This window comes from Mobula birostris, chromosome 4 (genome assembly GCF_030028105.1).
Source record: "Mobula birostris isolate sMobBir1 chromosome 4, sMobBir1.hap1, whole genome shotgun sequence".
Classification (NCBI taxonomy): domain Eukaryota; kingdom Metazoa; phylum Chordata; class Chondrichthyes; order Myliobatiformes; family Myliobatidae; genus Mobula; species Mobula birostris.
In genome coordinates, this window is record NC_092373.1 from 91,743,006 (window position 1) to 91,815,094 (window position 72,089).

General features: G+C 45.4%; 1 protein-coding gene across 1 annotated transcript; it reads right to left on the reverse strand.

Moving 5' to 3' along the window:
• Positions 1–14,629: 14,629 nt before the first annotated feature.
• On the reverse strand, positions 14,630–19,552 carry LOC140197062 (maestro heat-like repeat-containing protein family member 1). Its single transcript, XM_072256980.1, has one exon. The coding sequence runs from the start codon at positions 19,550–19,552 to the stop codon at positions 14,630–14,632; it is 4,923 nt and encodes a 1,640-aa protein (XP_072113081.1).
• Between the last annotated feature and the right edge of the window lie 52,537 nt (positions 19,553–72,089).

A 72,089-nucleotide genomic window follows, 5' to 3' on the forward strand; every position in this document is an offset into this window, starting at 1 on the left:
CTAGCAGCTGCCCTCCAGCCTCAGAGAAACCCTTATCCCTACCTATGTTAACCAAGCTCTACTGGCCAATAACACTATACTCCATGTAACTTCCCTTAAAATCATGGTACTTGTATCCCAACTCAGAGCATCCTGTTCCATCAACACTCAATCACTCACTGCCCTACAATGGATGGAATGCCCCCATTTGAACATTTTCATTATCTATAAATTGCCTCTTGGCATCATTACACCCTTGCTCTGGGAACATCTGTCCCCCTGCAAGCCCAATAAGATCGATCTATCCGTCCATTTCTGAACATTCTCAATTTCCACTGCGCCAACCATTCTTCCAATGATAGTAACAGTTCGCATTGATTTACTACATTTAATACAGCAAAGTCTCCCAAGTTGCTGAACAAATCAATAACAATATGACACCAAGGAATAGTGCTGATGTTTCAGGTTAATGAAGTTTTCCCCTGGAAAATCATGACCCAAAATTATAGCAATGCTTCCCTCATCACAGATGATGATTGTCTCCTTAAGGAGGAGTGCAGCAGTCAAAAGCTTGTTGTGCTGCAACAGAGGTCTCAAACAGACCAGCCTATTGGCAACAAAGACATGAATGATGGTTTCAGCTGCAAATGAGCTGGGCCAGAAGCTAGAGATGAAATGGAGGTGGAGCATCCCAGCCAGATGATTTGAAATTGACCACATGCTGAGGTGCAATGGCAACACACACAAAATCCTGGAGGAACTCAGCAGACCAGGCAGCATCTCTGAAAAAGAGTAAACAGCCAACATTTCAGGTTGAGACCCTTTGTCAGTCCTGATGAATGTCTCAGGTATGAGTTAAAAACAAGCTGCTGGAGTAACTCCATGAGTCAAGTAGCATCTGCTTTGGCCGAGACCCTGTAAGATGAAGCTTCCTGTTTCTGTAATGTGCAACTCTAATGCCATGAGGAAATTCTTCAGCATTTGTGAGACGCAGGGTACATTGCTCAGCTGCGATACTTTACCATCATAGTTCATGTCTATTAATGAGCATTCCGGAGACAGTAACCACAATTCCTTTACCTCCACTACAGCCTTGAGAAATTATTTAATTGGAGGAGGGGAATTACAATGCTATTAGGCAGGAACTGGGGAACATAAATTGGGAGCTGATGTACTCAGATAAATGCACAGTGGAAATGTGGATGTTGTTTATGGAGCCCTTGCTGGGGGTTGTTGGTAGATTTTTTTTCTATTAAGGCAAGGTAGGGAGATGGAATCATGGATGACAAGGGACATGGAACATCTAGTCAAGAGGAAGAAAAAGGTTTACTTAAGGTTCAGGAAGCAAGGATCAGGCAGGGCTCTGGAGAATTACCTGGTAGCCAGAAGGAGCTGAAGAGTAGACTTAAGAGAAATAACACAAAAAATATGTAACTTGGTTGTTGATGGTTGGGTTGAGTTGTTCTCCGATCCTGGCGGCCTATTTGCAAGCGTTTCATCACCAAACAAGCAGACATCATCGGTGAGATGTTCACTTGTGGTGTGTCCTCTGAATGCTTGGTTTTCGATTGGAATGTTCAGTGGACTTAAGAGCGGTAAAAGGGGGCATGAGAAGGCCTTGGCAAGTAGGATTAAGGAAAACCCCAAGTCATTCTTCACATATGTGAAGAAAAGGAGGATGGCCAGAGTGAGGATAGGACTGATCAGAGATAGTAATGGAGATGTGGGATGGCCAGGGTGAGGGTAGAACTGATCAGAGATAGTAGAGGAGATGTGGGATGGCCAGGGTGAGGGTAGGACTGATCAGAGATAGTAGAGGAAATGTGGGATGGCCAGGGTGAGGGTAGGACTGATCAGAGATAGTAGAGGAGATGTGGGATGGCCAGGGTGAGGGTAGGATTGATCAGGGATAGTAGAGGAGATGTGGGATGGCCAGGGTGAGGGTAGGACTGATCAGAGATAGTAGAGGAGATGTGGGATGGCCAGGGTGAGGGTAGGACTGATCAGAGATAGTAGAGGAAATGTGGGATGGCCAGGGTGAGGGTAGGACTGATCAGAGATACTAGAGGAGATGTGCGATGGCCAGGGTGAGGGTAGGACTAATCAAAGATAGTAGAGGAAATGTGGGATGGCCAGGGTGCGGGTAGGACTGATCAGAGATAGTAGAGGAGATGTGTGATGGCCAGGGTGAGGGTAGGACTGATCAGAGATAGTAGAGAAAATGTGTGATGGCCAGGGTGAGGGTAGGACTGATCAGAGATGGTAGAGGAAATGAGGGATGGCCAGGGTGAGGGTAGGACTGATCAGAGATAGTAGAGGAAATGTGGGATGGCCAGGGTGAGGGTAGGACTGATCAGAGATAGTAGAGGAAATGTGGGATGGCCAGGGTGAGGGTAGGACTAATCAGAGATAGTAGAGGAGATGTGGGATGGCCAGGGTGAGGGTAGGACTAATCAGAGATAGTAGAGGAAATGTGGGATGGCCAGGGTGCGGGTAGGACTGATCAGAGATAGTAGAGGAGATGTGGGATGGCCAGGGTGAGGGTAGGACTGATCAGAGATAGCAGAGGAGATGTGCGATGGCCAGGGTGAGGGTAGGACTGATCAGAGATGGTAGAGGAAATAAGGGATGGCCAGGGTGAGGGTAGGACTGATCAGAGATAGTAGAGGAGATGTGGGATGCCCAGGGTGAGGGTAGGACTGATCAGGGATAGTAGAGGAGATGTGGCATGGCCAGGGTGAGGGTAGGACTGATCAGGGATAGTAGAGGAGATGTGGGATGGCCAGGGTGAGAGTAGGACTGATCAGAGATAGTAGAGGAGATGTGGGATGGCCAGGGTGAGGGTAGGACTGATCAGAGATAGTAGAGGAAATGTGGGATGGCCAGGGTGAGGGTAGGACTGATCAGAGATAGTAGAGGAGATGTGGGATGGCCAGGGTGAGGGTAGGATTGATCAGGGATAGTAGAGGAGATGTGGGATGGCCAGGGTGAGGGTAGGACTGATCAGAGATAGTAGAGGAGATGTGGGATGGCCAGGGTGAGGGTAGGACTGATCAGAGATAGTAGAGGAAATGTGGGATGGCCAGGGTGAGGGTAGGACTGATCAGAGATACTAGAGGAGATGTGCGATGGCCAGGGTGAGGGTAGGACTAATCAAAGATAGTAGAGGAAATGTGGGATGGCCAGGGTGCGGGTAGGACTGATCAGAGATAGTAGAGGAGATGTGTGATGGCCAGGGTGAGGGTAGGACTGATCAGAGATAGTAGAGAAAATGTGTGATGGCCAGGGTGAGGGTAGGACTGATCAGAGATGGTAGAGGAAATGAGGGATGGCCAGGGTGAGGGTAGGACTGATCAGAGATAGTAGAGGAAATGTGGGATGGCCAGGGTGAGGGTAGGACTGATCAGAGATAGTAGAGGAAATGTGGGATGGCCAGGGTGAGGGTAGGACTAATCAGAGATAGTAGAGGAGATGTGGGATGGCCAGGGTGAGGGTAGGACTGATCAGAGATAGCAGAGGAGATGTGCGATGGCCAGGGTGAGGGTAGGACTGATCAGAGATGGTAGAGGAAATGAGGGATGGCCAGGGTGAGGGTAGGACTGATCAGAGATAGTAGAGAAGATGTGGCATGGCCAGGGTGAGGGTAGGACTGATCAGGGATAGTAGAGGAGATGTGGGATGGCCAGGGTGAGGGTAGGACTGATCAGAGATAGTAGAAGAGATGTGGGATGGCCAGGGTGAGGGTAGGACTGATCAGAGAGAGTAGAGGAGATGTGGGATGGCCAGGGTGAGGGTAGGACTGATCAGAGATAGTAGAGGAGATGTGGGATGGCCAGGGTGAGAGTAGGACTGATCAGAGATAGTAGAGGAAATGTGGGATGGCCAGGGTGAGGGTAGGACTGATCAGAGATAGTAGAGAAGATGTGGGATGGCCAGGGTGAGAGTAGGACTGATCAGAGATAGTAGAAGAGATGTGGGATGGCCAGGGTGAGGGTAGGACTGATCAGAGATGGTAGAGGAGATGTGGGATGGCCAGGGTGAGGGTAGAACTGATCAGAGATAGTAGAGAAAATGTGTGATGGCCAGGGTGAGGGTAGGACTGATCAGAGATGGTAGAGGAAATGAGGGATGGCCAGGGTGAGGGTAGGACTGATCAGAGATAGTAGAGGAGATGTGGGATGCCCAGGGTGAGGGTAGGACTGATCAGGGATAGTAGAGGAGATGTGGGATGGCCAGGGTGAGGGTAGGACTGATCAGAGATAGTAGAGGAGATGTGGGATGGCCAGGGTGAGGGTAGGACTGATCAGAGATAGTAGAGGAAATGTGGGATGGCCAGGGTGTGGGTAGGACTGATCAGAGATAGTAGAGGAGATGTGGGATGCCCAGGGTGAGGGTAGGACTGATCAGGGATAGTAGAGGAGATGTGGGATGGCCAGGGTGAGAGTAGGACTGATCAGAGATAGTAGAGGAGATGTGGGATGGCCAGGGTGAGGGTAGGACTGATCAGAGATAGTAGAGGAGATGTGGGATGGCCAGGGTGAGGGTAGGACTGATCAGAGATAGTAGAAGAGATGTGGGATGGCCAGGGTGAGGGTAGGACTGATCAGAGATAGTAGAGGAAATGTGGGATGGCCAGGGTGAGGGTAGGACTGATCAGAGATAGTAGAGGAGATGTGCGATGGCCAGGGTGAGGGTAGGACTGATCAGAGATAGTAGAGAAGATGTGGGATGGCCAGGGTGAGAGTAGGACTGATCAGAGATAGTAGAGGAGATGTGGGATGACCAGGGTGAGGGTAGGACTGATCAGAGATAGTAGAGGAAATGTGGGATGGCCAGGGTGAGGGTAGGACTAATCAGAGATAGTAGAGGAGATGTGGGATGGCCAGGGTGAGGGTAGGACTAATCAGAGATAGTAGAGGAAATGTGGGATGGCCAGGGTGAGGGTAGGACTGATCAGAGATAGCAGAGGAGATGTGGGATGGCCAGGGTGAGGGTAGGACTGATCAGAGATAGCAGAGGAGATGTGGGATGGCCAGGGTGAGGGTAGGACTGATCAGAGATAGTAGAGGAAATGAGGGATGGCCAGGGTGAGGGTAGGACTGATCAGGGATAGCAGAGGAGATGTGGGATGGCCAGGGTGAGGGTAGGACTGATCAGAGATAGTAGAGGAGATGTGGGATGGCCAGGGTGAGGGTAGGACTGATCAGAGATAGTAGAGGAGATGTGGGATGCCCAGGGTGAGGGTAGGACTGATCAGGGATAGTAGAGGAAATGTGGGATGGCCAGGGTGAGGGTAGGACTGATCAGAGATAGTAGAAGAGATGTGGGATGGCCAGGGTGAGGGTAGGACTGATCAGAGATAGTAGAGGAAATGTGGGATGGCCAGGGTGAGGGTAGGACTGATCAGAGATAGTAGAGGAGATGTGGGATGGCCAGGGTGAGGGTAGGACTGATCAGAGATAGTAGAGAAGATGTGGGATGGCCAGGGTGAGAGTAGGACTGATCAGAGATAGTAGAAGAGATGTGGGATGGCCAGGGTGAGGGTAGGACTGATCAGAGATGGTAGAGGAGATGTGGGATGGCCAGGGTGAGGGTAGAACTGATCAGAGATAGTAGAGAAAATGTGTGATGGCCAGGGTGAGGGTAGGACTGATCAGAGATGGTAGAGGAAATGAGGGATGGCCAGGGTGAGGGTAGGACTGATCAGAGATAGTAGAGGAGATGTGGGATGCCCAGGGTGAGGGTAGGACTGATCAGGGATAGTAGAGGAGATGTGGGATGGCCAGGGTGAGGGTAGGACTGATCAGAGATAGTAGAGGAGATGTGGGATGGCCAGGGTGAGGGTAGGACTGATCAGAGATAGTAGAGGAAATGTGGGATGGCCAGGGTGCGGGTAGGACTGATCAGAGATAGTAGAGGAGATGTGGGATGCCCAGGGTGAGGGTAGGACTGATCAGAGATAGTAGAGGAGATGTGGGATGGCCAGGGTGAGGGTAGGACTGATCAGAGATAGTAGAGGAGATGTGGGATGGCCAGGGTGAGGGTAGGACTGATCAGAGATAGTAGAGGAGATGTGGGATGGCCAGGGTGAGGGTAGGACTGATCAGAGATAGTAGAAGAGATGTGGGATGGCCAGGGTGAGGGTAGGACTGATCAGAGATGGTAGAGGAGATGTGGGATGGCCAGGGTGAGGGTAGAACTGATCAGAGATAGTAGAGAAAATGTGTGATGGCCAGGGTGAGGGTAGGACTGATCAGAGATGGTAGAGGAAATGAGGGATGGCCAGGGTGAGGGTAGGACTGATCAGAGATAGTAGAGGAGATGTGGGATGCCCAGGGTGAGGGTAGGACTGATCAGGGATAGTAGAGGAGATGTGGGATGGCCAGGGTGAGGGTAGGACTGATCAGAGATAGTAGAGGAGATGTGGGATGGCCAGGGTGAGGGTAGGACTGATCAGAGATAGTAGAGGAAATGTGGGATGGCCAGGGTGCGGGTAGGACTGATCAGAGATAGTAGAGGAGATGTGGGATGCCCAGGGTGAGGGTAGGACTGATCAGAGATAGTAGAGGAGATGTGGGATGGCCAGGGTGAGGGTAGGACTGATCAGAGATAGTAGAGGAGATGTGGGATGGCCAGGGTGAGGGTAGGACTGATCAGAGATAGTAGAGGAGATGTGGGATGGCCAGGGTGAGGGTAGGACTGATCAGAGATAGCAGAGGAGATGTGGGATGGCCAGGGTGAGGGTAGGACTGATCAGAGATAGTAGAGGAGATGTGGGATGGCCAGGGTGAGGGTAGGACTGATCAGAGATAGTAGAGGAAATGTGGGATGGCCAGGGTGAGGGTAGGACTGATCAGAGATAGTAGAGGAGATGTGCGATGGCCAGGGTGAGGGTAGGACTGATCAGAGATAGTAGAGAAGATGTGGGATGGCCAGGGTGAGAGTAGGACTGATCAGAGATAGTAGAGGAGATGTGGGATGACCAGGGTGAGGGTAGGACTGATCAGAGACAGTAGAGGAGATGTAGGATGGCCAGGGTGAGGGTAGGACTGATCAGAGATAGTAGAGGAGATGTGCCTGCAGGTGAGGTCCTTAATGACTTCAGTATTCACCAGTGAGAGGGCCCTTGACCTTTGTGAGGACAACGTGAACAATGTTGGTATGCTTCTACATGTTGATGGTAAGAGAGAGGACCTGCTAGAATGCTTGAAAAGCATCAATAGACAATAGACAATAGGTGCAGGAGTGGGCCATTCGGCCCTTCAAGCCAGCACTGCCATTCACTGTGATCATGGCTGATCATCCACAATCAGTACCCCATTCCTGCCTTCTCCCCATATCCCTTGACTCTGCTATCTTCAAGAGCTCTATCTAACTCTTTCTTGAAAGCATCCAGAGAATTGGCCTCCATTGCCTTCTGAGGCAGAGCATTCCACAGATCCACAACTCTCTGGGTAAAAAAGTTTTTCCTCAACTCCGTTCTGAATGGCCTACTCCTTATTCTCAAATTGTGGCCCCTGGTTCTGAACTCCCCCAACATCAGTAACATGTTTCCTGCCTCTAGAGTGTCCAATCCCTTACTAATCTTATATGTTTCAAACAGATCCTCTCTCATCCTTCTAAATTTCAGTGTATACAAGCCCAGTCCCTCCAACCTTTCAACATATGACAGTCCTGCCATCCCAGGAATTAACCTTGTGAACCTACGCTGCACTCCCTCAATAGCAAGAATGTCCTTCCTCAAATTTGGAGAACAAAACTGCACACAGTACTCCAGGTGTGGTCTTATCAGGATAGATTAAACCCAGGGCCAGACAGGATATATCCCAGATTGTTACAGGAAGTGAGGGAAAAGATTGCTGTGCATTTGCCATCCTCACTGGCCACAGGAATAGTACCAGATGATTAGAAGGTGACAAATGTTATTCCTTTGTTCAAGAAAGAGAGCAGAGATCACCTTGGGAATTATAGATCAGAAAACCTTACTTCAGTGGTGGCAAATTATAGACAGGATTTATGAATATTTGGAGAAGCAAGGTCTGATTAGAGATAGCCAGCATGGCTTTGTGAGGGACAGGTCATGCCCCATGATTGAATTTGTTGGTGATGTGACAAAGCATATTGATGAAGGTAGAGCAATGGATGTGGTATATGTGGATTTTAGTAAGGCATTTGATAAGTTTCCCAATAGTAGGCTCATTCAGAAAGTCAGGAGACATGGGATCTAGGGAAACTTGGCCGGGTGGATGCAGAATTAACATGCTTAATAGAAGGCAGAGGGTAGTAGTAGATGGAGAGTATTCTACCTGGAGGTTGGTAACCAGTGGATCCCACAGGGATCTGTTCTGGGACTCCCACTCTTTGTGATATTTATAAATGACTTGGATGACGAAGTGAAAGGGTGTGTTAGTAAGTTTGCAGATGACACAAAGAGTTGGAGTTGTGGATAGTGTCCACAACTGACAGCCACAGCTCCCTCAAAGCTGCTACAAAAGGTGATAGGGTGGGTAAGAAGGCATATAGTGTGTTCGCGTTCATTAATCGGCAGATTGAGTTCAAGAGCCACGATGTAATGTTGCAGCTCGATAAGACCTTGGTAAGACCACACTTGGAATTCCAGTTGCCTCATTATAAGGATGTGAAAGGTTTTAAGAGGACTTAGTGAAGATTTACCAGGATGCTGCCTGGACTACAGGGCATGTCACATGAAGGTAAGATGAACAAGCTGGGGCTTTCGTCTTTGGAATAAAGGAGGATGAGAGGCAACTTGACGGAAGTGTACAAGCAACACACACAAAATGATGGAGGAACTCAGCAGGCCAGGCAGCATCAATGGAAAAGAGTACAGTCAACGTTTTGGGCCGAGACCCTTCGTCAGGACTTGTCTGTGAGAGGTGTACATAAGAGGCATAAGGCATAAATAGAGCAGATAGATAGATAAAACTTTTTCCCGGGGCAGAAATGGCTAATACAAAGCAGCATAATTTCAAGTTGACACAGAGAGTATAAGTGTGTGCATTACCCTACCAGGGTTAGTGGTAGAGGCAGATATATTAGGGGCATTTAAGAAACTCATATAAGGCACATAAATGATAGAAAAATGGAGGGTTATGTTCCAAGGTTGTCAAGCCGAGGACTGATAGTGGGGACAAGCTCCCTCTACTTAAAAGTGCTCCTCACGGCATGCGCCTCAAGTAGCCTCTGACAACCAAGTCCAACTCCTGGCCTTCCCATGTGGCTTAACCTCTAAGCCCAGCGGAACTGTTTCTACTGACAGGAGAAGGGGCGAAGGCGGGTCCTGGCGCCTAAAAAGAAGTGCCTTGGGTAGATGGAGCTCGTCAGTCCACCTAACAGAGGGAATCTACCTATCATCTATCAGCCCTTCCCCTTCCCTTGGACAACATCGATGTTGCTGAGAGGGGAGACTTGCTGCATGGGCGACTGCTGGTCTTCCATACAACCTTGCCCAGGCCTGTACCCTGGAACCAGGCGCAGATCCATGGTCTTGCAAGACTAACAGATGCCACTACGTGTGGGGGGAGAAGGGTTAGATTGACCTCGGAGTAAGTTAAAAGGTCAGTCAAACATCACGGGTGCAGGGCCAGAGCTGTGCTGTGTTCTGTGTTCTATGTCACACTGATTATTTTGTGTTTGAAAAGAAATCTAACAACAAACTTACTATAAACAGCCCTAAATACCTTAAACTGTCCGAAAACTCTAAATGAACTCCCTGCGTGTTTCCAGGGTATGTAGATTCTGATCAGACATTAACAGGAATATCTGAATAGGAGAAGGTCTTTCAGCTTTCAAAGCTTTTGGTTAGATAGTTGGAGCTCATATCTCATAGCCTTGTAAAATCCTATCGAGGATCCATGGATTAATATGACTCTCAACTTCTCTATCTCCAATACCCGTTGTATATCACCACTAAACAGAATCATAGAGTTCCAGTAAACGCTATGGGAATAAGCCTTTTGGCTCAACTCACAATGACCATCAGATAACCATTTGCACCAATCCTACCTTAACCCATTTTATTCACCCCGTAATCATATCAACTCCTATCATTGACCTACACACTCGGGGCACGTAGCCCAACAACCTCCAAGCCTTCTTGATGTGGGAGGAAAGTATAGCATCTATCACAGTCACATGTGCAAACTGCAGACACTGGCAGCACTGGAAGTCAGGGTTAAACCAGGGTTACACACACAAAATGCTGGGGGATCTCAGCAGGCCAGGCAGCAAGGGTAAACAGTGGACATTTCTGGCCAAGACCTTTCATCAGGACTGGAAAAGAAGAGGAGAAGAACTTCTCTCCTTCTCCCCTTCCTTTCCAGTGCTGATGAAGGGTCTCAGCCTGAAACAGTAATGCTTCTGTGCCAGTTTAGCTCTGATTTTAAGGCATGGTCTGGATTATCTTCCTCTTTACTATTTTATTATTTTAGATACCTTGATCACAAAGCCTCCATATTTTCCATCCTCACTTTTATAAGAGTACACATTATAAAATTCTTTCGACTCCTGCAGCCTGGTGATGAATCTATTCTACTCACTAAAATTCTTAAAATACCATTCTCAGTTGAAAATGGATCACTCCAAAAGGAGCTACATCTGTTTCTGCCACACCCCGTGTTTATTATGGAGAGACATTCCACTACACAGGATGGCTCCTGTGTGACCCATGGAGCTTGTGGGTATTTTCTGAAGTCCAGAACACAATATCCGTTACCCCATAAATTTTAATTTTTAAAAATGTTCCATGTAAAGGAAAATGAGAAGAGTAATTATTATTTTTTGTGATCAGCAGCAGCTTCAAGACAATCCATTCCGATCTCAGACATTATGATTAATTAGAGGCAGGAATTTCACAACCTATGTGCACCTTATTAATAATGAATCAAGTAGTATCTAATTCCTGCAACTTGCAGTCACTTCTAATCCACTCTAACAAAAGAATAACCTTCACTAAATTAAAACTTGAGGTGAAGTAAATTCTGTAAATGGTAAACTGTTCACTGGTTCAAATCTAGCCAGCGGTATGTTCAGGAGAAAGCCACTATTGTTTGAACTGCAATGTTCCGGGGGTGATTCAGTGAACTCAGTGTACCACTGTGCACAAGAGAAAGATCCAAGCCCCCTTCCTCTATGGCTAGTAGGACAAGAGTAGGGTGCAGGATGACACTAGGATCCTGAGCAGTCACTTCTGAAGGCTTGAGGTCAGATCTTCCGATGTCAACCTTGTCCCTTGAAATAGAGAAAAAAACAGCAACAAACAAGTAATAGAAGTATGAGTTGGCCCTTTGGCTCTTCAAGCCTGTTTCACCATTCATTAAGTTCATGGATAACATGATTCTGGATTCAGCTCTAATTTTCTGTCTATACCTAATTATAATGTACTCGTTTATAGAGCAAAAATCCACCACAGACATGAATATATGTATTCAATAATTTATTCATAGAGTCGGGCAACTTGGAAACAGGTCCTTCAGCTGACCAAGTCCATGCTGACCAGCCAGTTCCCATCTATTCTAATCTCATTCGCCAGCACTAAGTCCATAACATTCTTTGCCTAGATTTGTGCTTGTCCAAATATTTTTAAATACTATGAAAGAACCTGTCTTTCTCACCTTCTCAGAAAGAGCATTCCAGAAAGCAACCATCCTCTGGATAATTTTATTTTTCCATAAAACCCCTTTAGCGCTCTTATTCCTTACATTAAACCCATTCCTTCAGGTTTCTGATGTCTCCCTGTCCATCCTATCAATACCCCTCATAATTTCATATACCTTTGTATCAGGTCCCTCTTCAGCCTTATCTGCTGTAAGGAAAACAAATCCAGCCTGAGAAATCTCCCATCATAACTGAAGCACTCCACTCCAGACAATATCCTGATGAATCGCCACCTCGCCAGCACACTGACCCCCTCCCTGTGGTGACCAGAATTGCACACAGCACTCCAGTTGTGACCTAACCAAAGATCTATGAGAATCTGACATTGGGGTCTTTCATTCTACCTGACAGGGCAGACAGGCTTCAGTTTAACATTTCCTGAATGTTCAGCATTCCTTCACTGGAGAGTCAGCTAAAGATTTTGTACTTTGTCTTCAGAGCGAGGCACAAACCAACAAGCTTCGGGACTCAGAAGCAAAATATTCCACTCAGAATCCTACAATCACACTGAAAGATTAATGATGGCAAAGTAGTTTGGTGTGTGGCTATTGGCAACTAATTATTGAAAAAAAAAGTGGTTTTGATGTTATTAAATGCAGTTCTGCAGGTCACTTACATTGTGGTATAATATGTGGCAACAAAACACTCACATAGATGATGCTTTGGTTTGGAATACTTAGTGACAATAAGGCAATGATATTTTCTTCCCACACAAGCTGGCAGCTTAATACCAGTTACTCATTTGCTTTTTGGAGCTGCCAGTAGATTTTTGCAAACACTTCTTTCTGATTCAAGAAAATATCTTATTAACAGAGAAGATGCGATCAAACATAGACACAAGAGGCACTGCAGATGCTGGAAAACAAACCTTTAACTTGCCATTCAACCTCTGTTGCACATGCTGCATCGGCCATTATTAGCAATGGTACTTATTACAATGAAGAGAGTCAACAGATCTCACGGGCTCAATAGCTATCATCGTGAGGCTTAGATGATGAAGGTAATATATGGAAGATTGGTATAATGGTTAATATTGTCACGTACTGAGGTACAGTGAAAAACTTTGTTTTGCATGCCATTCATATAGATCATTTCATTATCTCATGCATTGAGGCAGTACAAGGTTCTTTCCATATGAGGTAGTTCTGTCACCTTCTAGTTCACTTCTACTGGTAATTGGTTTCTTATTGGTAAACTGGTAAATGAAATTGATAAGTTGATTGTGTTCTTGTCACATGAATTGAGGAACAGTGAAAAACCACTTTGCATGCCATCCATGTGATTCATTTCATCACTTCAGTCCATTCAGATACAAAGGAAAAGCACTGAAAGAATAAAGTGTTCCAGTTACAGAGAAGGTGCAGTGCAGGTAGACTATAAAGTGCGAGGACATAACGAGTTAGATTGTAAGGTCAATGCTATCATTCTAGGGGATTGATCATTATTCTTACAACAGTAAGATAGAAATTGGTTTTGGGTTTGGAAGTGGGGCAGTGGGGCAGTGATGCAACAAGATGAGCTGCTGTTTCACAGCTTCATCGACCCATTTCTGTCCTAACCTCAGATGTTGTCCATGTGGAGTTTTCATGTTCTCCCTGAAGTAAGTAGTTGATTAACCTTTCATGTTGTGGCGATTAGAAGCTTCTGGGGAGAAAGGAATTAATGCGAAGGCTATGATCAGGTGAAAACCATGAGGTGATTGCAAGATTGGATGATGCTGGAGGTCACAAAGAAACAGGAAAGAGAGAGGCTCATGGGGAGAAGGAAAGACTAGAAAATGTGTCCAAAGTTACTATGGTCTAACAACGTCATAGAAAAAAGGTGATTTGGCCGGGTTATGAATAGAGGAAGGATATGAAGGATATTGCCATCTTTAAGCTGCAATCTTTGACACTAATATCTGGTATAAAGAGAGTGGTGGGTCAGATCTAAAATGAGTTAAACTCCAGCCCAGTCACATTGATCTCAACAACAGTTGTCCAGGGTTTGCAAGATACCAAGGAGGAAAGCTTTTCCCTCCTTAATCTCCCCCAGGGTATGAATAGAGGAAGGATATAATGATAAACAATAGATTAACTAGGCTCACTGTAGAATAAAAGTGCAGGAAGCACGCATCAGGTAAGCAACCATCTGTGGAAAATTTTAGAAAAGGTTAACATTTCAAGTCTATGCCTCTTCATTAGTGAATAGAAGGAGAAACATGGTTGTTTGCAGTAGGAGAAAAGGTGGGCGAAGGATGTGTAGAAATACCTCTGAAAGGGTGAGGCTAAGTTGATTAATGGAGATAATTATGCTTCTTTATCTGTGCAATGATGAAGCTGTAGGCTGTGCCCAGCAGGGCAGAAATTGAGCCAAAATGATGACAAGTAGAACTGGTCAATTCGGATACGGACAAAAGTGTGAGTTTCCTAAAGCTGGAGAATTTGACATTGAGCCTGGAAGACTGCAATGGAAGATGAAGTACCTTATTTCAAGTTTGCTTTGGGTTTCATTGTAGCACTTCAGGTGCCAAAAGCAGAGATGAGAGTAAGGTTCAGATGGTGAATTAAAGTGGCAAACAGCCCAAAGCTCGAGGTCACTCCTACAAACTGAATATAAGCACTCAATAGAGATATTCACTGTAAAATGTAGGACCTCAGAACCAAGTGATATGTATCCAATTTTCCCCTTGTTTAGGGGCAAGCAGACATATGGTTGTGAGGGTGAAAGGGAAAGTGATTCATTGGTATTAAAATATATTAAACTTATTTCAGACAACTCCAACCAATGTACTGATTGAAAAATTAATGTTTAATCACCTTAAAATGATAGCACAAACAATAATCATTATAAATTGATGATTATTTCCAACTCACACCATCGAGGAGCCAATATCTCAATCTTTTTCCCTCGTCATTTTTGTACCAAAGGAAATTCCTGACATCAGGAGGAATTTTCCACCGGGACCCAACAGACCCCAGTCCTGACCTGACAATGGTCAGTACATGTAGAGGCGTTGTATTCCGATTACCGTTTTGACCCGGACACTCTGCACGTGATCTGACAGCAAAGCGATCATCTTTTGGCAGATCTCATTTGCGGCTGGTGACCTGGGATAATCTGCTACCGCATTGGGCATGAGGCAACTCGCCAAGGTGACCGCGTTCTCCCGCATCTCGGTCTGTGGGTTGCTGAAGAAGAGGGCGCAGTGCTGTACGTAGTGAATGACCTTGCTGGAGAGATCTTCACCAATGTACAGAGAAGCCGCAGTCAGGTAACTGTCATAATCCAGGGGCCCTTCCTCTGAGTCCAGCTCCGCAAACAGTGCGCACAAGCGCTTTGACTCCAACAGTGGCCCGAGTTGTTTCAGAATTAGCCTGCAGGTTCTCCTCACCTCATCGTTCCTGTCCTTGAGGTGAATCAGCAAGCTGACCAAGGTGGAACACAGGTGCTCTGAAAAGATCGGGTCCCGCTGCATGTCCTGAAATCGCAGCAGCTTCCACAGGGTGGTGAACGCCGCAGCTCTCACCTTATCCTGCTGGTGTTCAAGTAGAGGTTCAATGCCCAGTACTACGTCAGTCAGGGTTGGCTCGATGTAATGTTGGGGCAGGCTGTCCAAGGTACTAGAGAGGGTGTGCATTGCCTCGTATGCCAGCAGTGTGTTTTGCTTGGAGTTCGTGTCCATGAGTGACAGCATTGTAGGCAGAAGCTTACCTGTGTATTTATTCCCCTCATTACAGGCTCCAGCATTGCCCAAGCCCTTGATAGCCAACCACTGGACCACAGCAGAGCTGTCGAGCAAACACCGAAGCAAGATGCTCACCAGTGTGTCAGTAAGGAGCAGTTCTGACACCACTGTCTGGCAGAGAAGCTCCCCGAAGAAGGCAGCCACTGTAATCCTCTGGCTCTCGTGGATGTTGGTGAGGACCGGTGCAAGTTGTTCAACAATGCCGATGAGGTGTGGCGCAGCTTGACCGACCACAGCGCCTGCCAGCAGGGCAACCCCTTGATGGTGCCCTTCTGGCCTCCTGAGCAAATCCCAGTCCTCATTCTTTGCCAGGTCTGTATTGCTGTTCTCCTCCTGCCTCAGTAAGACCTGAAGGATCTCCACCGAGTAGTTGCAAGCCATAACGTTAAAAGGCTTCAGGGGCGATCCAGTTTTCCTGTCTGACTGGATCCTAAGGAAGTCCCAAGGAAGCCGGGGCTGGACACTGGAGCTCAGGTGAATCAGAACTGTGCTGAAGAGCTGGGGATAGAGACTCCCTATCATGGTTATTGAATGCTGAGAACATATTGTCTCATGAAGAGTGTAGATTACAGCCAGAGGCTGATGCATCTGAGAATTTGACCCACTGCCCATTAACGATTCCTTACTGCTTTCATACAACAGCTTTAAGTTGTCTAATAGGTATTTAATGGAGGCGGTGGCAACTGAATTGGTTTTCATTAGCAATCTCCACACATCACCAATGTGGTTATCAAAAGGAATTGGATAACTTAAGAGGCAGGGCAGTGTCACTGGAATATGCTGGGACACCAGATCAGAGATGAGAAATGTCACCATCTGTACGATCCTTGCCTCAGTGATTGACTGCAACTGGTGGTGCAGCGCTTTGATCATTTCTGGCACATCGGTGAGGTTAGCCCCGCAGTTAGAAATGAGGACATGGATGAAAATCGAGGCGGAATAGGAACCATTGGTTTGGTTATCTGTGAGTCCTTTGAACAAGGTGAAGAGTAAACTTTTTAGCTGGTCCTGAGCCATGCACTTTGAGAGAACATTTCCTATCTCAGTACCAATTTGAAACATGGAACTCTGATTGAACTGATAAAGCTCCTGCTTAATGCTTTTTAGATTCTCTACCTCAGTGTCTTGCTGGTTTGCAGACTGCCCTTTGAAGCGTAATTGGATACACAGAAGTATGTCTAGACATTCAATGGCCGTCACCCTTACAATGCAAGAAGGATCCATGGATCGAAGCACCACACATCCAATAATGACACCCAAGTTAAGAGATGAAATATTATCACTGACATCAGCTTGTTCCAGGTAAAAGACCAGAAGCTGCAAGAAGGTCTCCACTGCCATTTCTCGTGTATGCTCCTTGGCTGACTGGATCCACACCTCCATGTTTGTAAATATTGTCTGAAGCCCAGTGCTGGAAAGATCCAAAAGGAGAAGCTCCTTCAAAAAATCCAACAGGGAGGCCATTGTCTCAGTAAAGAGCACCTTCCTCTCCTCCATAGTTATGGTAGGGTGGTCACTGACAGCATTCTCCTCCAGTCTTGGCAAACTGAAGACAGCATTTAGGCATGTTTGAATCAATTGTGCACTATCCTTTAACGGTGGCTGCAGCTTTAAGAGAGATGTGCAGGCATTGATTGCAGACTTACGGACAGGGGTCACCATCGCCTCTGTTGGCTCAGCCTTGATGAGTTCTTGCATATAATGCAATAGCTCTGCCTTTCTGCTGAAGCTATAGTTAGTCTTTGCAATGGCTTGGATGGCTGACACTGACTGTGTCACAGTCTTGATCAGGCCTAATTTCAAACTCAGATCCCTCACCTCAACCTTCATTCCTAAGATCCTGATATTATAATGGTTGAGCACGTTCTCTATAATCTCATTGTCTATCCTATCCAGAGTGAGTTCCTTCGGAGAAAATGACATGACATGCCCATAGCATAAAATGAGCGTGCTTTTTACCTTGATTACCTCAATGTTCTGCTGATCCTTTATAATCTGAAAATAACTTGCAGTCTTCTTAAAAACGTTTAACTTTGCAAATTCCTTCAGGCTAGTCAATGTAGTGTTGAGATGGGCAACAGCACAGTACCCAAACCCAATAGCTATACCTTCCTTCTCCTGAGATTCACTATGTTGCACAGTCTGCAGCATCTCTTGAAGTTTCTTCTTCACTAATTCTTCATCCTGGCTAAGTTGCAGCACCACACCTAGACACTTGTACACGAAGCCCTTCTCCTGTGAGACATTGCTGTGCCTGTGAAGGTGGCTGATAAGCTCCGTGGCAAATTGACTGGCCCATTTCTCGTCTGCAATCAATTCCAGTGTCTGCAGCAAAACCTTCACCAGTTTTTCTTCCCACTGGCTCTGCAAAAGAGATTTTGAAGAATTCACTTGCAGATAGTTGAGCAGGTTCGGAAATTCCCTCTCCCAAACTTGAGGTGCTGCAGGGTGGATATCAGTGCCCAAAACTCGGAGCAGAGATAACACAGGAGTACATCTGCTTTTCTCCTGATGCAAAGAGGAGGACATAGTCAGGAGCCTGGTCAACAGTGCCTGAGGCCCAGGAATATTGGAATTCTCCTTGTAATTGAGAAAATATTCAGTGGGCTCAGCTTCTGCTTTCTTCATTGCAAGAAACACCAAAGAGTTGCAAATCGTCGCTAAGGCATTTGTACATCGAACTGGGATAATGAATTCAAAGAGCAATGGCCAGAGAACATTGTCGATGGGTAAAGCTGTCAACATTTCCATCAGTTGCTCACATTGCCTCCTTAAGTTCTGGTCTGTGACCACATCTGCTATCTCGGCTAAGGGATCTGCTGTGTTCTTCTCATTCTCCGTAACAGGCAGAGCACACTGCCGGATGATAAACTCCACCATGTCCTTACCACCATCCAAGTGCAAGTAACTATGTGTGGCCATCGTGTGTATGACTTGGCTGAGTTTTGCCTTCACCCTGTTGTCGGTAGCCAGCACCAACAACTTGGCACCAGCCAGAATCTGATTCTTCTGACTGGCCATGTAGAGAGGAACTGTGTTGATCAGGTGATCCAGGATTGTCAGTGTTCCCAACCGGACTTGGCTGTTGTTGATTTCCAGTTTCAGCAGCAGGAATTCTATGATATGAGAGGTGAATGCTGGTGTTAGAAGTTTGAAGCAGCAAAGGATTTCTTGTTGCTGCTTCTGTACATAAATGTCACTGGGCTGCCAGAGTGCAGTGCAGATCTGCCTGTGTAGGCTGCTAAGCAAGCTGTCGATCTGCAAAGCCAGCTCTTCACTGTTTCTCTCAATGGCTGTGTGCAGAACGCCGTACAGACCCTCGGTGATGCAAAAGTCACTGGAGGTCCCCTGGTACAAGGCCAGGATTGTGGGAATTAACCTTGGCAGTTCATTCTCCAGTTTGTCGAAAGGTATAAGGTGGGTAATCTGTCCTAATGTCTCAATCACTGCTGTGTTGACATTGTCTTCATCTGAACTCAGCCACGTACTAAACAGGATGTCATAAGCAGTGGAGAACTCCAGGAAAAATAGATTCTTCTTCACTGTAGGGTCTGGGGCTTCCTCTATGTCATACAAGTATGCAAGGATGCTTTCACTGAAAATTCCCAAGGCAAAGCAGAATACCCACTTGGTTTTCTCCTCTGTTACGACAGGAAGCAGAGTGACCAGAGTTTGGAGAACAGGTCTCAGTAAAGGGACAACGAAATGCACGTGCTCTTTACAAAGATTGGCTAATGCCAGCACCACAAAGAAAAATGGCTCCGTCTTTGGCTGGAAAAATGAAAGGAGCCCATCAAAAGCCTCCTTGGTAAACCAATGGCCCACACTGAGGAGGAGGTGAGTTGCAACCTGCTGGTGCTCATCAGTCACATCCATGCGTCTGGTCATTTCTGAGGAAGCCAAGGTGATGAGTTTTTTAGCGACTGTCCTTCCCAGCTTATCAATGTTGTCCTTCACCAACTGCACCATCGCCTTCAGCAAATCTGTGCGACGTGCCAGAGGCAGGTGGTGGTGGTGGGTGATGTACTTACGAAGGAATGTCAGGACACCCTCTGCATCCACGCACCCCAGTTCCTGCAGAGAGTTAAACACTGTCTGACTAACTAAGCTGTCAGAGTCCAAAGGCACCTCGGGTAGCAAATTCAGCAAAGCTTCCATTTTACCACTTGCCATCTTTGCTCTAAGTTGCTCTGGAATGCCTGATATCCCAACTTGCTTTGCTGCTGTTTTCAGAGTAATCTCTTTTTGTCTTGGATTCCTGGGCCAGTGCTCTGGATCCTTGCTCAGAGTTGTGTTTCATTGAATGGTTTTTATCCTTCAAGAAAAATTGTACTTAGGAACCAAGGAACTGAATTACAGCTCATTATCTCCAGTTTCCTACGGTATTATTTCTCGGAGTCAATTAAATTTGATTGCCTTTTATTCACTACTATGCTTTTGTTGAATCCCCATTGATTCAAGTCAGTGTAGAATGTACTGAACAGACTACATCTGTTGAGAACTCCTTCTTATAATAGCACACATACACAGGCACAATGGAGCACAAACCTCTCAGCTTCTCCTCACAGATCTTCACAAGCGCTGATCAAGTTTTGAAGTTTAACTTTTGTGATTTAGGCTTATTTCCTTTATCTTTCTCCAGTACAGGCCTAACCGACTCTTACAATTAATTATGACTCCCTGAAGACAAAAGTTTCGAGTTGTGTACAGAGTCTTGCTCAGAATGCAGCCTTGATATATATTGTTGATATTGTCACGAAAGCTCTCCTTATCAACACAAAGATGACAATAATGCTATTGTGACATCAGGGAAATGAATCACTTTTTTTGAATCAGCTTTTCTGATCCACTACCCAACAAACAATGGATTTTAGCCTTAAAATTCTATTAACATTTAATTATTTGGTTCGCCTACATGTTCCGTCTCTTGTTTCAAACTGCCCTTTCTCTTTTATCTCCTCCCATGTACTAATAGCGCTTATCATTGACTAGGGTAGATATTTATTTCATAAGTTATTAATTTATCCTCTGTACCTCATTTGCCTCACAAACTTACCATTTCTTCCCATGTAGAGTCCTTTCTCCATGCACCCAATTATGTTCTGAACATATCATCAATATCTCAACAAATGCACATGATTTCAGTGATGGAGACGACTTATTTTTTGCTCTGGGGATCTTTGCAAATATTAATATGCTGTGGCAGATTGTGGTGTCAAATGATGTTCCTTTATAAAACACAATTCACACAAAGTTCTCAGCTTGCCTGTGTAGATCTTCACATGTGGTGACTGAGCTTTGAGTTTGATACAGATTTGTCTCATTTAATCTTTAACGCAAAGATCCCCTTTCTCTCTTATGATTACTTCAAGCACGGCAGGGGATGCAATCAGTCCTATACAGCTTGCTCCTCAGATGGATTCACACTATTTCCTTGCTTTGTTAAAAGGTTTATCAACATGGAAGTTTGCCAGCTGGGTTTCCTCACGGCCAATCACAACCATTTAACTGCAGCTCATCCAAGGGGCAAACAAGCTTTTCTCTAAATGCCCACTGTACAGTCATTTCCTGTCATTATGCTGTACAAATTGGATTGTGATGTCCGGTGACTAACCTGCCAAGTGCTGGCTTCATCCAATGAGAGTGAGCTTATCAGCCAGAGGACCAATCACTTGATCGACCACAGACAATGTCAGCAGCAGACATTTTACAAGCTTTCCCCACCACAAGGTGCCCTTATCTTCCTCCCCTGGATCCCTACCTACACCAGGAATGGGAATCTAGAAAACTGCATGGGTTCAGGTCTAAAACAAGGGCACCACAGGGTACATTGTGGTTAAAACTTCACCTCTATAGAAGCATATAGGTAAGAAGGAGTCCATTCAGCCCATTATACATACTAGGTCTCCAGTTGGGAGGGCACGCTTGAACCTACCTCATAACCAGCAGGTTTTATTTCCTTTGCAAACATGTATCCAATTTATTACATTTAACTTTTATTTCTGCTGAAAGTCACTTCAACTTACTTCTTACAGAAGGATTCTTTTATCTCCTGAAAATTTTACTTTTCCTTAATTTGTGCCAAAAAAGTATGTTGCCAAAATGGAAAGGAGATTCAGTAAGCTGCTGATAAATGTTATCTCTAGCTCTCTGCATATTATATACAGGGTTGTCCTTATGATTTTCAAGGTAGAGCAGCTTGCTGGAGGAATTCAGTGGGTCAGGCAGCATCTGTGGAGGGAAATGTACAGCCAACGTCTCAAGTTGAGACCCTTCATTTAATCCGAGTGAAGGATCTCAACCCAAACCATCAACTCTCCTTTTCCCTCTGCAGATGCTGCCTGACCTGCTGAGTTCCTGCAATATTTTGTGTGTCGATCCAGATTCTAATATTTACAGTCTCTCTACAACATAGTTGGCCATTTTCTTCCGAAGAAATTTAGCTCACTGCCTCACTATTTCAGATTCTTTCCATATTCTTGCCTAAGTCTATGAGTGACTTAGGAATTCCACTCACTTGGGGAACCTGAAATTGTTCTCCTGAGGGCAATGAAAGATTAAAAAGAAATTCTATTGGTGCATTCAAAACTGGAGTCAATTGGTACTGATGCTACCATATTTGTAATCAGATACAAGCTAAGGAGCAAAAGATCTAAAGATTCTGGCAAGACTGTATTGTTACTATCTGAAACACTCTCTCTGCAGAATTAATGGAAGTAGAGTCGAAATTTTCTCTCCAAAATGAGAGAAAAGGACTTGGAAAGGAAAATATTGCAGGGTTATGCAGAAAGAGGAAGTAGGCAGAAGGACAGACTGAAGAATTCTTATAAAAGCCCAAAGTCCACCTATTATCATGCATGAACCAATGAGACTATGGTTCTATTCTTTAACATTCTGTAACTGGTTTATCAACTTATGATTGGGAGGTGGCTGTATCTAATGGAAACCATTTATTCTGCTGGGATCATAATGATCAGAGAGTAGAAGACTAGCATAATAGCTCACTGGCTGTGATTACTTTCCTTGTTTACTCTGCTCCACTACAATCTCAATCCCTGATACTTCATTCATACGGTTGCCACACAATTCCTGATAATCAAGCGAGGTCTCCTGAGGTACCTGTGCTCAGTAACCTCTGTGAGTTGGGGCCTGAGCCATGATCACATCAGACAGAAAATTACATGGACAATTTTTTTTGAAATAGTCTGTTGGTGGATCTCAGTGGGATGAACAACATCCATTACGATATGGTGCCCTGGTTTCCTATCACATCCCAAAACATGCAGGTTGGTAGTTTAATTGGCGGCTGCATTTTGCCCCTTGGATGCACATGGGCACAGAGCCTGTGAGCTTGATGGGAATGGGGTCAGTGTAGGGGCTATGCAAATAGGTGTTTGATAACCTGTTTTCATGCGGTGAGTCTTTCTGACTTTATTCCCAAATCTGCACTAATGATATGCCTGCCCTCGTTCCTCCTCAAGCAAACCACACTAAAATCAGTACACCGACAATCAACCTACTTCATTAATGTTAAAAATCAAGTGTTTCTAACACATCCAACAGTCTTAACCATAGCCTGAAAAACCAACCCTTAAACTAATGCTTTGAAATAGGAACCACTCTTACGACTCTTAAGATTTTCCAAAGCCATTGTATCACCTGCTGTGTGAGGAACCAAAAGTGGGTTATATAGGTTGGAACCAATGGGTTATATGATGATTAAGTAATGTCCTATCATTTTGTCCTGGGTGAACACACACACAATGCTGGAGGAACTCAGCAGGTCAGGCAGCATCCAGGGAAATAAATAAAGAGTCGACATTTCAGGTGGACAGGGTTGTAAAGAAGGCTTTTGGCATCCTGGCATTCATAAATCAAAGTATTGCGTATAGGAGTTGGGATGTTATTGCGAGGTTGTATAAGACATTGGTGAGGGCAAATTTGGAGTATTGTGTACAGTTCTGGTCACCTAACTATAGGAAGGATATAGGAAGGATAGTAAGATTGAAAGTGTGCAGAGAAGATTTATCAGGATGTTGCCGGGTCTTCAGGAGTTGAGTTACAGGGAAAGATTGAACAGGTTAGCACTGGATTCCTTGGAGAGTAGAAGAATGAGGGGAGATTTGATAGAGGTCTACAAAATAATGAGGGGGGTATAGACAGAGTAAATGCAAGTAGGCTCTTTCCACTCAGATTAGGAGAGATAAACATGAGAGGACATGGTTTTAGGGTGAAAGGGGAAAGATTTAGGGGGAACTTCTTCGCTCAGAGAGTGGTGGGAGTGAGCTGCCATCTGACGTGGTAAATGCGGGCTCACTCTTAAGTTTTAAGAACAAATTGGATAGGCACATGGAAGGGAGAGGTCTGGAGGGTTATGGACTGGATGCAGGCCAATGGGACTAACGGAATAAAGTTTCGGCACAGACTAGATGGGCCGAATGGCCTGTTTCGTGTGCTGTAGTGTTCTATGGTTCTATGGTTCAGGACTGGAAAAAGAAGGGGAAAGATGCAGAATAAGAAGGTGGGAGGAAGGGATGAAAGACGAGCTTTAGGATGATATGTGAACCCCAGGTGGGTGGGAGAGAGGGGAGGGATGAAGTAAGAAGATAGAAGGTGATAGATGGAAAGGGTAAAGGCCTGGAGAAGAATGAATCTTATCAGAGAGGAGAGTGGACCATGGGAGAAAGGGGAGGAGGAAAGGCACCAGGGGAGGTGATAAGCAAGTAAGAGGCCAGATTGGAGAATTGAAGAAGAGGGATGAGGGAGGGAAAGAAGTTACTGGAAGTTGGGGAAATTGATGTTTGTGCCGTCAGGTTGGAGGCTACCTAGATGGGATATCAGGTGTTGCTCCTCTAACTTGAGAGTGGCCGCATCACGGCAGAAGAGGACCCATGGACTGACATATCAGAACAAGAATGGGGACAGGAATTACAATGGCTGACCAGCAGGAAACTCCACTTTTCTACAGATGTAGCAGATGTACTCAACATGGCAGTACTCTCAATCTTCATCACATAGCCCCAATTTAGAGGAGACCGCATCGGGAGCACAAGATACAGTAGACGACCCCAACAGATTCACAGGGGAAGTGGAAGGACTGTTTGTGGCCATGAATGGAGGTGAGGGAGGAGGTGTATGGACAGGTGTAGCACTTCTACCACTTGCAGGGATAAGTGCCAGGAGGGGGAGCAATGGTAAAGGATGAATGGACAAGGGAATCACGGAGAATGTTGGGGGAGGTAAATATGTGTTTGGGGTCCTGGATGGTTCTACTTTCTAATGCAACCCAAGATCCTGAGGGCTCGAACTTCCCAGGATTGGTTTTGAACCTTCTGTGACTGGTGCACAACACTGCCCATCTATAAACTTGTTAAACAAGCATCCGAGTCATATGGGAGAACTTCTCTGAATGTGAGATCAATGCAAACAAGTAACACAGTTAGGGGAATAGGAAGCTGGCATCTCAAATGACAGGACAAGTTGGCGCAAATTCTCGAACAACCCTGTTGTTTATGAGGTAATTCAGGTCATTTTCAATTTAAAGTCCACGTGATGTGCACTTATATAATTTATCAATGGCTCTGCTTTCATAATTTCAAATGCAAATTTGGTTTATGACTCACTAAACAATTCACTTACAAATCTCATTATACACTGACTGCTAAAATCCAGTGCTAGCACGGTTTGAATGTACCCACTAAAATACTGATTTTATAAGATGATCATCATATGATTCACTCTCATGTACTCAGGAGCTTCCAGAGGCCTAAATGTCACTGTATTCGCCATCTCAGGGAGTACTGGAAACTATGTTCCTTCAGAAACAGCTACTCACTCTGCCGTTGCAACCCATGCTTTTAAGCCATTTCTCTGTCGGTGACTGTATCACAGTCCAACATTCCTCAACACCCTGAACGGGGATATGGTTAGAACAAGAACCAGAATCAGAATCAAGTTTAATATCGCCGGGATATGTTGTGAAAATTGTTGTTTTGCAGCAGTACTACACAGCAATACGTAATAATAATAACAGTGAATTACAGTAATAAGTATATACAGTACCTATAAGAAGTATTCCCCCCCTTGGAAGTTTTCATGTTTTATTGTTTCACAACATTGAATTACAGTGGATTTAATTTGGCTTGTTTGATGCTGATCAACAGAATAAGACTCTTTCATGTCAAAGTGAAAATGGATTTCTACAAAGTTATCTAAATTAATTATAAATATAAAACATAAAATAATTGATTGCATAAGTATTCACTCCCCCCCCCCCTTTTAATGTGACATACCAAATCATCACTGGAGCAGCCAGTTGGTTTCAGCAGTCACATAATTAGTTAAGTGGAGATCGCCTGTGTGCAGTCAAGGTGTTTCAATTGGTTTTAGTAAAAATACACCTGTATCTGGAAGATCCAACAGCTGGTGAGTCAGTGTCCTGGCAAAAACTGCACCATGAAGACTAAAGAACATTCCAAGCAACTCCGTACAAAGGTTATTGTAAAGCGCAAATCAGGAGATGGATACAAGAACATTTCCAAGTCACTGAGTATCCCTTGGGGTACATTTAAGAAATGGAAAGAATATGGCACAGCTGTAAATCTGCCTCGAGCAGGCCGTCCTCAAAAACTGGGTGATCGTGCAAGAAGGGGACTAGTGAGGGAGGCTACCAAGAGACCAATGATAACTCTGGAGGGGTTATGAGCTTCAGTGGCTGAGATGGGAGAGACTGTGCATACAATAACTGTTGCCCAGGTGCTTCACCAGTCACAGCTTTTTGGGAGCGTGGTAAAGAGAAAGCCATTCTTGAAAAAAAACTCACATGAAAGCTCAGCTAGAGTTTGCCAGAAGGCATGTGGGAGACTCTGAAGTCAGCTGGATGAAGATTTTATGGTCTGATGAAAACAAAATTGAGCTTTTTGGCCATCAAACTAAATACAATGTTTGGCATAAGCCAAACGGCGCACATCATCAAAAACAAACCATTCCTACCGTGAAGCATGGTGGTGGCTGCATCATGTTCTGGGGATGCTTCACTGCAGCAGGTCTTGGAAGGCTTGTGAAGGTAGAGGGTAAAATGAATGCAGCGAAATACAGGGAAATCCTGGAGGAAAACCTGATGCTGACTGCAAGAGAAATGCAACTTGGGAGCAGATTTGTTTTCCAGTAAGACAATGACCCCAGGCATAAAGCCAAAGCTTCACAGGAATGGCTTAAAAACAACAAACTTAATGTCCTGGAGTGGCCAAGTCAGAGTTGAGACCTCAATCCAATTGAGAATTTGTGGCTGGGCTTGAAAAGGGCTGTTCACTCATGATCCCCATGCAATCTGACAGAACTTGTGCAGTTTTGTAAAGAAGAATGGGGAAAAATTACAGTGTCCAGATGTGCAAAGCTGATAGAGACCTATCCACACAGACTCAAGGCTGTAATTGCTGCCAAAGGTGCATCTACTGAATACTGACTTTGTGGTGAGTACTTATGCAATCAATTATGTTGTGTTTTATATTGGTAATTAATTTAGATCACTTTGTAGAGATCTGTTTTCACTTTGACACGAAAGAGTCTGTTTTTCAAAGGTTCAAAGATCCAATTTCATGTCAGAGAAATGTATACAATGTACATCCTGAAATGCTTTTTCTCCGCAAACATCCATGAAAACAGAGAAGTGCCCCAAAGAATGAATGACAGTTAAATGTGAGAACCCCAAAGTCCTCCCCCACAGCTCTCCCCTCCCACATGAAAGCGGCATCAAGCAACGATTCCCCCCTCTTCGCCATTGATCAGTATCAAAGAAGTCAGATTAAATCCACGGTGATTCAGAAATCCAATGGCAGAGGGGAAGAAGCTATTTTATTTTAGTTATACAGCATGGAATAGGCCCTTCCGGCCTTTCGAGCCACACTGACCCAGCAAACCCTGACAATCCCCTAATCTGAGGAAAGACATCCTTGCCATAGAGGGAGTACAAAGAAGGTTCACCAGATTGATTCCTGGGATGGCAGGACTTTCATATGAAGAAAGACTGGATGAACTGGGCTTGTACTCGTTGGAATTTAGAAGATTGAGGGGGGATCTGATTGAAACGTATAAGATCCTAAAGGGATTGGACAGGCTAGATGCAGGAAGATTGTTCCCGATGTTGGGGAAGTCCAGAACGAGGGGCCACAGTTTGAGGATAGAGGGGAAGCCTTTTAGGACCGAGATTAGGAAAAACTTCTTCACACAGAGAGTGGTGAATCTGTGGAATTCTCTGCCACAGGAAACAGTTGAGGCCAGTTCATTGGCTATATTTAAGAGGGAGTTAGATATGGCCCTTGTGGCTACGGGGATCAGGGGGTATGGAGGGAAGGCTGGTGCAGGGTTCTGAGTTGGATGATCAGCCATGATCATAATAAATGGCAGTGCAGACTCGAAGGGCCGAATGGCCTACTCCTGCACCTATTTTCTATGTATGTTTCTATGTATGTTTCTAATACTGATTAACCCTGACCTAACGATGGGACAATTTACAACAATCAATTCACTACCCAGTACGCCTTCGGACTGTGGGAAGAGCCAGGGAGAAAACCCAAACGTTCCAGGGGGAGGACGCACAAGTACTCCCTACAGAACCGTGCTGGAATTGAACTCTGAACTTCCAAACACCCTGAGCTGCAATAGCGTCGTGCTACCCGCTACACTACCGTGGCGCCAGGTTTTTTATTCAGTGAATGGGATGGATGACTGAATACGCAAGCATTGAAAGTAATTTAGAAACACAGAAAACCTACAACACAATGCAGGCCCTTCGGCCCACAAAGTTCTGCTGAACATGTCCCTACCATAGAAATTACTAGGGTTACCCATAGCCCTCTATTTTTCAAACTCCATGTACCTATCCAAAAGTCTCTTAAAAGACCCTATCGTATCCACCTCCACCACTGTTGCCGGCAGCCCATTCCATGCACTCACCACTCTCTGAGTAAAAAAACTTACCCCTGACATCTCCTCTGTACCTACTTCCAAGCACCTTAAACCTGTGCCCTCTTGTGGCAGCCATTTCAGCCCTGGGAAAAAGCCTCTGACCATCCACACGATCAATGCCTCTCATCATCTTATCATCTTTATGGAAGAAGTGGAGGAGAGGGGAGTTTTAGATAAGTGAATTGTAATATGGATGTACGAATTGGAAGAGAGGTAGGTGCAAACACTCTCAAAGCTTTCACATGGAGAATATACATACGGTAATCTTTCAACATGAATAGCTAATTGAATGCCCAAGTCTGACATTTCCTCTAGTACACCAAGTTCCCACTTCCTGGATTCCCTTTACCCCTTTCCCAAGCTCCATTCCCACCTGGTTCTTTTTCCTGCGCTCCCTTCATGCTCAACGGAATCAGTGCAAAATCTAGTCCACTACTGTGTAGCATTCCAAAAAAAGTGTGTTAAAAGGGCATAGTCCAGAAAATCTGCCAGTCTAGTACAAATTAAGTACTGAGAGTGCTGGATTATCAAATGTTTCCTGCATTTTCCCTTCTAACATCACCCTGTACAAAATAACAATGTGAACTGAAAGGCAGTTGCCTGTGGCTCTGTACTCTGTGTGAAACATGACCTTTCAGTTATTTTGCAAAGTGAACATTTGAAAGTGAAAATCTATTTTTTTTAAACTGCAGAATCTGGAAACTGCTGGTTCTGAAAAGGTGGCTGTGTTTCTCTCCCCACAGATGCTGTTTGACCTGCTAAGCTTTTCCAGCAGTTTCTGCTTTTATTTACTGCCAACTTCTCGTGTGAAGAAGCTGCTCAGGTTTCCAGTTCTGTCAAAAGCCATCCAACCACTTTGGGAAGCAGTGTAAATTAACTATTACATGCAAAATGAGACATTTGTTACTTAATAAAGCAATCAGTAATGACAACACCATGAGGTTGTGCTTAGGTTGGAACTCCACAGTGCAATAGCTGCATACCTCTCTCTCCATCCATGACATTGTTCCATATAACAATTTACACAAGTTTGAATCAGTCCCTTGTGGCTTAACTTTAGATATTTCACATAAACAAGTGCTCTGATTAAGCACAGTTTGACCTCCCAGATGTTTTATGTCAGATTTCTGACCTTTTCCTGTGAGCTATTCAAAGATCGGCTCCAACTGAGGAATAGTTAGTTTCACTCCATCCATCTGCAGTGCTTTCAGGGGCTGCTTGCTGATAACGTCATGTAATGTCATGTTGAGAAATGGTACTGCTTCCACAAGTCATATATCAGTAGATTACATCTTGGGAGCATCGCCACTTAGTTTGGGTTTAACACTAATAACGCTCCTGGTTGGTGCAGTCAGATCAAACTATGTTTCTGTACAAAGTCTGAAACGAGATATTAATCTGAACTAAACTGAGAATGGATATCTAGGGTGAGTTACAGGCTGGAATTTCATCTAAGAATTCACATTCATTTTCAGAATAGAATAAAAGTGAGTCTGGAATGAGCAGTGAGCTGGAATGTGTCAACTGAAAGCATTCTTCTGCTCTTTCTGAAGCTCATGAGAGTTGACCGTGCAGTACAGGCTGGCGACCTGGGCATGAGAAAGAGACTGCTGGGCTGTCAGAGAGGTGCTGTCTTTAATCTAAGGTCACGGAGTCTGTCTGCCACACTCAGATACCAGACTGCCAAGTATCCCCAGGCTTAGCTAGTAAAACCACTGCTTCTCAGCTCCAGGGATCTGAGTCAATCTTGGTTTCTGATGCTGTTATTGTGGAGTTTTCCTGTTCTTTCTGTGACCGAGTGGTTTCCTCCAGGTGCTCTATGTTCCTCCATCATCCCAAATACATGTATTTACCCTGTATCCCAAATGCATGGGACATTGTATCAGACGTTGGTGAGGCCTAATTTGGAGTATTTTTTGCAGTTTTGGTCACTTACCTAGAGGAAAGATGTAAATAAGATTGAAATAGTACAGAGAACATGTACAAGGTTGTTGCCAAGACTGGAGGGCCTGAGTTATAAGGAAAGATTGAGCAGGTTAAAACTTTATTCCTTGGAATGTAGAAGATTGAGAGGTGACTTGATTGAGGTATACCAAATTAGATAGGGTAAATGCAAGCAGATTTTTTCAATTGAGGTTGGGTGGGGGCTACACCAAAGGTCATGGGTTAAGGGTGGAAGGTGAAAAGATTAAGGGGAACATGAGGGGAAACTTCTTCACTCAGAGAGTGGTGAGAGTGTGGAATGAGCTGCCAGTACAAGTGGTGCATGCAAGCTCGATTTCAACGTTTAAGAGAAGTTTGGATGGTAGGAGTATGGAGGGTTACAGTCCCGGTGCAGGTCAATGGGAGTAGGCAGGTTAAATGGTTTGGCATGGACTAGATGGGCTGAAGGGCCTATTTCTGCGCTGTGCTTTTCCATGACTCCTATGACAGGGTAATTGACCACTGTAATTTGTCGCTAGAGTATGGTTGAGGGGGAAACTCGGGAATAAGGGGAGAATAAAATGGGTTAGCCTAGGATAAGAGTAAATGGTCAGTGCAGACTTGATGGGCTGAATGGCCTGTTTCTGTTCTGTATCTCTCTAGTGATTTCTGAAGAGGTGCAACAAAATCTTCTGGTGCCCTCCATCACTCATCATCCCTGAATGAACATCTTCATCACTTGCCTTTCTGCTCTTTGTTGTGCCATTGTTTGCATTTCAAAATGTCTCAATTTAAACATGACTTATTGACTCTTAAAAAGGCAGCACATACTGGAATCTGGAGCAAAAGTAAAACATATTGTTGGAGGAACTCAGTGGGTCAGGCAGCATCTGTAGAAGGAGGTGGGCCACCAACATTCTGAGTCAAAGTCTTGCATCATGGAACATAGACACAGCATAGCACAAGACAGGCCCTTTGGCCTAAATTTTGTACCACACTAATTAAACCAATGATATCTAATTAATGTTTTCCCTCTTCCCTGTACTTTCACCATATCTCTCTCTTCTCTGCATGTACGCATGCTTATCTAAGAGCTTAAACATTCCAATATTATCTGCCTCTACCAACACCTCTGGCAGTGCATTTTAGACCCCCATCACCCTCTGTGTGGAACTCTTGTCTTGCACACCTGCTTGTACTTTCCCCACGCTCACGTCCTCAGGATTGTTGATGGTTCCTGACGAAATGTCTCGACCCAAAACACTGACTGTCCACTTCCTTCCACAGATGCTACTTGAGCTGCTGAGTTCCACCAGCTACATGCTATTAATTCATATCCTTTAGGGCATTGTGAAAGGCATTAAATGTAGTCAGATCCTTACTACTTGGAGCCTCATTGAAACTGGTAAAGAGTTCTTGGGAGAAAGTAAAAGATTTTATCAATATCTGTGAAAGGGTAGAGCTACAACATTCAATATGGCAAACTATGTTAAGCAGTCAAATGCATGTCAGTTAACAGCAGAAGTGGTGAGCTGCAAAACAGTAGACTTCAGCACTGAATGGTTTCACTAGTCTTTTATTAAACCTTGAAGAGACAAAGACAAGTTTTGGGGAATGTTGGGTGATTAGGGCCTTCACTACCCAGACACCTGCCACGGCCACCAGTGTCTGAGATCCATTGACTGACATAGGGACATGTTGGGACAAATTGCCTCTGAACTATATTCTCCTTCTCTGAACATCAGCCAAGTTTGAGAACGTGGGGTGATATATAGTAGGTCACTCAGCTGGGTAAGTTTGTCCTTCCAGTTACTAGCTAATAACTGACATCTGCATCAATTCGTTTACTACACTGGTAAAAGAATCCACTTTCCTTACGATTATAATTGACACAGTACCCACAGCTTTTCAGGTAAAGAATTCCGGATTTCCGAGCCTAAGTATTTGAGTGGTTCTCCGTAGGCCCGACAGCAGCTGGTACTTTTCATGGACCTCTGCTGCCACCTAGTGTACATTGCGTTCACTACTTCAAATCATTCCCAGCCTTTGGCTCTGTGCTGTCGGCACTGAGTTATTCCAGCCACCATTCCCTATGCCCGAAGACAATCACTACCATAAGCTGAGGTAAGATCTTCATGAACCCCACCTGATGTAGTGAGGAGGTTGTTCAATCCATCAGCCATTTATTGCCATTCATTGTGATCCGGGCTGATCTCTATCTGAATGCCACAACCCTTGATGCTTTTTGTGTTGAGAAGACTTGGCTCTCCTCTTCCTGAGTTCAGTTAATTCACTGGGCAACCCCTTATGCTGGACAAGTGGTATTGTAGGTTTTCACAAATAAAATGGCATGTTTATGATTTTATTTTTAAGAAAAACCATAACAACTTATTTATTGTAATCCAAACACTGAACACAAAATGCAGTAAAATTATGTAATTACACCATCATGTCAGACCAGTCTCTTCAGGTGAACCCCAACTCAATGTTGGTGGGTGTGAATGATGTACGTTTGCCCTGATTACATCACCCTACACAGGCCCCTGCAGAATTCACTGAAACTGGCATTGTGAGCCTGTCTGGAGCTCAGATGAACTGCCCGGCTCGGGTCTAGGTCCACGGGTGGAGGAACAGCAGATGCCTCTGGCTCGTCCAGGGATGTGTAAACACACTCATGGTCATGTTGTGACAGCAGGGCCACAGTAGCGGAACCTTCTGAAACTTGGTGGGCCGGTTTAAGGCGATCGACATTCTAGTTCACCCTCTTATCTATGATAAAAGTCTTTTCTCTCCATTGCAAAACGCAGATGGAGCCATCATGAAGGAGCTTAAGGGGATGTTGGTGTGCATCATGGCAGACGAAAACAAATGAGGCAGAATATCGGTCAACAGAAAGTCACGATGGGAGGTAGGAACAGACACAGAGGAACTGAATTTACTGAGGATGGTGGAACACTGTTGAGAGGTGGACCAGGTGGTCAGGAATAAAATCACCTGACACTTGTAACGGCTGCCCATATACCAGCTCAACCGCAGACAACTGCAGGTTCTCTTTTGGAGCTGTAGGACCCACAGGAGACGATTGTGCCAACAGGGAAGCCCTCAGAGCAGTGAAGGAGCGGTGAAACTGCACGCATAGGCCATTGGACTACTGGTGATACGTTGTGGTGTGATGTATCCTAATGTCAAGGTTCTGGGCCATCACAGCCCAGAGGTCTGATAGGACTTGGGGACTGTGGTCAGAGGAAATGTCAGATGGAATGCCAGGCCAAGCAACCCAAGTTCAGATGAAAGCCCCAGCCACATCTGCGGTTGTTGTTGATGTTAGAGGGACGACCTCTGGTCACCTGCTGGTACGGACCACCATGATAAGGAGATGCGTAAAATCATGGGGTGGGGGAGGAAGAGGACCAACAAGGTCCACATTGACATGTTTAAACTGTCGGTCGGAGGCTTCAAAAGGTGCCGGTGGTGCCTGAACAGGACAGTAAATTTTTGCCCAGAGACTCTCCACACAAGTTGCAATCCAATCACAATGTCCTTCCTGAGCCAAACAAGCTTTAGTGCCACCAGTTACTGTGAGGCCTTCCAGCTCAGATGCAAGAGACCATGTACGGATTTGAAAACAGTCTGCCTCCGGTTTGTGGGCACGATGAGGGCAAGGTGACCAGTTGAAAAATCACACAGGAGAAAAACCCCAGCTTCCCCGAAATTAATGTCAGCCAACTGCAGTTCCATATGCCTGGACCTCTGGGTCAGTAGCTGGGTTGACTGCCATGCCGGCATAGTCAACCCCGATGTGTACGGCCTCAACAAATCGCCATGACAGGTAATCCGCCTTGCCATTATTTTTCCACTTGATATGTCGCATACCCGTTGTAAACATACCCAGGTGGCGTTGCTGCCGGGCAGACCAAGGGTCTGATATTTTGGCCATCGTGTGCACGAGGGTTTTGTGGTCAATGAACGTTGTGAAATGGCGACCCTCCATAACAAAATGAAAATGGTGGACAGCCAGATGGAGATCGAGAAGCTCACAGTCAAGCAAGCTGTACTTCCTTTCAGGGGGTCAGAGCTGCTGGCTGTTGAAGGCCAGCGGCTGCCTCACGCCTCCCAGCAACTGTTGGTGTACAGCACCCACAGCGTCATCTGAGGCTTCAGTAGTAATAGTTGGGGAGAAAATGCGGCAGCAGGGTCACGTTGGAAAGGGCTCGTTTGGTATCTTCAAATGCCCTGGTCATGTCCGCTGACCAGTAAAGCATATGATTAGTGGTATTGTCTTTAAACACACCGTACAGGAAAGCATAAGTTCAGCAGCTTGTGGAATGAAGCGGGGATAGAAATTCACCATGGCTAAAAATTTGTGTACTTTACCATTAGTGCAAAGTGGCGGGAAATCCATATTAGTGGCTACTTTTGACGGGAGAGGCTTTGCACCTTCTCTGGAGAAATGATGGCTGAGAAAGTCAATGGTTGACAACCCAAGCTGGCATTTAGCACGGTTAATAATCAACCTGTGTTGGCTTAAGCACTCGAAGAGTGCACAGAGATAGGATATGTGTTTGGAATTGGATGCAGGGGTGACAAGTACGTCATCCAGGTAAATAAAAAGAAAATCTAAAGTCTTTTAATAGAGTCCATCAGCTGTTGGAAAGTCTGTGCTGCATTTTTCAGCCCAAATGGCATGCACAGAAACTCAAAGAGGTCAAACGGGGTTATCACAGCCATTTTGGGAATATCCTCCAAGGTCATAGGCTCCTGATGGTAGCCCCTAACTAGATCAACTTTGGAAAAATGTGCCGAGATGTGTGGGACTGGGTAACAATCGGTGGTGGTGACCTAGTTAAGGCATCAGTAATCCCCATATAGGTGGCAACCATCAGACATATGGAGGGGTGAATCCCAGGGGCTATCCAACCGATGTACAATGCCGAGTCTTTGCACATTGGCAAACTCAGCCTTCACGGTTGCCAGCATTTCTGGGCCCAGTCTATGCACGCGGGCGCAGACTGGCGGGCTAGTTCTGGAAATGTGGTGCTCAACCCCATGTTTTGTGACTGTGGTGGAGAATGTGGTCTTGGTGATATTTGGACATTCGCCCAGCAGTCAGTAAACTCACATGCATTTGACAGAGTCGTTGTGGGAAACTCACTGGGGCGCGGGGGTCAGGGTAACGACCCGATGTCCTTGACATCACAAGCCAGCAGTTGTTAAGATCAATCGACACTACTTCGGGCCACAGGAAACCTGCACCGAGCAGAGGTCCAGCCGCTTTAGCCAGGACGAACTCCCACGTGTAACATTGTCCAGCGAAGGCAGACAGGCACCCATCGTGCCCGTCAGTCTGTGTCTTGCTGCTGTTGGCGGCCTCCAGCGAGGTTTTGTTGCTCTTTGCCTTCTTTTTGCCGACAGCACACTCACTTGAGCACCCGCGTCACACAAGAAGCATCGCCCTGATAGGGAGTCTGTAATGAACAGTAGACAGCCCTGGCAGCTGAAACCCACAGTGTCCACAGACCCCTGATGTCCCGATGCGCTGGCACTGTTAAGCTGCAAGGCGGCCGGCACTTCCTACCAAAGCGAGCGTGGTAAAAGCACAGACCTGGCATCATCTGTTTTGCAAAATTAGTTAGTAGGCTGTTTTGTGTGTTTATGTGGAGACCTTGCTGAATGGGGTTTTTGAAGCAGGGAAAGGAAGAGGAATTATGCACCTCTGCCCTGCTGAGTATAGACTATCAACCATTTTAGCAAGCTCCCTGTATTCCTTCATGGGTGCTTTAGCGAGGGTTATATGAACAGGATCAGGCATTTGCTGCACTAAGAGTTCTTTAAAAATAAAACAAGGACGGTGATTTCTCAGAAGAGATAGCGTGTGGTCCATTAGTTCGGATGGCTTAGCGACGCCAAGACCGGGCAAGGAGAACAACTGGTGCACTCAGACTCCAATAGTCCAAAAGTCTGTAAAAGCTGAGTCTTCAGCAATCAGTATTTATCATGTTCAGGTGGGTGTTCCAGCAGACTCACCACTCTCGCAGCCCTGGAGTTGCTGAGTGACGTTACCACAGAAATACTTAGTGTCGTTGGTGGAGATTTCTTGCGGCGCAAATTGGGCCTTGGGCAACGGCATTTTGCTCCCAAAACTGCAGTTTCAGATCAACTGCACTGGACAACACATTCAATAACTCTGGAATCATCCCAGAGCATCAGGGTCACCAATGTAGGTTTTCACCAATAAAACAGCATGAGGCATTTAAGAGAAACAGTAACACCTCATTTGTTGTAATCAAAACACTGAACATAAAACGCGGTAACGGTTCTTCACGTAATTACATCATTACGACAGACCAGCCTCTCAAAGTGAACCCCAACTCAATGTCAGTGGTTGTGAATGAAGTGTGTCTCTACCAATTATGTTACCCTACAATATTAACTATCTCCCATCACAAGCTAAGTTCTTTACAAATAAGCTTCAATTATGAGTGAAGTCATGGTTTTTGCTTTGGCAATCTGAGGAAATCAGCCCGTGAACCCAGGGACTACAGTTCACTATTAATATGTGCAGTTTATACAGCTGGTTGTAGTGGCTCATCCTTCAAAGGATCGGCTCGACAAGCATCCTTTGAGACCAGGCCAGCTCTATGGCATAACAAAGCCGCTTGCCTTGTGACAGCAATCCCGTGCAACCGTACAGCTTTATAACTCTGGGGACCCAGGTTCAATCCCAACCCTGGGTGCTGCCTGTGTGGCGTTTGCATGTTCTCCCTGTCACCACATGGGTTTCCTCCTGATGCTCTGGTTTCCTCCCATGTTCCAAAGCCGTGCAGTTCAGTAGGTTAATTCTGCACTGTACACTATCCCTAGTGTGCAGGTGAGTGTAGAATGTGGAAGGAGTTGAGGGAAATGTGAGAGGATTTTAAAAAATGAGATTTGGGTGTGATAAGTATAAACGAGATTGACAATCAGTCTGGATTTGATGGGACAAAGGGCCAGCTTTCCTGTTGAAATTTATGACAATTTGCAGCTGTGGGATTTTTTAGAGATATCTTAGCAACAGCAGAAAGAATGGGAAGTCAGTGTGTATGGTGCAAAACCTCACCAGAGCAAACTGTGGAGCCAGAATGATAGTAAGCCACAGCCCATTAATGGCAACACTCTTAATGACCATGTCCTGTTGTCTTCTGACACTCGAGCAACAGGCTTCTCAATATGTGCTATCCCATAGAACTGTCCATACCATAGAAACAGAGAGTGAAAAATCCATACATCCACACAACACAGAAACATATATACAGCATCCATACAGCCCAACTGGTCCAAGTCCACTATCTAAGCTATCTTTCCCTCCCCCCACCCCCACTTTCTGTTTTCCACAGGGATCGCTGTCAACACAACTCCCTTCTCTATTCGTCCCTCCCCAATGATATCCCTCCTGGCAGTTATCTTTACAAGTGGAACAAGTGCTACTCCTGCCCCTAAACCTCCTCCCTCACCAGCATTCAGGGCCTCAAACAGTCCTTCCAGGTGAGGTGATACTTCACCTGTGAGGCTGTTGGGATTACCTACTGTATCCAGTGATCCTGGTGTGGCCTCTTGTATAACAGTGAGACCTGATGTAGATTGGGAGACCGTTTCACCAAGCACCTATACTCCGTTCACTGGAAAAAGCGGGATCTCCCAATGGCAACCCATTTTACTTCCACTTCCCATTCCCATTCCCAGTGGATTGGCTCCACTATTGTCATGATGAGGTCACACTCAGGTTAGAGAAACAGCACTTTATATTCCATCTGGGTAGCCTCCAACCTGATGGGATGAACGTTGATTTCTTGAATTTCTGGCAACGCACCCATTCTCCTTTCACCATTCCTCATTGCCTTCTCTCACTTTATCTCCTTGCCTACCCATCACCTCCCTGTGATGCTTCTCCTCCTTTTCTTTCTTTCATAGCCTTCTGTCCTCTCCTATCAGATTCCCCCTTCTCCAGCCCTGTATCTCTTTCAGCAATCAACTTTACTTCACCCCTCCACCTATCACCTTGTGTTTCTTCCTCCCCTCCCCCCACCTTCTAACTCTGACTCCTCATCTTTTTTTCTCCAGTCCTGATGAAGAGTCTTGGACCAAAATGTTAACTACATCCTTTTCCATAGATGCTGCCTGGCCTGCTGAGTTCCTCCAGCATTTTAGAAACATGAAAACATAGAAAACCTACAGCACAATACAGGTACTTCAGCCCACAATACTGTGCCGAACATATACTTACTTTCGAAATTACCTAGGGTTACCCATAGCCCTCTATTTTTCTAAGCTCTATGTACCTATCCAGGAGTCTCTTAGAAGACCCTATCGTATCTGCCTCCACCACCATCGCTGACAGCCCATTCCATGCACTCACCACTCTCTGCATAAAAAACTTACCCCTGACATCTGCTCTGTACCTAAAACTGTGCCCTCTCATGTTAGCCATTTCAGCCCTAGGAAAAAGCCTCTGACTATCCACATAATCAATGCCTCTCATCATCTTATACGCCTCTATCAGGTCACCTCGCATCTTCTGAGTTCACTTAACCTATTCTCATAAGGCATGCTCCCCAATCCAGGCAACATCCTTGTAAGTCTCCTCTGCACCCTTTCTATGGTTTCCACATACTTCATGTAGTGAGGCGATGAGAACTGAGCACGGTACTCCAAGTGAGGTCTGACCAGGGTCCTATATAGCTGCAACATTACCTCTCAGTTCTTGAATTCAATCCCACTTATCTAGGTTGAACTCCATCTGCCGCGTATCAGCCCAGTTTTACATCCCATCAATCTCCTGCCGTAACCTCTGACAGCCCTCCACACTATCCACAACACCCCCAATCTTTATGTGATCAGCTAATTTACTAACCCATCTCTCCACTTCCTCATCCAGGTCATTTATAAGAATCATGAAGACAAGGGGTCCCAGAACAGGTCCCTAAGGCACACCACTGGTCACCAACCTCCATGCAGAATATGACCCATCTACAACCACTCTTTCCCTACTGTGGGCAAGCCAGTTCTGGATTCACAAAGCAATGTCCCCTTGGATCCCATGCCTCCTAAATTTCTCAATAAGCCTTGCATGGGGTACCTTGTCAAATGCCTTGCTGAAATCTACATACACCACATCTACTGCTCTACCTTCACGTGTTTAGTCACATCCTCAGAAAATTCAATCAGGCTCATAAGGCACGACCTGCCTTTGAGAAAGTCACACTGACTATTCCTAATCCTATTATGCCTCTCCAAATCTTCATAAATCCTGCCTCTCAGGACCTTCTCCATCAACTTACCAACTACTGAAGTAAGACTCACTGGTCTATAATTTCCTGGGCTATCTCTACTCCCTTTCTTGAATTAGGGAACACCAACTGCAACCCTCCAATCCTCCGGAACCTCTCCTGTCCCCATTGATGATGCAAAGATCATTGCCAGAGGCTCAGCAATCTCTTCCCTCTCCTCCCACAGTAGCCTGGGGTACATCTCATCCGGAGACTTACCCAAATTGATGCTTTCCAAAAGCTCCTGCACATCCTCTTTCTTAATGTCTACATGCTCAAGCTTTTCAGTCTGCTGCAAGTCATCCCTGCAATTGCCAAGATCCTTTTCTGCAGTGAATACTGAAGCAAAGTACTCATTAAGTACCTCTGCTCTCTCCTCCAGTTCCATAACACTTTTCCACTGTCACACTTGATTGGTTCTATTCTCATGTCTTATCCTCTTGCTCTTCACATACCTATAGAATACCTCGGGGTTTTCCTTAATCATGGATGGAAGCCAAGGCCTTCTCATGGCCCCTTCTGGCTCTCCTAATTTCTTTCTTAAGCTCCTTCCTGCTAGCCTTACAATCTTCCAGATCTCTATCATTACCTAGTTTTTTGAACCTTTCATCAGCTTTTTGACAAGATTTTCAGCAGCTTGTTGTAGACCACAGTTCCTGTACCCTACCATCCTTTCCCTGTCTCATTGGAACATACTTGTGCAGAATGCCATGCAAATATCCCCTGAACATTTGCCACCTTTCTGCCGTACATTTCCTGAGAACATCTGTTCCCAACTTATGCTTCCAAGTTCCTGTCTGATAACTTCCTATTTCCCCTTATTCCAATTAAACACTTTCCTAACTTCTCTGTTCCTATCCCCCTCCAATGCTATGGTAAAGGAGATAGAATTGTGATCACTATTTCCAAAATGCTCTCCTGCTGAGAGACCTGACACCCAACCAGGTTCATTTCCCAATACTAGCCTCTCAAGTACAGCCTCTCCTCTTGTAGGCTTATCTACATAGTGTGTCAAGAAACCTTCCTAAGCACACATAACAAACTCCACCCCATCTAAACCCCTTGCTGTAGGGAGATGCCAATCAATACTGGGGAAATTAAAATCTCCCATCACGACAACCCTGTTATTATTACTCCTTTCCAGAACCTGTCTCCCTTTCTGCTCCTTGATGTTCCTGTTACTATTGGGTGGTCTATCAAAAACATCCAACAGAGTTATTGAACCCTTCCTGTTCCTAACTTCCACTCAGAAACTCAGTAGGCAACCCCTCCATCACTTCCTCCTTTTCTGCAGTCGTGACTTTATTCCTGATCAACAGTGCCATGCCCCCACCTCTTTTGCCTTCCTCCCTGTCCTTTCTGAAACATCTAAAGCCTGACACTTGAAGTAGCCATTCCTGCCCTTGAGCCATCCAAGTCTCTGTAATGGCCACAGTATCATAGCTCCAAGTACTGATCCACGCTCTAAGCTCATCTGCTTTGTTCATGATGCTTCTTGCATTAAAATAGACACAACTCAAACCATCGATCTGAGCGCATCCCTTCTCTATCACCTGCCTATCCTCCTTCTCACACTGTCTCCAAGCTTTCTCTATTTGTGAGCCAACAACCCCCTCCTTCATCTCTTCAGTTCTGTTCCCACCCCCCCAGCAATTCTAGTTTAAACTCTCCCCAAAAGCCTTAGCAAACAACCCTGCCAGGATATTCATCCCCCTCGGATTCAAGTGCTACCCGTCTTTTTTGTAAGGTCACACCTGCCCCAAAAGAGGTCCCAATGATCCAGAAATCTGAATCCCTGACCCCTGCTCCAATCCCTTAGACACACATTTATCCTCCACCTCACTCTATTCCTCTACTCACTGTCGCGTACTTGAGGTCCTGTTTCTCAACTTCTTTCCTAACTTCCTGTAATCTGTTTTCAGGACCTCTTCCCTTTTCCTACCTATGTCATTGATATCAATATGTACCACAACCTCTGGCTGTTCACCTTCCCACTTCAGGATATTGTGGACGCGATCAGAAACATCCCGGACCCTGGCACCTGGGAGGCAAACAACCATCTGTGTTTCTTTCCTGCGTCCACAGAATCGCCTATCTGCCCCTCGATCTATGGAGTCCCCTATCACTGCTGCCATCCTCTTCCTTTCCCTACACTTCTGAGCCACAGGGCCAAACTCTGTGCCAGAGGCGCGGCCACTGTTGCTTCCCCCAGGGAGGTCATCCCCAACAAAAGTACTCAAACAGGAGTACTTATTGCTAAGGGTGACAGCCACAGGGATACTCTCTAGTATCTGACTCCTGCCCTTCCTTATCCTGACTGTTACCCACTTATCTGTCTCCTGAGGCCCCGGTGTGACTACTTGCCTATAGCTCCTCTCTGTCACCTCCTCACTCTCCCTGACCAGATGAAGGTCATCGAGCTGCATCTCCAATTCCCTAATGCAGTCCCTAAGGAGCTGCAGCTCGACACACCTGGCACAGGTGTGGCCATCCAGGAGGCTGGGAGTCTCCCGGACTTCCCATATCTGACACCCAGTACAGAACACCAGCCTCACAGACATACTTCCTGTTTCTATTCTTCACAGGTAACCTACCTCACCTCAACCCGTTATCGCCAAAGCCCCGTCGAGTCAGCCCTCCTACTCTGTCACCCGCTCTATAAACTCTTCCCACTGGTCTAACTCACTGTCATCCACACGCCTGCACAGTCGTTCCTCAATCAAACCGCCATAGAAAAAATGATCGCCTTTTATACTCTTTCCGCTGGTCTAACTCACTGACGTCCACATGCCTGTGCAGTCATTCCTCGGTCAAGTATTAATTAAAAGATGTTAATATACCTCCCTCAACCATTTCCTCTGGCAGTTTATTACATAGACAGGCCACCATCTGGATGGAAAAGTAGCCTCTCAGATTCTGTTAAATCAATCCCATCTCTCTCAACCCTCTAGTTCTTGATTCCTCAATACTAGGACAAAAGCAGTCAGAAACAAAATCAGAATCAGATTTAATATTACTACCATACATCATGAACTGTGTTGTTTTGCAGCAGCAGTACATTGCAATACATAATAATAAAAAATTATAAATTACATTAAGAAATATTTTTTAAATGCAAAAAGAAAGCAAAAAAAAGAAAAAAACATAGTTAAGTTGCTTTCATGGGTTCATTGTCCACTCAGAAATCAGATGGCAGAGAGGAAGAAGCTGTTCCTGAATCGATGAGTGTCTGTCTTCAGGCTCCTGTACCTCTTATTTGATGTTAGCAATGAGAAAACAGCATGCCCGGGGAGATGCAGTTCTCCATGATGGATGAAACCTTTCAGAGGCATTCCCTTTTGAAGGTGTTCTAGTGCCCATGATGAAATTGACTGTGCTTACAACTCTCTGCAGCTTCTTTTGATCCTCTGCAGTGTTCCAGACAGTGATGCAACCAGTTCAAATGTTCTCCAGGATACACATGTAGAAATCTGCAAGAGTCTTTGGTGACATACAAATCTCCTCAAACTCATAAGACCATAATACCATAAGATATGGGAGCAGAATTAGGTCATTTGGCCCATTGAGTTTGCTCCACCATTACATCATGTCTGATCCATTTCCCTTTCAACCCCATTCTCAGGCCTTCTCCCCACAACCTTCCATGCCCTGACTAAACAAGAACCTATCAACCTCTGCTATAAGTATACCCAATGATCTGGCCTCCACAGCCACCGGGGCCATGAGCTGCATGGATTCACCACCCTCTGGATAAGGAAATTCCTTATTGCTGCTCTAAATGGTCTTCCCTCTAAACTGAGGGAACATATTGCTATTGTCTTCCACAGTGAAGACTGATGCAAAATACTTATTCAGTTTGTCCGCCATTTCCTTAGCCCCAATACTACTGCTCCAGCATCATTTTCTAGCAGTCCAATATCTACTCTCACCTTTCTTTTACTCTTTATATATCTGAAAAACTTTTGATAATATATTTGATATTATTGGCTAGCTTACTTCCATATTTCATCTTTTCCCTCCTTATGACTTCCTGTTGACTTCTGTGGGTTTTTAAAAACTTCAAAATCCTCTAATTTCCCATTATTTTTTGCTCTGTTATATATTGTCTCTTTGGCTTTTATGTTGTGGTTGATTTCCCTTGTTAGCTAATTCCTAATGACATATAGCACTGTCCTGCCTTCTTTGTAATTGCATCAATATGTTGGGACCAGAAAGATCTTCAAAGTTCAAAGTAAATTTGATATTCAAGTCCATACATGTCACCATATACAATCCTGAAATATGTTTACTGGTGGGCATACTCAATAAATCCAATAACCATAATGGAATCAATAAAAAAACCACACCCAGCAGGGCAAACAACCAGCGTGCTAAAGTCAACAAACTGTACAAGTACAAAAGAAAGATAAATAAATAAATAAGCAATCAATATGGAGAACATCAGATGAAGAGTCCTTGAAAGAGAGTCTAGAGGTTGAGGGAACAGTTTGGTAATGGAGCAAGTGAAGTTGCGTGAAGTTCTCCCCTCTGATAGTTGAGGGATAATAACTGTTCCTGAACCTGCTGGTGCAAGTCCTGAGGCTCTTGTATCTTCTTCCTGATGGCAGCAGAGAGAACTGAGAGAAATGAGAGAGAGCAGAATACAAGGTGTTGTTCCTGCAACCTACATGTGGCCTTATCACGACAGTGGAGGAGGCCATGGATATTCCGTTTGGGTAGTGTTGTAGCGTGGATGAAATTACCAGAGAGACAGAGTCACTGGTAGATACAAAGCAGCTTCTTTATTCCACACAACAAGGTGCAACAGGCATCTTACGGACGGAGACGCTTTCCGCAGAAAGGTCTGCTAGATCAATGTGGGCTCCATATTTATATGCTAAATACAAAGGCAATCGTTACTTAAAAAGTTACAGAGAGTGCATAGACAATGCTTCCTCTTGAAGCTACCTACAAAATATCACACCATCCTTTCCTTCCGACGCCAACATATCTGGGTTGGTATCCACAGCCTTTAGGAATGTAAGTTAAGTCTACGATACATTTATTTGGCATTTCCCGTGCTAACATAGAAGACAATTAATACTTATAATGTATAGATAATACTGTCTTCGAAACTACAGCATCTGGTATTCACACCTTTTAGGAAGCCCATTGTGGTGGACTCAATCCACAGTCCTTTGTCAAACAGTTAAAATAGAAGTCTGGTGGCCAAAGTCATTTAAGTGTTAACAAATCATCTACCCAAAAAACTCACTCTAACAGGTAGCCTCCAACCTGATGGCGTGAGCATCGATTTCTCAAACTTCCAGTAATGCCTCCCCACCCCTTCACCATTTCCCATCCCCTTTTCCCTCTCTCATGTTATCTCCTTGCCTTCCCATCACCTCCCTCTGGTGTTCAGGACATCTTCAAGGAGTGGTATCTCAGAAAGGCTGTGTCTATTATTAAGGACCTCCAGCACCTGGGGCATACCCTTTTCTCACTGTTACCATCAGGAAGGAGGTACAGAAGCCTGAAGGCACACACTCAGCGATTCAGGAACCGCTTCTTCCCCTCTGCCATCCAATTCCTAAATGGACATTGAACCCATGAACACTACCTCACTTTTTAAATAAATATTATTTTTGTTTTATACATTTTTTTAATCTATTCAGTATAGATACACTGTAATTGATTTACTTATTTATTTATTATTATTTTATTTCTTTCTTCTTCTTCAATATTATGTATTGCATTGAACTGCTGCTCCTGAGTTAACAAATGTCACGACACATGCCGGTGATAATAAACCTGATTCTGCTTGTGATTCCTCTCCCCCTTCCCCCCTTCCCCCGCCTTTTTTCCCTTTCTTCCGTGGCCTTCTGTCTCTTTCACCAACCAAGTTCCAAGCTCTTCGCTTCACCCCTCCCCCCCCAAATTTCACCTACCACCTGGTGTTTCTCTCTCCCCTCCTCCCACCTTCCAAATCTTCTACTCAGCTTTTCTCTGCCATCCTGCCAAAGAGTTCAGCCCAAAACATCAACTGTGCTTTTTTTCCATAGATGCTGCCTGGCCTTCTGAGTTCCTCCAGAATTTTGTAAGTGTTACTCAGATGGCCAGCATCTGCAGATTTTCTCTTGTATACACAGAGGGGGGTGGTTTCCTGAAGCCCACAATGATTTCCTTGGTCTTCTCTACATTCAGACTAAGGTTGTTCCTCTCACACCAGTCCAGATAAGGAAGTAGAAAGGCTGCCATGCTTTCTTCATAATTGCAGGACAGGTCCTCTGAAGTGATAATGCTGGGGAATTTAAAGTTGCTGGCACTCTCTCCACCTCTGATCCCCCAATGAGGACTGGCTCATGGACTTCCAGTTTCCTCCTCCTGAAGGCAATGATCAGCTCCTTGGTCTTGCCGACATTGAGTAAGAGGTTGTTGTTGTGGCACCACTCAGCCAGATTTTCAATCTCCCTCCTATATGCTGATTCATCGCCATCTTTGATTCGGCCGAAGACAGCAGTGTCATCAGCAAACTTGAAAATGGCATTGGAGCTGTGCTTAGTCATAGGTGTAAAGTGAGTAGAGCAGGGGGCTAATCACACAGCCTTGTGGTACACCTGTACTGATGGAGGTTGTGGAGGAGATGTTGTTACCAATTCAATCAGACTGGGGTCTGCAAGTGAGGAAATCGAGGACCCAATTGCCCAAGGAGTTATTGAGTCCAAGGTCTTGAGGCTTATTGATTAGTTTTGAGGGGATGATATTATTGAATGCTGAGATGTAGTTGATAAAGAGCATCCTGATGTATGGCTCGTTGCTGTCCAGATATTCCAGGGTTGAGTGAAGAGCCAATGAGAAGGCATCTGCTGTGGACCTGTTGCTCCAGTAGGCATATTGGTACAGATCCAAGTTGCTTCTCAGGCAGGAGTTGATATGATTCATCTGAAAACACTTAATCACTGTGGATGTAAGTGCTACTGGACGATAGTCATTGAGGCAGGTTACCACGTTCTTCTTAGGCACCGGTAAAAGTGAAGCCTGCGTGAAGCAGGTATGTACCTCAGACTACTGAAGTGAGAGGTTAAAGATCTCGGAGAACACTCCAGCTGTGTTGGTCAGCACAGGTTGTTAGTACTTGGCCAGGTACCCCATTTGGACTGGATGCTTTCCATGTGTTCACCCTCATGAAAGATGTTCTCACATCGGCCTCAGAGATGGAAATCACAGCATCATCGGGGGCTGTCGCGGCTTCTGAAAGTTCCTCCTCGTTTTGATGGTCAAAGTGAGTACACGAGGCATTGAGCTCATCTGGAAGCAAATCCATGTTGTCACTTATGTCACTCGATTTCACTTTGCATTCAAGACCTGTGACAGCTGTCAAGCATCTTTCATGGATTCAAATTTAGTCTGGAATTGCCAATTGCAACAGAGATGTTGACACCAGGAAGATGAAACTGCTCACCCTTTCCACTGATGATCTCTTGCTAAGGACTGGGGTGTATTCCCTCGACTTCCCCTCCCTGATGTCCACAATCAATTCCTTGGTCTTATTGATATTGATGCAAGGTTGTTGTTGTAACACCACTCAGCCAGCTGATCCATCTCACTTCTGTACACCTCCTCGTCACCAGCCAACAGTAGTTGTGTCAGCAGCAAATTTATAGATGCTGTTTGAGCTGTGCCAAGCCACACAGTCATGGGTGTACAGAGAGTAGAGCAGTGGGCTAAGCACATATCCTTGAGGTGCACCAGTGTTGACTGTCCGTGAGGAGGGCATGTTATTTCTGATCTGCACAGACTGTGATCTTCTGGTGAGGAAGTCAATGATGCAGTTGCAGAGGGAGGTACAGAGGCCCATGTTTTAGAGCTTGTTGATTAGCGCTGAAGGCATGAATGTGTTGAACTCTGAGCTGTACTTAATAAACAGCAGCCTAGCATAGGTATTGCTATTGTGCACTTCCAGCTATTCTGTATGAAATGACCATACACAGAGAGGTTCAGCCTTTGGGGACAAGTAGCCAATGCCTTGGTTGGCACCATAGTGCAGAATCATGGATGATTGTATGGAATGAAATCAATGTCAAAAAAAGACATTAGATGTCAATCCGGTGGATGTCTCTGTGAAGAGTAAGAATTGCAGGTTGTATACTATATACGTTCTCTGATATTACATTAAAGCATTGACACCAAATCCTCCTTATTACATAAAGTACTGAAGGTTCATAATGAGATCCAAACCATCCTAATGAAAGATCATTGTGGTTACTCACTCCACAGACACTGCATAGCCTGCTATGTGCTTACAGCACCTATTTTTGCCCAAAGGAAGTATAGATGCCGTGGGCATGTGATACACCCAAGTCTGTAGTGGGAGCTCTGCAAATGGAATGGCAGCAAGCTGATCAGTCCATGGACTGTACTGCCCTCCCTGTACAAAGTCGACAGTGACATTACAGAAGCACACTCTCCCCGCACAACTGCAGTTAACTGGTTAACATCTAAAATTGCTGCTTCAAGTTACCACAGGAAAGAAGAATTGCAAAGGTACCACTTATAACCCAGTAAACCCACCGAGTCTCTTGGAATGGTCAGTAGATTGCTACCCAGTATTCGTCCATTTAAAAAGTGGTGTTGTTTTCAGGGAATACTGGCTACTTAAGCAGATCCAATCAGCCACTCTCATTTGACTAAGATACAAATACCTCAGTAATGAGGTTTTTTGACACGAAGAATAAAAAAATGGATAGGCTGTTGTTGAATAGAGATTTTTTAAATGTTGTGTTTGGGTTGGTTTAGAGTACATTAGAAATCCACTTAGTCTGCATGCCATTGTTTAAGATTTAATGCAGAGACCCTGCAGTTCTCTCGCACACTTACACCCTTGTACAGTCACCTCAATTACTCCTTCCAAAGTTCCACATTCTCACCATTCTGTGGGTAAGGAAAATTCCCATAAATTCCCAAATGAATGTATTATTGATCATCTTTCATTTATGAACCATCCTCTAATCTCACAATACAAAATTATTATCACACTGTATATCCCATAAAAATCCTGAAGATGAGATTTGGGTCCACACTTCAATCTGTTTCCCAGATGAAATAGCACCAGACTGCTTAATATTTCCTCACTGCTGTGACATCTCAGTCCCACTGTGATCCTTTCTTTCTCCCATATCTTCATACCATGGAGGCCAGAAGGGAAGAACTTCAGTCAAAGAGATGTAAAACCTGGATACAGGACCTTCAGGGCACTGTCCATACCGACCAAAAACCACTCACTTACACCAGTTCTACACAAATCACAATTTATTCTGCCCACGTTCCTGTTAACTCCCCACAGATTCCACCACTCACCTACACTCTAAGGGAAATAAATAGTGGCCAGTTAACCTACCAATTCGCATATACTTCTCAGGAGGCTACAGGAATCTGGCGTTCCCCTGTCAGCCATTAGTAATTTTTATCAATGCACCATAGAAAGCATCATATCTGGATGCATCACGGCTTGGTATGGGAATTGCTCTGCCCGTGACTGCAGGAAACTGCTGAGAGTTATGGACAGAGCTCAGCACATCATGGAAAACAGCCTCCCTCTGTTACAGCAGTATCCTCTGGCATGGATCACATTTCATAGGTGACAGCCTCGGCTGTGTGTGTGACAGCTTACAACTCAAGGGCAGCTCCTTAGGATGAAGCTGGCACTGAGTTGACCCAGATTGATAGATTTAAAAATATTTAGACAGTTATGACCAGACCGTACATTACACCTGACATTGCAACCATGATCAAGAGCTTCCCATTAATGAAACTCATCATCAATACAACAATAACTGGTGTAGTTGTTGCCTCACCTCTCTCATGTCCAGCTTCAATCCTGACCTTTGGCACTGCCTGTGTGGAGTTTGCACGTTCTCCCTGTGAATGTGTGGGTTTCCCCCGGCTGCTCCAGCTTTCTCCCACGTGCAGGTTAATTGGCCGCAGTAAATTGCCCCTAGTGTGAGGGTGAGTAGTAGAACCTGGGGGAATTGAGCAGGATTGGTGGAGAAGGAAAAATGGAGGAGTGAAAATGGACAGTAGCTGGTCAGTGCAGATCTGGTGAGCCAAAGGATCTGTTATCATTCAATGATGTCTTAAACCAGCTTTCAGATCTAACTATATCCTGTGCATCTCAATGTCCATGTCTTTATATCATTAACACAAGAAATTCACAGATGCTGGAAATCCAAAGCAACACACACACACACACAGGTATATAGAATTTCAACAATTGGTTTCTGTTTACATGCCACATTGACCTTTTGGTGCTAATCCTAAAACCAAGACCTGAGTGAGGTGGAAGAATAAGTAGCTATCAAACCAAGAGGAAGAGTTGAAGATAACCCTTCAGTTTTACAATTGATGTGTTGTGTGTTTCTTTATCTCACTGTCTTATGTGGTCCTCTCTGCTGCAAAACTGGTGGACAAAACTTCCCTCTCTAACGAGACCAACCTTGCTCTCTGACTGTCTCACAACCTGTGTACCTTCCAACTCAGCAGGGGCACTTCCCACCTCCAAACGACAAGGTCCCAGAGAGAGAGCTGATAGGTGCAACAGTGAGATTGACTATTATGTCTTTTTCCTCTGAGTCCTGGCCAGGCGATCTACCTCACAGTTAAAATGAGAAGTGCACAAGCATATTGTCATGACGAGAGGAGAGAGGGGAAGCAAGATAAAGTTCTGTTCGACCCATCTTCACACCGTGAAGCAAAGCCCAGTGGCCCCCAGAGAGCCTCTTCCTCTCCCTTTAAGATATTTGTTCAATTTGGTGTTACCAGAAAATGTTGGAATCAATTTGAGTCTTGGTGCTGGCTTTGTGGGCACAGCATCCCATCAGTTCCTTCCTCTTGGTTTGATAGCTACTGATTCTTCCATCCCACTCCTGTATTGGTTCAATGACTCAGCACTGAATGGTCAATATGGTATGTGAACAGAAACCATTTGTTGAAATTCCATATACTTTCCATATACTTTACATCTAAGGCATCTAAGGAGCTAAGGCACCGGTGACCCCAGTTTCCATCCAGGGGGTCAGTGTGGACATGGTGGAGGATTACAAATACCTGGGGATACGAATTGGCAATAAACTGGACTGGTCAAAGAACACTGAAGCTGTCTACAAGAAGGGTCAGAGCCGTCTCTATTTTCTGAGGAGTCTGAGGTCCTTTAACATCTGCCGGACGATGCTGAAGATGTTCTACAAGTCTGTGGTGGCCAGTGCGATCATGTTTGCTGTTGTGTGCTGGGGCAGCAGGCTGAGGGTAGCAGACACCAACAGAATCAACAAACTCATTCGTAAGGCCAGTGATGTTGTGGGGATGGAACTGGACTCTCTGACGGTGATGTCTGAAAAGAGGATGCTGTCCAAGTTGCATGCCATCTTGGTCAATGTTTCCCATCCACTACATAATGTACTGAGTGGGCACAGGAGTACATTCAGCCAGAGACTCATACCTCTGAGATGCAACACAGAGCGTCATAGGAAGTCATTCCTGCCTGTGGCCATTAAACTTTACAACTCTTCCCCTGGAGGGTCAGACACCCTGAGCCAATAGGCTGGTCCTGGACTTATTTCATAATTTACTGGCATAATTTACATATTACTATTTAATTATTTATGGTTTTATTACTATTTAATTATTATGGTGCAACTGTAACCAATTTCTCCCAGGATCAATAAAGTATGACTATGATTATCTACTACACCACCCTCACTGGTCCTCCTTTATAAGCTTCAGTGAAGTTGGCAAAGGTTTGCCAGCAATCTTAGTCTCAGTTTCTAGCTGTTTTTCCTCAGAATCTCTAATAAATTATCCTATTGTCCTTCCTGCTGCTGACCATAAGCTTTAGGTCTAAAGCTGATAGTCCGTGTTCCATTGCCCGGTGTATACATGGGATCATATTAGCTATCCAAACTACCAATATTCTTTTTTATAATGGATGTACTGTAAATTGTGCCTTACCTATCTCTTCACTAATTTGACCGTAAGACATAGGAGCAGAATTAGACCTTTTGGTCTATCTAGACTGTTTCGCCATTCAATTATACCTAATTTATTTTTCCTCTTGACCTCATTCTCCTGCCTTCTCCCATAACCTTTGACACCCCTACTAATCAAGAAACTATCAACCGCTATTTTAAGTATACTTAACAATTAATTCTGCAGATTCACCACCATCTAGCTAAAGAAATTATTCCTCATCTCTGCACTAAAGGGACATCCTTCTATTTTGAGGCTGTGTCCTCTGACCCTACACTTTCCCACTAGTTTAGAAGGATTAAAGGCGCCTAACAGCGACTCTTTTGCTTGCATGTTCGGAAACAGCTCTATCTCCATCTTTAATATCTCTATTTTTCTATTTCAGAGTTCTTTTGAAGACCCTGACCTGGAGTTATATGCTGACTATGGTTCTTTGCGGGAATGGGACCCACTCTCAGGGTTTCACGACTGGCCATTATTCGGCACGCCAAGTACGCGGCCTAAGAGCTTCGCCCGCCTTTGGAGGGCCGAGATCTCGTGGCTCTGGGGACGGGGGGGATCAGATGTCGGTGTCCAGGCAGGAGACTGGTGTGTTGTGGGAGTCAGAAGATCTAAGGCTGTATGCCCAGGGACCCGAGATCTTTGGGCACAGAGCTCAGAGAAAGCAACGCAGTGGACTTCTAACATCATAAACCAGCCAGTTGTTTGTTTTGTTTCCCCTCTCACTGTGAAACGGAGACACCTCTTTCTCCCTTATTAGGGAGAGAGAGAGCTTGTGGAATGTTGAACACCGGGTGAACAAGTAGTCTTTGGGGTACTGCAAGTCTGTGTCTTTGCTGTTGCTTGAGCGCTCGGTGGCGGGTGCCGATGCTTTTTTTTGCAGATCGTTGCTTGCTGCTGCTTATGTATGGGAGGGAGGGGAGCTGGGGGTCTTTGGGGTTCTGACATTTAACTGTCGTTCATTCTTTGGGGGCACTCCTCTGTTTTTTGTGGATGGTTGTGTAGAAAAAGCATTTCAGATATATATTGTATACATTTCTCTGACATTAAATGTAGCTTTGAAACCTTATAGGAAACATCCTCTCCATGTCCACTCTATCCAGGCTTTCAATATGTGATAGGTTTCAATGAAATCCCACCCCCAATCCCATTCTTCTAAACTCCATCCTCCATTAGATATGCAGTCCAAAACTGTTCACAGTACTCCAAATGGGCTCTGACCAATGCCTTTTAGAGCCCTGGAAATACATCCTCGCTTTCATATTCTAGACCTCTTGAAATAAATGCAAAAAAATTACATTTGCCTTCCTTACTGTCAACTTGCAAGTTAACCTTTAGGGAATCTTGCACAAGGACCTCCGATTTCTGAATTTTCTCCTTATTTAGAAAACAGTCTGTGGCTTTATTCTTTCTGTCAAAGTGAATGAACATACACATCCCTACACTATATTCCATCTGCCACTTCTTCGCCCATTCTCCTAATCTGTCTAAGTCCTTCTGCAGACTCACACTGCTTCCTCAATACTACCTGTGCCACAACCTATCTTTGTATCATCTGCAAACATGGCCACAAATCCATCAATTCCATCATCCAGATCATTAATATATACCACCAGTAGTCCCTGGCAGCCAACCAGAAAAGGCCTCCTGTATTCTCATTCTTTGCCTTCCATCGGTATTCCATCTGCCATTTTGTTGCCCATTCTCCTAATCTGTCCAAGTCCTTCTGCAGACACCCTGCTTCCTCAACATGTCTACATCTTTGTATCATCTGCAAACTTGGCCTCACAGCCATCAATTCCATCATCCAGATCATTAACGTGTAACGTGAAAAATAGTGGACCCAACATTGTTCCCTGCAGAACGCCACTAGTCACTGGCAGCCAGCCAGAAAACCCCTGCCCCTCTTTGTTCTGACTCTTTGCCTCCTGCCAGTTAGCTAGTCTTCTATCCATGCTAGCATCTTTCCTGTAATACTGGGCTCTTATCTTGTTTAGCAACCTCTTATATGGCACCTTGCCAAAGACCTTCTAAACTTACAAGTAAGCAACATCTACTGACTCTCCTTTGACTATCCTGCTTGTTACTTCATCAAAGACTTCCAACAGACTCGTCAGGCAAGATATCTCCTTAAGGAAGCTATACTACTTACAGTCTATTTTACCATCTGCCTCGAAATACCCCAAGCCTTATCCTTAATAATATACTCTAACTTTTTCCCAACCACTGAAGTCAAACCAACAGTCCTACAAGTTCCCGTATTAACCTCCTTCCCTTCTAAAAGAGTGGAGTGGCATTTGCAACCGTTCAGTCCTCTGGTACCATTCCAGAATCCAGTGATTCTTGAACAGTCACCACTAATGCTTCTATAATCTCTTCAGTTACCTCTTTGGGGTATAGTCCATCTGGTCCAGGTGACTGATCTACCTTCAAGACCCTTCAGCTTCATAAGCATCTTCTTCTTAGTAATAGTGTTCACACTCAATTCTGCCTCTTGACACTCACAAATTTCTGGCACACTGCTGGTGTCTGTTGCAAAATACGTATTCTGTTCACCTGCCATTTCTTTGTTCCCATTACTACCTCTCCAGTATCATTTCACAGAGGCCCAATATCCACTCTTGCCTACTTTTTACTCTTTATATATCTGGAAAAAGCTTTCGGTAATCTCTTTTATATTATTGACCAGCTTACATAGAACATAGAAAAGTACAGCACATGATCAGACCCTTCGGCCTACGATGTTGCGTTGAACCAGTTAGCTTCACCTTCATAGCTTACCTTCATATTTCATCTTTAGTCTCCTTATTGGTTTTTAAGTTGTCTGCTGTTGGCTTTTAAAAGCTTCCCAATCCTCAAGCTTACCACAAAGTTTTCTCTATAATATTCCCTCTCTTCTGCTTTTATGCTGACTTTGATTTCCCTTGTTAACCACAGTTGCCTCATCCCCCCTTTAGAATGTTTCCTTGTCTTTGCGATTAACCTATTTTGCATCTTCCAAATTACTCCGAGAAACTCCAGCAATTGCTGATCTACCATCATCCCCGCTAGTGTTCTTTTCCAATCAACTTCTTCTAATGCATGCTGATGTAATCTCTCCAGTCTCTGACATCCTTTCTAATTTTGATTAATCAATTTTCTCATTCGTTTCAATCTTAGATATATCTAATATCCCCTCCACCATATTAATTTCACTGATAAATACTGAGGCAAGGTAATTATTTAATATATATCTTCTAATTATCCATCTTTATCAGCTATGACAAATGCATGCTCCTCTTAGTCATTCTCTACAACTCTGCCGATCCTTTGCCAAGCCATCCTTGACTTTGAGAAATACAGTGTGCAGAGATGATCCACATGTGCAGTCAGCACTAGATTCCAATGACCCAGTTGCTGGGTCTCCAGATGGGCCTGAGTTTAACAGGCTCTCCCCATATGAGGTAGTTCTGCCACCTCCTCTTTCACTTCTACTGGTAATTGGTTTCTTATTGGTAGGCCAGTAAATTAAACTGATAAGTTGATTGTGTTCTTGTCACATGAATAGAGGAATGGTGAAAAACTGCTTTGCATGCCATCCATGTGATTCATTTCATCACTTCAGTCCATCAAGGTACAAAGGAAAAGCACTGAAAGAATAAAATGTTCCAGTTACAGTGAAGGTGCAGTGCAGGTAGACCATGGGGAGTGAGGCCATGAAGAAGTAGATTGTGAGGTGAAGAGTCCATTATATCTAACAAGTACCCTATTCAATGGCCTTACAACAATGGGATAGAAGCCCTCGAGCCTGGTGGTATGTACTCTCAAGCTTTTGCACCTTCTGCCCAATGGAAGTGGGGGGAGAGAAGGGAGAATGAATAGGGTGGGAGGGATCCTTGATTATGCTGACTTTTGTGATGTGTTCACAACTCTCTGCAATTTCTTGAGGTATTGAGCAGAATTTCTTAAACCAAGCCCCTTTCTGTTTGCCAACAGTGGAATTAATCACTTGCTGTGCATATTTATTTGATTAATTTTCTAGGTACAAAGTCCGCATGATCTTATGTTGACATTTCAAGTGCTCAGTCAGTTATCAGTTATGGCCTTATGTTTCACATTTACACAACGTAACATGAGTAACGAGAGATCTGGCTTTGATAGCAATGCTGACAAAATTCCAGTCATTTTGGTCATGGCTGGAATTTCTATTGTCTTTATTTCGACGGATAATGTCTTTCCGTGGCAAAGGGATACGCAGGCTTTTACAATGTTCTCTTTTCACATTACGGTTTGTGTCACTACCTAGATGTGTTATTTCAAATTCAGTTCTCATCTGTACCAACCTACATTCCACATGCTGAAAACATACAGTATTTTAAATACTTACCCAGTAAAATTTCAATTATCTACTATTCCGTTATTTGGAAAGTAAAACATCAGACTGGAGAAATAATGTGATCTAAGTGATTTTGATCATGGAATGAATATTGGTGCCAGATGGAGTGGTTTGAGTATCTCAGAAACTGCAGTTTTCCTGGGATTTTCACTCACAACAGTCTCTAGAATGCAAGAAACTAATATCGTCCAATAAGCGATGGTTCTGTGAGCAAAAATGCCTTCTTAATGAGAGAGGTGAGAGGAGAATAGCCAAACTGGTTCAATCCGACAGAAAAGCAACAGTAACTCAAATAACCACACATTACAACAGTGTGTGAGATGTGTGGTTATTTGAGTTACAGGTTGCCTTACAATTTGCAGGTTGAATCAGTGGCAAGGAAGGCAAATGCAATATTAAACTTGAGAAAGTCTGTAGATGCTGGAAATCCAAAGCAACAGACACATAATACTGGAGGAGCTCAACAGGTCAGGCAGCATATATGGAAATGAATAAACAGTTGATGTTTCAAGCTGAGACCCTTCTTCTGAACTGACAAGGAAGGGGAAAGATTCCAGAATAAAAAGGTGGGAGGAGGAGAAGGCGGCTAGCTGAAAGGTGATGAGTGAACTCAGGGAAGTGGGAAAAGTCAAGGGCTGGAGAAGGAATCTGATAGGAGAGGAGAGTGGCCCAAAGGAGAAAGAGGAGGAGGAGGGGGCCTGGGAAAAATAATAGGCAGATTACTTTCTGAGGGGGGAGTAGGGGAGGGGGAGTTTTTTTTTTACCAGAAGGAGAAATCGATATTCATGCCATCAGATTAGAAGCTACACAGCTGGAATATAAGATGCTGTTTCTCCACCCTGAAGGTGTCCTCATCTTGGCACAAAAGGAGCCCATGGACTGACTTGTCAGAATGGGAATGCGAATGGGAATTAAAATGTTTGGCCACCAGGAATTTCTGCTTGTGACGGATGGAACAAAGGTGCTCAACGAAGCAGTCTCCTAATTTACAACGGGTATCACCAATGTAGGGGAGGCCACATCAGGAGCACTAGACACAATAGACAACCCATCAGGTTCACAGGTGAAGTGTTGCCTCACCTAGAAGGTCTGCTTGGGGTCCTCAATAGAGGTGAGGGGAAACATGTATGGGTAGGTGTAGCACTTAGAGCGCTTGCAGGGATAAGTGCCGGGAGGGAGATTACTGGGGAGGGACGAATGGACAAGGGAGTTGTGGAGGAAGCAATCCCTACAGAAAGTAGAGGGTGAGGGGAGGTAAAGATATGTTAAGTGTTAGGATCCCTTTGGATATGGCAGAAGTTGAGGAGGATAGTGTGTTGGATGCAGAGGTTGATGGGGTAGTAGGTAAGGACAAGAGGAACTCTGTCACAGTTAAGGCAGTGGGGAGATGGGTTGAGTGCGGATGTTTGGGAAATAAATGAGATGTGGGTGAAGGCGGCATCAATAATGGAGGGAGGGAAACCCCATTCTTTGAAGAAGGAGGACAACCCTGATGTCTTGGAAAGGAAAGCCACATCCTGTGAACAGATGCAGCAGAGACAAAGGAACTGAGAAAAGTGAATAGCATTTTTACAGGAGACAGAATGGGAAGAGGTATAGTCAAGCTAACGGCGTGAATCTGTACATTTATAGAAGATGTCGGTTGACATTTCATCTCCAGAGATGGAGACAAAGAGATTGAGAAAGGGGAGGGAGGTTTCCGAGATGAACCAAGTGAATTTAGGGGCAGGGTGTAAGTTAGGGGCAAAGTTGATGAAATTGGCAAGCTCAGCATGGCTGAATGATGCAATCATCAATGTAGGGGAGGAAAAGTCGGAGAGTATTACCAGGGAACGCTTGGAACTTGGGCTGTTTTACATATCCAACGAAGAGGCAGCCTTAGCTGGGGCCCATGCAGGTAGCTATGGCTACCCCTCAAGTTTGGAGAAAGTGGGAGGAGTCAAAAGAAAAATTGTTGAGGGTGAGGACCAGTTCTGCCAAGTGGAGGTGGGTGGTGGTGGAGAGGAAATGGTTGGTTCTTTTGTCAAGAAAGAAGTGGTGAGCTTTTAGGCCTTCCTGATGGGGGATAGAAGTGTATAGGGACTGAACATCCATGGTGAAGATGAGGCGGGCAGGGCCAGAGAACTGGAAATTACTGAGGAGATCGAGGCCATGAGAAGTGCTGTGGATATAGGTGGGAAGGGACTGAGCCAAGGGGAATAGAATGGAATCAAAATATGAGGACATGGGTTCAGTGGAGCAGGAGCAGGCAGAGACAATGGGCCTACCAGGACAGTTCGGTTTGTGGATCTTGGGTAGGAGGCAGAAGCGACATGAGTGGGACAAGGGAACTATGAGTTTGGTGGCAGTGGAAGGGAGTTCTCAGGAGTTGATGAGTTCAGTGATGGTGGTGGAGACAATAATCTGATGGTCTAGATTGGGGTCCTCTTCGAGGGGTAGGTATGAGGAGGTGTCTATGAGTTGCTGCCTGGCCTCAGCAAAGCAGAGGTCAGGTGCGCCACGCTACAACAGCCCCCCCTTTGTCTGCTAGTTTGATGGTAATGCTCGGATTGGTGCGGAGAGAATGGAGGGCGTTGCAACCAGAGGGGGTCTGGTTAGCATTCATTTCGAGAAGTCTGGAATATAAAAGCAAGGATGTAATGCTGAGGCTTTATGAAGCACTGGTGAGGCCTCATTTGGAGTATTGCGAGCAGTTCTGTGCCCCTCATTTAAGAAAAGATGTGCCGACATTGGAGAGAGTTCAGGGGAGACTCCTAAGAATGACTCTGGGAATGAAAGGGTTATCATATGAGCAGTGATTGAGGGCTCTGGGCCTGTACTCACTGGAACTTAGAATGAGGAGGATCTCATTGAAACCTATCGTATGTTGAAAGGCCTAAACAGAGTGGATGTGGAGAAGATGCTTCCTATGGCGGGGGGAGTCTAGGACCAGAGGGCACAGCCTCAGAATAGCCACACCTCAAAGACATATATGGGTTGGTTTATAATTGGCCGCTGTACATTGCGCCGAGTGTATCGGGTGAGTTGATGAGAATAAGAAAGTGGGATTACTATTTAATTGGTGAAAATGGGTAGTTGAGGATCAGTGCAGATCTGGTGGGCTGAAAATTCTGTTTCTGTTCTACATCTCTCCGTGAACCTATGGCTCTTTTTCACTTCCATGGCTGTCCATTTATAACTGGATTTCCCATTGTTCTTCGTCACTTCATTCTCTGAAGAAATTATACCCTTCCATTTCTTATGTCTTACCAACTAATTGTGCTGGCTTTCACCCAGGGACGCTCGACCTGCACGGACACATTCTGCCAAGATATTGCATTCAAAACATCCCACATACCGCTACTAGACATATACCACCACTAATCCTGTACAACTATAAGTCCCCACAGATTTTACCAGATATCATGCTACACATCCTGCACAGACACACCCCGCCACAGGTCCTGCACAGACGCACCCCGCCACAGGTCCTGCACAGACGCACCCCGCCACAGGTCCTGCACAGACGCACCCCGCCACAGGTCCTGCACTGACGCACCCCGCCACAGGTCCTGCACAGACGCACCCCGCCACAGGTCCTGCACTGACACACCCCGCCACAGGTCCTGCACAGACGCACCCCGCCACAGGTCCTGCACAGACGCACCCCGCCACAGGTCCTGCACAGACGCACCCCGCCACAGGTCCTGCACTGACGCACCCCGCCACAGGTCCTGCACAGACACACCCCGCCACAGGTCCTGCACTGACACACCCCGCCACAGGTCCTGCACAGACGCACCCCGCCACAGGTCCTGCACTGACGCACCCCGCCACAGGTCCTGCACAGACGCACCCCGCCACAGGTCCTGCACAGACGCACCCCGCCACAGGTCCTGCACTGACGCACCCCGCCACAGGTCCTGCACAGACGCACCCCGCCACAGGTCCTGCACTGACCCACCCCGCCACAGGTCCTGCACTGACGCACCCCGCCACAGGTCCTGCACTGACGCACCCCGCCACAGGTCCTGCACAGACACACCCCGCCACAGGTCCTGCACTGACGCACCCCGCCACAGGTCCTGCACAGACACACCCACCCCGCCACAGGTCCTGCACTGACCCACCCCGCCACAGGTCCTGCACTGACGCACCCCGCCACAGGTCCTGCACAGACACACCCCGCCACAGGTCCTGCACAGACACACCCCGCCACAGGTCCTGCACAGACGCACCCCGCCACAGGTCCTGCACAGACGCACCCCGCCACAGGTCCTGCACAGACGCACCCCGCCACAGGTCCTGCACTGACGCACCCCGCCACAGGTCCTGCACTGACGCACCCCGCCACAGGTCCTGCACAGACACACCCCGCCACAGGTCCTGCACTGACGCACCCCGCCACAGGTCCTGCACTGACGCACCCCGCCACAGGTCCTGCACAGACACACCCCGCCACAGGTCCTGCACTGACACACCCCGCCACAGGTCCTGCACAGACACACCCCGCCACAGGTCCTGCACTGACGCACCCCGCCACAGGTCCTGCACAGACACACCCCGCCACAGGTCCTGCACTGACGCACCCCGCCACAGGTCCTGCACTGACGCACCCCGCCACAGGTCCTGCACAGACACACCCCGCCACAGGTCCTGCACTGACACACCCCGCCACAGGTCCTGCACAGACGCACCCCGCCACAGGTCCTGCACAGACACACCCCGCCACAGGTCCTGCACAAACACACCCCGCCACAGGTCCTGCACAGACCCACCCCGCCACAGGTCCTGTGTAGACACAGCACACCACCACAGGTCCTGTGCAGACGCGGCACACCACCACAGGTCCTGTGTAGACACAGCACACCACCACAGGTCCTGTGTAGACACAGCACACCACCACAGGTCCTGTGTAGACACAGCACACCACCACAGGTCCTGTGCAGACGCGGCACACCACCACAGGTCCTGTGCAGACACAGTACACCGCCATAGGTCCTGTGCAGACGCGGCACACCGCCACAGGTCCTGTGCAGACACAGCACATGACCACAGGACTTGTGCAGACACCCCAACACGGGTCATGTGTACGGTCATCTGGCCACTTACCCTGCAGATGCACTTCCCAGCACTGCTTCTGTAGAAATGCATCCTATCATCATTGCCAACACACCAACTGCTGGACTGCACAGACCATCACATCACTGACCCATCACTGCACTCCATTCTCGCAGCCCATCCAACACAGAGATGCCATTTGATAAGGGTTATATTAACACTTCCCTTGGTTAAACTTGTTCAGGTTCCTCACCGATGTGCCCTGTATACTCATCACCCACCGCCCTTGCACAAACTCATCACTGCACTCCATTCTCACAGACAATCCAGTACAGGCAGATCTCCCATAACCCTTTCAAACTCAAATGCACAATATGCAAGTTACCCCAATCCTGGAAAAACATAGTCAACCACCAGAATTCATTGCATCCTTAGCCCCTGATGTATGCACCCTAAAACTGTGCAAACAGAAGTATCACTTATCAGTGCTGACACATAGACTGGGGAGTAAAATTAAGAAGTGTTTAGAAAGAAAACAAATAGTCATTCAAACAGAGGGCTTTTTAATTTTTTTCTCTCACAGATTACAGTACACGGCCAGTTGGACGTACAGATACTGAGAATATTGCAATTGTATACTCACCTTGGTTCCTCAAGGTTGTTATAGCCAGGAGGGGGAGAGTAATGGGGACAAGCTCCCGCTATCTATTAATGCTCCCAAAGATGTGCGTCTCAAATAGTCTCTGACAACCAAGTCCAGCTCCAAGACTTTACATGCGGCTTAGCTACTAAACCCAGGGGAACCATTCCTACTGACAGGAGAAGGGACAAAGGTGGATTACAGGCACCTTAAAACCAGTTGCTTCTGGCAGATTGGGATCATCTACTGTAGTTGGCAGCTCATCCAGAAGAAAACTCTGATCTCAAACCTCCACTGCCTTGCGGCCGTATCCACTCACAGAGGAGGGTTCAGGAGAAATCCCCAAGGGAAAATCCGGAGCCGCAGTCCCTAAGGCAGTCCTACATTGAGTTCAACACTGACTGGCAACTCCTGCGATGCTACTGCTGCCAAACTGTTTCAGTCTCTGCCATTCCTTTGGATTCATCGGCTGCACGGAGAGGGGGAGCCTGCTGCTTGTTCTCTGTGTCGTAGTGCTCTGGCTTGTGTAGACAGTGAGGACATAACATCCATGGTCAACCCCAATTCATGGAGAACCTACATCAGCACCTCAATAGGATTATTGAAATTCCAATGCTGTGATAGTTAACAGTGCACGGGGGAAGCAGACTTCTGGTCTACTAATAGTGCTTCATTAATCAAGTATAATCTTTTCCTTCCATCTGGAGGTCTGGTTAATCAAACTTGTATAAACTTTCGGACAGGACTAATTGCCTAATTCATCTCTGGTTGAGTAAACTATACACACAAACAGACCAGCCAATACTCCTACTTGAACATCATTAAACTCAATTAAACTCAGTAGTTCATTTGTCATGTCCTTATTTAATGCTCTGGTCTGCAGCATAATTACACTCCCCCCATAACACTTCCAATCTGCTGTGTGTGAGCATTGGGGTGTCCTTGTCACCTTCAAAAGGTTGGGAGGAGTCCCAGCATAGACTTCACTGTTAAATTATAGATGTCTGGTTAATCCCCAGCCCAGGACTTGTTTTCTGATCTCACCTGTGCTGTGAGTTTCTGAGTTAACTGACCAGGTGGTTGTTGGAATGATGTCAGTCTGGGTCTGCTAATACGAGGCATAGTCATTGGGATAAGCCAGCAGAAAGAGGTAGGACCACCCTCAGGACAGGACTCACTTTCTCGTCAAGCAAGAGCGCATCTACAGAGCAGAGCTAAACCATCCACAGGGAATATCAGGAAACACACTTTTCCACAGATTGGTGGAACTTCATAATACTGACTCCTCCAGAATGTTGCTGTCGCACTTGTACATTTAGTTGTGACCATGCCCTACGGGAACAGGTTTTCCAGCACACCACGTCCATGCCATCCATCAAGAACCCATCTACAGTAATTCCACCTTTTTCTTCCCTCGTTCCCATCAGCTCGCCTCAGATTCTTGAGCTCACTTGCATACAAGGGGCCATGAACAGGAGCCATTACATTGGTATGCCAACGTGCACATTTTTGAGAAGTGGTAGGAAACTGGAGTACCCACGCTGTCACAGGAGAATGCTCAGACTCAACACAAGCACACCTGAGGTCAGAATTGAACTCCATTCTCTGGAGCTGTGAGACATCAGCTTTGAGCCACTATGCCACCTGTTTTAATCCTGATGTTTGATCACATTGTATAGGGTTTGGAGCCCAAGCAGGTTGATAAAGAAAATAGATCAGCTGTGATCTAAATGGAACTGTAGAACAAGTGTTGACTACTAAAGACCTTCTCCTGTTTCTCTGAACTGAAATGCAGAACTCATAAAATTTGTTTCCCATCGTGAGGCACCAGTGGAGATGCCTTAAGGAGTCAGTTGTGTCTCCATTGATAACTCTTGTCTCAAAGTTGAATGATGGTTCCGCCTTTTATTTTCCTCTTGAGGAAAAATAAAGACTGGAAAGACCTGTATTGATGTCCATTTCACAACCTGTAGATGTTCCAAAGTATCTCACAGCCACTGCAATGCCATTTTAACACAGAAAAAATAACAGCCAGTTTGTACACCGAAACCTGCTACAAACACCAATGGTAATCAGTTGATAATCTAGTTCTGTGAAGATGGCCAATAATCAGCATGGTTATGTCAACAGAGCTAATGCAACAGGAGTATTTATTCTGTTCTATTTCTATCCAATTGTATTTACCTTTTCCTATAAGGTCCTGCAAGAAAATGAATCTCAAAGTATTATATGGTAACAGGAGGTACGTAACAAACTGGCCACTGAGTATATTTCTGTAGGTTCATGGTATTCTGCAGGTGTGGCCCATCCACTTCAGAGATGCTCTTCTGCACGCCACCTTTGTAATGCGATTCTCTGAGTAACTGCCGCCTTCCTGTCAGTTTGAACCAGTCTGGCCATTCTCCTCTGACCTCTCTCATGAACAAGACATTTTCACCCATAGTACTGCCCTCTCTGGATGTTTTTTTCTTTTTCACACTATTCTCTGTAAACTCTAGAGAATGTTGTGTGTGAAAATCCCAGGAGATCTGCAGTTTGAGATACTAAAACACCCCATTTGGCACCAACACTCATTCCACAGTCAAAATCACTTATTTCTTCAGCAGTTTGAACGGGGCACGACTGCACAAGCGCGCGGAGGTCAGCCAGTGAGAACAGCGGGAAGAGTTTAAAAAGAAGACAGATTTACAGAGCGGGCATTGGTGGAGCAGGCGACGGAGTAGAGGTAGACAGAGTAGAAAGGCTTTGGCTCAATGGGGCTTCGGCGATAAGGGGTCGAGGCGAGGTAGGTTATCTGTTTAAAATAAAGACAGAGAGTATGTGTGCGGCCAGTTTTCTGTGCTCAGTATCAGATGTGGGAGGTCCTGGAGACTCCCTAAAGTGGTTGAGGGAGGTACATTAACATCTTTTAAATAATATTTGATCAACAAATGACTGCGCAGGTTGTGGACGTCAGTGAGTTAGACTGATGGAAAAAGTATAAAAGGCGATCATTTTTTTCTACGGCAGTTTGAGGAACGACTGCGCAGGTGCGTGGATGACAGCGGGTTAGACTGGTGGGAAGAGTTTAAAAAGAAGACAGCTTTATAGAGCGGTTGACAAAGTAGAGGTAGACAGAGTAGGACGGCTTTGGCTCAATGGGCTTCGGCGATAATGGGTCGAGGCGAGGTAGGTTACCTGTGAAGAATAGAAACAGGAAGTATGTCTGTGAGGCCGGTGCTCTGTACTGGGCATCATATGTGGGAAGTCCAGGAGACTCCCAACCTCCCGAATGGCCATATCTGCAGTGGTGTATCTAAGGTATGACAGGTATGGCACGTGCCCTGGGCGCCGTTTCTATTAAAGTCAGATAAGTTTTCCTCGGATAGTGAAAAAAGAATTTTCTTCAGATGTATGATCTGTCTTTGATTATCATGGGTGAGAAGCACTAGGATGGCCTTATTTCAGAGCATTGTGTAAGAAGACCATGAAACGTTTCTTCTCGAAGAAGAAGGAAAGTGGAGATGAAGGATGGAAGAGTCGAAAGTTGGAGGCGGAGGAAGCCAAGAAGTCGAGCAAGTTCTTCATGCCCTTCTTTTAAAAGCCCAGAACAAGTCGTTCGACACGTTCCATGGAGTTGCCTGCACCTGCTACAAGTTTGTTAGAATCTGAAGGTGGATCAAGTACAAATGCGTCAAAGCTGAGGAGGGAGTCAAGTCAGATAAATCCGAGTATGACGAGATTAAGAGTGAGGCTGCCACAGAGAACGTGGACATGACAGGAGGGGAAGACGATGGTGGTGGTGGTGTTGAGTTTATTGATGAGATTTTACCTGACGAGATTGAACCCGACGACACTGAACCTAGTGAACTGGATGGTGTCAAAGAGCCTCGAACTCTCATACCAGAAGTGATTGAACAGCATGACATTGGACTTCTGAAGTTCGACAAGGACACTGGAAAAGCAATTCTGCCTGATGCATTGAGAACAGAAATAATAAAGCTGGGTCCAAAGTACTTCCAGAACAGTGAGGGGCCTTTCCTACCAACAAATAACCGCTCAATGAACAAAATTTGGTTCAAGAGGAAATTGGGAAATGGTCATGGTGAGGAAGTGATTCACTCATGGCTGGACTCTCCCCCTTCTAAAAAGTCTGCATTTTGTATCTGTTGTCTTCTCTATTCCCGGTCACACCATCAATCCTCATTGGAGCAGGAAAGTGGATTCAACCAGTGGAAAGCACCTGAAAGGATTAGTGTTCATGAAAATGACAAGAATCATTTGGAGTGCTTCACACAGTGATTTAGCTGAAAACAGAGGAGTTATTGACGCGGCATTTCAGTCCAGGTTGAGAAGGAAAAGCAGAAGTGGCGTGATATCTTGACGAGAATCCTTCACTGCATAAAATTCCTTGCGACTCAGAACCTGGCTTTGCGAGGACACAGGGAGTCACTTCAGCTAGAAGATGACTCCAATATGGGAAATTTCCTTGGCTTACTGAAACTACTGGCCATATTTGACCCTATCATAAAAGAACACCTCACTCATTTGGAAAGTCATCCTGGATCCACGTCTTATCTTTCACCGGAAATCGTCCAGAACGATCTCATCCTCATGATGGCATCCACTGTTCACCAGAGTTTACTGAGAAGCATTCATAAAGCCAAGTACTATGGTCTCATGTTCGACTCGACTCCTGTACAGATGTCAGAAGTAGTGAGGTATGTGGAAGTTGATTTTGAGAGGAAAACAGTCCATGTTAGAGAGTCCTTCCTTTCTTTTATCCAGATAAGCCAGAAGGATGCTGAGAGCTTGGTTGAAGACATCTTGAAACAGCCAGAGAAGGACGAAATGGAGCTACAAGATTGTCGGTCACAGTGCTATGACAACGCTGCTGTGATGGCTGGACACAGAAGTAGTGTTCATCAAAGATTAAGTGAGAAAAACAACCTGGCAATGTTTGGGAATTACGACAATTACTCACTCAACTTAGTGGGTGTACATGCAGCCAAGCAGGATACAATGATGGTCACGTTTTTTGGAGCCATCGAAGCTCTCTACGTGTTTTTCTCTCGTTCAACACAGCGCTGGGAAAAACTCAAAAACACCATGCCTGTGGTTGTTAAGTCGGAGTCCGAAACCAGGTGGAGTTCAAGGACAGAAGCAGTGAAGCCCGTCAACAAGTACCTTGAGGAGATACTTCAAGTTCTCCAGGACATGATAGACAATGAAAATGAGACCAGTGAAACAAGAAGTGATGCAAGGCAGCTGTACAACTGCATGTTGAGTTACGATTTTCTGATTTTGCTAGGATTTTGGAACAAAGTACTCATTCACATTGACCAATTTCAAAAGAGGCTGCAGGATCCTAGCATGAACTTCCACGATGCTGCCCTGGATTTGAAAGCCTCTGAGATCATTTTTATGATCAAGGAGAAGTGTTGGTCAGTAAGTCACTCGAAGAAGGAGTCAGCCTCTGTCAAGAATGGAATATTGAAGTTGAAAGACATCAGAGACTAAAGAAACAAATGGCTGATGAGAACTTGAGAGACGCTGGGTTAACAGCTAAGGAGGAAATGGAAAGAGTCATGAAGGGAACACTCGACCGTCTTCACAGAGAAATGGATGAAAGGTTCGCTCATTTGCACAACACTGACGCCAAGTTTGGGTTCGTTCTCGATGTCGAGGGACTGTGTTACAGCGCCGACAGTAACAACCTGAAGAAGTACAAAAATTTGGGCAAATTGTACAGCTCTAATGTTGATGGACAGCAGCTATATGAAGAAATTTTGGATTACGGAATGTTGCTATTAAGGCAGGTCAACATGAAAATATCAAGACCTGAAGAACTTCTTGAATTTATTGTTCAGTATGGAGATTAGAGCATCTTCCCCAATCTTCGCATTGCTATTCAGATAATGCTAACCAACGCAGTTTCCATCGCCAGCTGTGAGAGATCTTTCAGCAAGTTAAAACTAATACTTTCATATTTGAGAGTCTCCATGGGTCAAGGCAGACTCTGTGATCTTGCTCTGCTGAGTGTAGAAAGAGGAGAAACTGAAAAAACTGACTTTGATCACATCAAAGACCAATTTGCATCAGTGAAAGCAAGGAAGGTGCAGTTATAATTTTCATGTAGTGTCATAATTTGTTAATTAAAGGATTAACGAGCTTGACTTGTATTTTTGAGCTGATATTATGGTAAAGTTATCTAAAAGATGGGTGTCAGATGTTTGGACAGGGGCACAATTTCAGTGCTTGCCATAGGAGCTATTTTCCGTAGATACGCCCCTGCACATCTGTGCCAGGAGCATCGAGCTGCAGCTCCTTAGGGACTGTGTTAGATCAGGGAGAGTGAAGAGGTGATAGAGAGGAGCTATAGGCAAGTAGTGACACTGGAGCCTTGGCAGACTGATTAAGTGGGTCACAGTCAGGAGAGGGAAGAGTAAGGGTCAGATACTAGAGAGTACCCCTGTGGTTGTCCCCCTTAACATTAAGTACTTCTGTTTGGTACTGTTGGGGGGGGGAATGGCCTACCTAGGGGAAGCAACAGTAGTCGTGCCTCTGGCACAGCGTCTGGCTCAGAAGGGAAGGGAAAGGAAGAGGTTGGCAGCAGTGATAGGGGATGGTAGTTTGCCTCCCAGGTGCCATTGTCCAGGATGTTTCTGATCGCGTCAGTGATATCTTGAAGTGGGAAGGAAAACAGCCAGAGGTTGTGGTACATATTGGTACCAATGACATAGGCAGGAAAAGGGAGGAGGTCCTGAAAGCAGACTACAGAGAGTTAAGAAAGAAGTTGAGAAGCAGGACCACAAAGGTAGTAATCTCAGGATTACTGCCTGTGCCACGTGACAGTGAATATAGGAACAGAATGAGGTGGAGGATAAAGGCGTGGCTGAGTGATTGGAGAAGGGGCAGGAATTCAGATTTCTAGACTATTGGGACCTCTCCTGGGGCAGGTGTGACCTGTACAAAAAGGACGGGTTGCACTTGAATCTGAGGGGGACCAATATCCTGGCGGGAAGGTTTGCTAAGGATATTGGGGAGAGTTTAAACTAGAAATGTTGGGAGGTGGGAACCAAACTGAAGTGACGGAGGAAAGGGAGGTTGGTTCACAAATAGAGAAAGCTTGGAGACAGTGCAAATGGGAGGATAGGCAAGTGATAGAGAAGGGACACGTTCAGACCGATGGTTTGAGATGTGTCTATATTAATGTGAGGAGTATTATGAATAAAGCAGATGAGCTTAGAGCCTGGATCAGCACTTGGAGTTACGATGTTGTGGCCATTACAGAGACTTGGATGGTGCAGGGGCAGGAATGGCTACTTCAAGTGCCAGGCTTTAGATGTTTCAAAAAGGATAGGGAGGGAGGCAAGAGAGGTGGGGGCGTGGCACTGTTGATCAGAGATAGTGTCACGGCTGCAGAAAAGGAGGAAGTCATGGCGGGATTGTCTAGGGAGTCTCTGTGGGTGAAAGTTAAGAATAGGAAGGGGTCAATAACTCTACTGAGTGTTTTTTAGAGACCACCCAATAGTAACGGGGACAACGAGGAGCAGATAGAGAGAGAGATTCTGGAAAGGAGTAATAATAACAGGGTTGTCGTGATGGGAGATTTTAACTTCCCAAATATTGATTGGCATCTCCCTAGAGTGAGGAGTTTAGATGGGGTAGAGTTTGTTAGGTGTGTTCATGAAGGTTTCTTGACACAATATGGAGATAAGCCTCCAAAATGCGAGGCTGTACTTGATCTGGTATTGGGAAATGAACATGGTCAGGTGTCAGGTCTCTCAGTGGGAGAGCATTTTGGAGATAGTGATCACAATTCTATCTCCTTTACCATAGCATTGGAGAGGGATAGGAACAGAGAAGTTAGGGTAACGTTTAATTGGAGTAAGGGGAAATCTGAGGCTGTCAGGCAGGAACTTGGAAGCATAAATTGGAAACAGATATTGTCAGGGAAACGTACAGAAGAAATGTGGTAAAAGTTCAGGGGATATTTGTGTGGGGTTCTGCATTGGTATGTTCCAATGAGACATGGAAAGGATGGTAGGGTACAAGATCCGTGGTGTACAAAGGCTGTTGTAAGTCTAGTCAAGAAGAAAAGAAGAGCTTACGAAAGGTTCAAAAAACTAGGAAATGATAGAGATCTAGAAGATTATAAGGCTAGCAGGAAGGACTTAAGAATGAAATCAGGAGAGCCAGAAGGGGCCATGAGAAGGCCTTGGCGGACAGCATTAAGGAAAACCCAAAGGCATGCTACAAGTATGTGAAGAGCAAGAGGATAAGATGTGAGAGAATAGGACCAATCAAGTGTGATAGTGGAAAAGTGAGTATGGAACCGGAGGAGAAAGCAGAGGTACTTAATGAATACTTTGTTTCAGTATTCACTATGAAAAAGGATCTTGGCGATTGTAGGGATGATTTGCAGTGGACGGAAAAGCTTGAGCATGTAGATGTTAAGGAAGAGGATGCGCTGGAGCTTTTGGAAAGCATCAAGTTGGATAAGTCACCGGGACCGGACAGGAGAGGTTCCAGAGAATTGGGGGGTGGCAGAGGTTGTTCCCTTATTCAAGAAAGAGAGTAGAGATAGCCCAGGAAATTATAGACCAGTGAGTCTTACTTCAGTGATTGGTAAGTTGATGGAGAAGATCCTAAGAGGCAGGATTTATGAACAGTTGAAGAGGCATAATATGCTTAGGAATAGTCAGCATGGCTTTGTCAAAGGCAGGTCGTGCCTTACAAGCCTGAATGAATTTTTTGAGGATGTGTCTAAACACATTGATGAAGGTAGAGCAGTAGATGTAGTGTATATGGATTTTAGCAAGGCACTTAATAAGGTACCCCATACAAGGCTTATTGAGAAAGTAAGGAGGCATGGGATCCAAGGGGACATTGCTTTGTGGATCCAGAACTGGCTTGCCCACAGAAGGCAAAGAGTAGTTGTAGACAGGTCATATTCTGCATGGAGGCTGGTGACCAGTGGTGTGCCTCAGGAATCTGTTCTGCGACCCTTACTCTCTTGAAGGCACCTACTCTTTCTGCAGGACAATTTCCATTTCTTCAAAGTTTGAATGGAGGAAACCACAGAGGAGACCTCCAATAATTCTCCTGTGTTCTGGAATTCATTTAGCCCACAAGGCAATAAAACTGCCTTGGACCCTGACCTCTTTGCACTGCTACCAAAGAATCAGAACTAAAGCAGGTGGAACAGTGGCATGGTTGGTAGAGCTGCTGGCTCACACCTCCAGAGGCTGGGGTTCAGTCCTGACTTCTGCTGCTGTCTGTGTGCTCTGGTTTCTTCCCACATCCCAAAGACATGTCAGAGGGTAAGTTGATTGGCCTGTCTTTAATATCCACAATTCCCCTGGTGTTAAAGCAAAATATTGCAGAGATGGCATCAAAAACAAACTGGCTCTTGCCATCCTTCATCTGGATTGGTTTCAACCAAAACATTGGCTGTCCATTTCCCTCCACAGATGCAGCCTGACCTGTTAAGATCCCCCCAGCACTTTGTTTGTTACACCAGATTCCAGCATCTGCAGTCATTTGTGTCTCCATATTGCATAGGCAAATGCCTTTTAGGAGTCTGGGGACCTCAGAGACATACAGCATGGACAGAGGCTTTTCAAGTTATTGATTCCGCACTGACCATGAATAACCGCTAATCCTAAATTAATCCCACTCAAGACAATTTACAGTGGACACTTGATTTACCAATCTGTATGACATGGGAGGAGACTGGAGTATGAAGGGAAAACCAGCACAATTACTGAATGAGTCATACATTCAGCACCTGAGGTCAACGATCACCTATCACTGAGAGGCAGCAACTCTACAAGCTTCATCACTGTGACCAGGATGTCTTCCTGGTTTACTGGTGCAGACCAAATGTATCCACCTTGAGCTTCTCCTCCATCTCATTTCTGGAGATACATAGTCATAGTCATACTTTATTGATCCCGAGGGAAATTTGGTTTCGTTACAGTTGCACCAACCAAGTACAGAGTATAAATATAGCAATATAAAACCATAAATAATTAAATAATAATATGTAAATTATGCCAGGAAATAAGTCCAGGACCAGCCTATTGGCTCAGGGTGTCTGACCCTCCAAGGGGGGAGTTGTAAAGTTTGATGGCCACAGGCAGGAATGACTTCCTATGACGCTTAGTGTTGCATCTCGGTGGAATGAGTCTCTGGCTGAATGTACTCCTGTGCCCACCCAGTCCATTATGTAGTGGATGGGAGACATTGCCTAAGACGGCATGCAACTTGGACAGCATTCTCTTTTCAGACACCACCGTCAGAGTCCAGTTCCATCCCCACAACATCACTGGCCTTACCGATGAGTTTGTTGTACAAACCGTGACCCAGGACACTGGAATACATTTTCATTCCTATGTTCATGTATGAAACACAAGAGGGCACACCTTTACAAGGAGGTGGGATGGGAGGTCTTTACTTACTCCTGTCTGGGTTTCAGCG

Excerpts from the sequence above, each read along its gene's own strand:
- LOC140197062 (XM_072256980.1), bottom strand. The coding sequence starts at position 19,552 with ATGGCAAGTGGTAAAATGGAAGCTTTGCTGAATTTGCTACCCGAGGTG.